The following is a 72,089-nucleotide window of genomic DNA, read 5'->3' as shown; positions in this document are numbered from 1 at the left end:
CTTTTTTTTTATACCAGGGATTGAACCCAGGGGTGCTTAACCCAGGGGTGCTTTTCCACTCAGTCACCTCCCAACCCTTTTAAATTTTATTTATTTATTTATTTTTGAGACAAGTTCTCACTAAGTTGCTTAGGGCCTCACTCAGTTGCTGAGACTGATTTTGAACTTGCAATCCTCCTGCCTGAGCCTCCCAAGCCATGAGCCACTGCAACCAGCTTATTTTTTACTTTTAACAAAGCAAATACAGTGACCTAACTTTTTAAAAACTCAAATAGTGGCAGACAGAGGGCTTATAATTTAGCAAGAGTCCTTTGTCATCATATGTATGCCTAAAGCACCAGCGACTTCAGAGACTAGGCAGGAGGATCACAAGGTCTCATTCAGCCTTGGCAATTTAGCAAGACCCTGTCTCAAAATAAAAAATGAAAAGGGCTAGAGATGTGGCTCAGTGGCAAAGCACCCCTGGATTCAATCCCCAGCACCGAAAGAAAAAAAAAAATAGTCCTTTGTCCCACTTCTCCCCCATCTCTTCATTGAGAAAGGTAAGCACTTATTAAGTTGTTATTTATCTATTTCTGCTGGTAATTACTTAACTAAAAATTGCTCTTTTTTGACTGATCAGTTTGAATGTATCTAAAACATATTATGACAGATGAGGATGGATTTTGCAAATGCCTTCCTCCCAAGGTGGAGGTAATCGCACAGTTTTTAATTAACTCAATAGTCAGTGTTTAATCAGGGTTATGTATTAAGTATTCTTCACCACAAGCACAGGAGTTGGTCCATGGTTCTCTTTCCATCTTCTCCTTCTTTGTGTTCCTTCCCAAGCATTTGAAAGTTTCAGGAGTGGAACTCTGTGTGCCAAAGCCATCTCAGTTCAAGGTCTCCAATAATGGTCTTCTCCGAACTCAGTACACTGCCAATTATCAGAGCAATTACATATCTATAAGGCACATTATGCACAGATGTTTCTTCTAAAAGATGTTGCTTTTCCATATCACAGAAACCCAGGTCTAAACATCCCTTCCAAGTCGTTAATCTTCAGAGTAGCTTTTACAGAGGGCAAAGCTTGAGCCTTGCTTCCAATCCTGAGGCAAACAGCAGGAAACAAAGGGTAAAGCAGACACCTGTGCATCCCTCGATGTGTCTGCTTGCAGAATTGGTCAAATAACAAATTCTCTGCTCCAGTCTCTAAAAGTAAAAGAGAAGCAAGAATGCCTAGGCTCTTGGCCATCTGTATCTGCAGACGAGATGCCATGGACCAACCAATGCTCCCACCCAACCTCAAAACTTTGCTCAGTGCACACCAAAAAGATAAAAGGGGACAGTGGATTCGAATCTGACCTATCTCCAGGTGGAAAGATGCAAAAAATTACAAGCAAGCCCCGGGTGACCATCGTACATGCTTTAGGTTTAGAGTTGTCATATAAACAAGAGCCTTCTTGTGACAGACAATGCACAATAAATAACTGTGTATACAAATGTCACTTTTGCATATATATAATGGAATGGGGGGGGTAAATTTCCCAAAGTAGAATTGTTGAGGCAAAGGATATATAGATTTGTTGTTTTAAATGGTACATACACATGCATACACATGTGCACGCGCACACACACACGTAAACACTTTTAGAATGGATCTTTGTTTATACTCCATCTATGATTTCTAGATCCAAAATGCTCATGACTTCATAACCAAAATTAAATTGTATCTTCTATGCATCTTGTGCACTAATTCTTCTAGGTTAAATGGGGATTGATTTTGCCTAAATTATATGTCTTACTGAAGCACTTTCCCATGCTACATTTGCCTGGAGACCGCCCCTTCTAATTGCACCTGCCATCCACCACCGTTGTGCCAGCCCTCACTTTATTGTTTACATCCCCTCTGCTCCAGGGGCATCCTCCGTACTGGTGTTTCCAACCTCCTCAACTCCAACCCCTGCAGCTCTACCTCCAGCAGAAATGATGGCTTATAACAAACACAGATCCACCCTGGCCTCAGTGTAGAACAATAAGACTTGTGGCCCCACAGAAGGAGCCAGGCCACACACCAGCATTCCTCAGATGACCCTGGCCAGTGATAAGCAGAAGGAATCTGCTCATTTCTCAGAGGGAGAGGTGGAGAGTGTCCCTCCTTGCAGAGATTACTTCCACTTGAAGAAAATGAAATTATTTTTCATTCAACTGTACTGAGAAAAGGTAAATTTCCTGATTTAGATAACAATCCCTTTAAGAAATGACTTTAACAAAAGTCTTCCAGTCTGCCTGTAGCCAGGAAATCCTCTTAGAAAAATACTATCAGAACCAGGCATGGTGGCACATGATTCTGGTCCCACTAGTTGGGAGGCTGAGACAGGAGACACAATTTCAAGACCAGCCTCTTCAACTTAGCAAGACCCTGTCTCAAAAATAAAAAGGGCTGGGGATGTAGCTCACTGGTAGAACACCCTGAGTTCAATCCCCAGGTCTCTAATATACAAAACAAAACAAAACAAACAAAAAAACTTTTGTGCTAGGGATTCATTCTATAGTAGAATTCGTGCTTAGTCTGTGAAAGACCCTGGGTTAGATGCCCAACATCAAAAAAGTGAAAAAGAAATGTGTATATATTGCCTCAACTCCACAAGTGGTGTTTCTAGAAGTTCTGCCAGCTTTGTCAAAAATAGAAGTCTGGTGGGCTGGGTTTGTGACTCAGTGGTAGAGCACTTGGCTAGCCCATGTGAGGCACTAGGTTCAATCCACATATAAATAAAAAAATAAAGGTATTGTGTCCATCTATAAGTAAAAAAAAATTAAGAAAAGAATCTGTAAAGTGTGATGAAGTTGAGGATGAGTGGTATGGGTGCTGTGTTCAGTAGAAGAGTAATCAAGACCAAGGTGGACAGTGAATCTACATAGTGATATGATCATATAGAACTTGATGTATACACAAGTGAGCACAAGTACAGCTGGGCAAATTTTGCTATATTGTTTCTATGTCAATATCCTGGTTGTAATACTGCATCCTCATTTTGCTAACAGTAGCATTTGGGAAAACCTGCAAAAGTACACAAGTGATCTCTATGTAGTCTTTCTTACCACTTACGTGAAACTACAGTTCTCAAAATTGTCCCTGTGAAAATGTGAACTTTCTGAGATAAATGAGGTGCAAAAGTACCCACCCTCAGCTAAAAGAAGAAATTAATTTATATGCAGTAAAAATTTTAGCTATAAGACAGTTAAGATATCAGAGGACAGGACTAGGGATGAGGCTCGAGCGGTAGCGCGCTCACCTGGCATGCGTGCAGCCCGGGTTCAATCCTCAGCACCACATACAAAGAAAGATGTTGTGTCTGCCGAGAACTGAAAAATAAATATTAAAATTCTCTCTCTCTCTCTTTAAAAAAAAAGATATCAGAGGACAGCTATTCCTTGAGGGGGTTAAGGAGAGGTAAATAGCTTATCTGTTGTTCATTAGGAGAGGAGAAGAAGAGGGGCTTTTTTGTTCCAAGAACTTCCTACATAGAATCCTATCCTTTGTAAATAGAGATGTCGACTGCAGCATTATTTATAATAGCAAACTGGAAACCATTTAAAAGTCCATAATTATGAAAATATTCGATCTATGCCATGAAAACCGTTTAAATAAAGCTGTAAGATATAAGATGCCAAGATAGGAGCTGGGCACAGTGGCACATACTGATGATCTCAGCTACTCAGGAGGATTGCAAGTTCAAGTCCAATCTGGGCAACTTAGTGAGACTTTGTTCAAAAAATAAAATAAAAAGGGCTGAGGTGTAACTCAGGGGTAGAGTGTCCACCTCGCACGTGTGAGGCCCTGGGTTCAATTCCCAGTACTGACAAAAAAAAAAAAACAAAAAAAAAACAAAATAGATACCAAGATGGGGGAAGGGAAGTTTTGTGGGCTTTAGGATCTCTAAAATATTATAGCTACACCAAAGAAGGAGGGGCCAAAGACAGGAAGAGCAGACATCATGGTATTACTAGTGAACTCCAGGGCTGGGAATATAGCTCAGTGGTAAAGAACTTGCCTAGCATGTGTGAGGTCCTGAGTCCAATACCCAGCACTATAAAAACAAACATATCAACTAATGAACTCTAAAAAGAAATCTGAGACAACCTGGGAAAAGGTCAATGTAGAATGAGGGTATGATATTAAGTAATCATTGTGAATTTTAGGGGTTGTGATAATGTGTAGGGGTTTTTAATTTTAAATCTTTGCTCTTTATCTGTAGGTGATACGTACTGGAGTAAATACAGATGAAATAATGTCTGAATGGATTTGCTTTATTTAAATACTCCAAAAGTGTGTATACATTATTTGCATAATTTTAAAAGTTAAATAAAACAAGTATTGATAGTCATTATTTATGGACTATACAATTGTGTAACTAGACTCTTTCTTTATACTTTACTATATATTTTAACTTTTCTATGATGAACTATAAAATAGAAGTAGGGCGGAGTGGAATATGTTTAGAAAAATCAGATCAGAGAAATAAATTATTTATACACAGGTAATTGCAGCACTGATTATATTAATTTGGAGACAGTCCCTTTTAAGGGGCAATTTACCTTTAGACTTATCAACTGAGTGGTTGCAGATGCCCTGAACATGGATGCAGGAACTGATTGCTTACACGGTCCACATAGCTGTTCTCCTGCCCAATTGCTTAGGAATAAGGCTAGTCTTGGTTTCCTGATGGGCAGGTTTTACTGATCTGAATAGTTGTATCTTACACTAGTAGTTTCCAACTGAAAGAGCTCACAGAATGTTGCAACAGAATATCCAGGATGATTTTTTTTCAAAATACAATTACAAATACTGAATAGGTCTCCACAGGGTAAGCACATGTGTATTTTTGAAAGTTCCCTAGGTGATTCAGAAAGGCATATGTGGACAAAAGTCTTTCACTTAAATAAACATGTGTGAGTACAACTGTATATGCCTTAAATATTTTTGGAAGAATATGGGAGGTGGTAAAGTGGTGGCTTTGGGAAGGGGAACTGACTGGCAGAAACAGAGAGAGAGAGAGAGAGAGAGAGAGAGAGAGAGAGAGAGAGAGAGAGAGAGACCATTCACTGACATCCTTTTTATTTTTAAAAATTTTATGCAGGCCGGGTTTGGTGGTGCATGTTTGTAATCCCAGCAGCTTGGGAGGCTGAGGCAGGAGGATCTAGAGATCAAATCCAGCTTCAGCAAAAGCAATGCACTAAGCAACTCAGTGAGATGCTGTCTGTAAATAAAATACAAAATAGAGCTGGGATGTGGCTCAGTGGTCAAGTGCCCCTAAGTTCAATCCCCAGTACAAACAACAACAAAAAAAATTATGCAGGTGCATATATTCCATAATTACATGAAGTGAAAGAAAACCAAATTTTAAAACAGGCTTTGCTTTAGGCACTGAGCTCACCAGATCCACTTTTCTTTTGCCAAAAGGGTCAAAGTTCTGCAAAGTGGACACTATTTTTTTTTCCAGATATTCTTTGCTAAAAAAAAAAAAAATGTTCACAGAAAGCATCTAATGACTATGAAAGAACTCTAGAAATAGACATAATGTATCTTACATTCCCATAATTATAGAAACTTTTCCCCATTGTAGAGTCATATATTCTACCATTACTAAGTACATAAAAGCAACCTACGCAGAGACACAAGGGTTTTCATTTTGCAATAAAGGTAAAGCATTTCACAAATACAAACTACATTGAGATTTCATTTCACCCCAGTCAGAATGGCAACTATTACGAACACAAGCAACAGTAATTGTTGTCGAGGACGGGTGGGGAAAGATACAGTCATATGTTTGCTGGCAAGACTGCAGATTGGTGCAACCACTCTGGAGAGCAGTATGGAGATTCCTCAGAAAACTTGGAATGGAACCACCATTTGACCAGGTTATCCCTCTCCTCGACATATACCCAAAGGATTTAAAATCAGCATAATACAGTGACACAGCCACATCAATGTTTATAGCAGCTCAGTTCACAATAGCTAAATTACAGAACCAACCTAATGCCCTTCAACAGATGAATGGATAAAGAAAATGTGGTATGTATACAGAATGAAATATCACTCAGCAATAAAGAAGAATGAAATTATGGCATTTGCCAGCAAATGGATGGAACTGGAGACTATCATGCTACAATTGAAATAAACCAATCCCCCCCAAACCAAAGGCTGAATGTTTTCTCTGATATGTGGATGCTTAGTCACAATAAGGGTGGTGTTTGGGGAAGAATAGAAGTACTTTGGATGAGACAAAGGGGAATGAAGGGAAGGGAGGGGAAATGGAAATGAATCAATTGGACATTACTATCCTATGTGCATATATCCTATATGCACAATCATTGTAATTCTACATCATGTACAACCAGGAGAATGAGAATGTATAATATGTCAAAATACACTCTACTATCATGTATAACTAATAAGAACAAATAAAAAATAAAAATAAAAAAAACAGGGGCTGGGGTTGTGGCTCAGTGGTAAAGCACTTGCCTAGCACATGTGAGGCACTAGATTCAATCAGCACCACATAAAAATAAATAAATAAATAAAATAAAGGTGTTGTGTTCATCTACAACTAAAAACATTTTTAAAAATAAAAACAACAAGAAAAGTAAAGCATTTCATTAAGAATCTCTGATGATAGCGGTTGTCTGGCTTGCTTGGGAGCAGAGGTGGCAATAAAGTTTTCCTTAATATCTTTTTGTCCTGTTTGAATTTTGTGCTAAGCACATGTCCTACCAGTTTTAAAAAAAAAATTAAAAATACAAACATTAATTCAGTGTGAGCAAATGGAACTACCAAGCGACGAACATAATTCAATTGTAAAATTACTCCCAGCAGTGTCTCTGAGTTCAAAGGTCAAAGCTGACTGTGTACATCTTCAAAAGTGTGAGGCACAGACTAACAGGTCAACTGGAAAAGATTAACCAGCTCCACGGTGACCTAGAGGTGATCCAATGGGCTGGGCCCATTGGTCAATCAAAAGACCAACAGAGTCAAGGAAACTTGGCCCTTTAACCCAGCAAATCATTTAATCCTCCAACTTGCTTATAAAATGGAAATATTTCTCCTCAAAACAACAGGTTGAGTGTTGGGTGTATATCACCACTACGGTGTTGTAGGATCTCTTTAGGTGGTAAAGGACTCAGTAACACATGCATGCAAGGGAGTGCCTGGGACACAGTGGTTGACAAGCCGTGATGAAGGTGGTGGTGCTGCAGCTGATGACGGTACATCATTAAACGGAAGATTCAGACCCCGTCCTCCACAAAAACTAAAATTATCAGTTCTCAAGGCTGAGGCGGTGGCTCAGGGGTAGAGCACCTGCCTAGAATGTGCAAGGCACTGGGTTCGATTCTCAGAACCACATATAAATAAATAAAATAAAGGTTCATCAACAACTGAAAAACATATTTTTAAAAATTATCCTTCTCAGGATTCAGGGTTTATTTTTTATTTTAATTTTTTTTCTAATAGTATTCTAGTTAAAAGGCAATGGAAACTCATTGTTGACCTATCTAGATTTCATGAGCACAAGACATGTTTCATTTATCATTATTTTTAAATATTAAATTTTAATGGATATTCTGTTAAAATATTCAAGCTCTGGGAGATGGAAGACAGCACAGTGGAGGAGAGCTGCATTCGAAGCTTCCCCACGGAGTGGAAACCAAGCAGTCCATGTATAACTTCTCAGTGAGGTGACTGAAAGAGGGGAGATTTCACTAAAATTTAATAATGGACACTCAAAGCAGCCTGAGGACTCAAAAACTTGGGCACAATAAACAAAGAAGAAAGAAAACATCAGAGCCAACCCAGGGGATGTAGCCAGTATGAATTCACCTCAGGGGGGCAGGGGGACACAGCTTTGGTACAGCAAAACCTGAGATCAAAAATACTGCATGGTATAGAGATACCTCAGAAAACTGGGAATGAATGCACCATTTGAACCAACTATCCTACTCCTTGGTTTATACCCAAAGGACTTAAAATCAGCATACTACAGTGACGCAGCCACATCAATGTTTATAGCAGCACAATTCACAATAGCTAAACTATGGAACCAACCTAGATGCCCTTCAATAGATGAATGGATAAAGAAAATGGTACATATGCACAATGGAATATTCCTCAGCCTTAAAGATGAATAAATGTATGGCATTTGCAGGTAAATTGATGGAACTAGAGACTATCATGCTAAGTGAAATAAGCCAATCCCCAAAAAAACAAAAGTCGAATGTTTTCTCTGATAGTGGATGCTGATCCCTAGTGGGGTGGGGGCTGGAGGGGAGGTAGGGAAGAATGAAGGAACTTTGGTTTGTGTAGCAGGGACTCAGGGAAGGGGTGAGGTTGTGGGGATGGGAAGGACAGTAGAAAGAGACAAACATTATTTCACTGGATACATGTATGATTATACTAGTGGAGTGAGCCTGAACCATGTACAACCAGAAGAATGAGAAGTTGTGCTCCATTTGTACACTATGTCAAAATGCATTCTACTGTAAAATTAATTAATTAAAAAAAAAAAACCTGGGTAATCTTAGCTGATCCAGAGGCTGCACTGTACACTAGGGCTTGAAAAGCGTACTCTGTTTCTCTACTGGCCACAGAGAGCAGAGGCAGGAGCCATCCTGAGATGGGACCATCTCACTGCAACTCCAGCTGCAGGAGACAGGAACTAAGTAAACATTGCCACACTATCCCAGTAGGTGCCTGTCCTGTAACCTAGGCTGGGCCTGGTGAATGAAATGACAGTGAGTCAGGTGCAGTGTACACTGTACCCAGAGGGATCCGAATCAGAAGGGCAAAAGGGAGCCCCACTTGATTCTCTTTTGTGTCTGGCAGCTAACATGTTAGCTGGCCCGGGAATCTGAGCAGGGGAAGAGGAACACACTCAGGGACTAAGCCCAGGAGGGTGGTGCTCCTGGGCAGCAGCGAGTGGAGGATCGCCATGGGATTTCTTGGGAGGCTCCTGAGAACCTCACCCACATCAGAGCCCCACCTGCTGGAACGCCCCTCACAGAAGGCTGCAGGAGTAGTGCCCTGGGAGTGCACCAAACTGGTCCAAATGGACAAAATGTTAACTGACAGAACTTCCTAACCCATCCCACCTCTTACTGATGAGAAGGGAAGCTGAATCTTATATACAACCAGCTTGAATCTTAGGCCGCTCCAATTGGTAGCACAGAAAGTAACAGAAAAACAAGAAGGGCTTAAACCCCACCCCTTGCTTATCAGTACACAATTTAAGAAGAATTGGAACTAAAGACTGCTGGACCTAGATGGTGACAACCCAATCTGGTCAACTATTTTGACCACGTCAGTGGAGATGGTTCCTTCATTCTTCATTAACATTTTTAAATTTTAACATTTTATTCTTTCACTTATTTATTTTTGGTACTGGAGATTGAACCCAGGGGCGCTTAACCACTGAGCCACATCCCCAGCCCTTTTTCATATTTTATTTAAAGTCAGGGTCTTGCTGAATTGCTTAAGGCCTCACTATGTTGCTGAGGCTGCCTTTGAATTCATAATCCTCCTGCCTCAGCCTGCCAAGCTGCTGGGATTACAGGCCTGGGCCACGGTGCCCAGCTTTTTATTCTTTCTGTCTGTGGGAGTGTGTGTGTGTGTGTGTGTGTGTGTGTGTGTGTGTGAATTCTAGCTGTGCTGGTTGGTTCAGGGACATGTAGACACACACTTATTTTTTTTCCTCTTATATTTGAAAAAATGCTAAAAATAAGTATTTTTTTCCTAGCATTTTCTTTGAGAATTTAGGGCTTGGGGGTTGTATATTTTGATCTGGTTTTGTATTATTTTCATGTTTATTTCTCTTATCTTCTCCTGCTAGTGGCCAAATTCTATTGTTCTCTCTCCCTCTCTCAAATATTTTGCTTCTTCTGTTTTCCTCCTTTCCATATAAACATCACCGGCTATATTTCTTCTGCATTCTCTGTTCACTTTTTGAAACCATAAACTCTTTTAATTTCCTAACACATTAACTGTATTTTTACCATCTTTCAGAACTGATTGATTTATATAACTCCTGCCCCCATCATTAATGCTAATACAGTCATTACTACTGTGGATGATATAATTGACACCTGCTGTTTGCTTTAAAGCCATAACTAGTTCGTGACTATTGTTTTCACTGTTGACAATTGCTGGACTCATAATTCCTGTTTATTGGTGGTAATTAATGTTGAAGATATCATAGGAGGAAATGGGTATTTACTTCAACATGGTGTATTGTTTGCACCGGTTATCACTATTGTTTATTTTGCCCCGTTCTATGTGGTGCTGGGAACCTACAGGGACATCCCAGATTAGAGACTCTGCTGATGAATTAAATATTCCCTGACATTATTTCAACTTAAAGAAGTAAGGAGGTCAAAGCCCCAAACCAACAAAAGGGACCCAAGAATAACTTTCAGAGCATGAACTCAGGTCCCACCCCTTGACGTCTACTTATACAGAGAAGTCCCAGAACAAATAAGACAATTATACAGAAAAAGACATCTGCAACAAAAGAAAAAACAGGCAAAAAAAATTTCCCCCCAAATCTACAATCCCCAAGAAAGGATCCTACCAACAGTGAGGTTGACAAAAGTCCAGAGAAAGGTTATAAAAAACTGATTATCAAAATGTTCAGTGAACTAAAAGATCTGAGGAAGTTAAGAGAGTAATTACAGAAGATGTAAGACCATTTTAATAAAGAAATAGAAATAGTGAAAAGAAACCAAGCAGAACTCCTAGAAATGAGAGACACAATCAATCAAAAACTTACTTGAAGGCACTACTAACTGGTTAGAATATGTAGAAAATAGATCCTCACCCCTGAAGACAGAACCTCATGCCCTGAAGACGATCTATGATCTTGAATACTCAGAATGCAATAAAGGGGAAAATATTATAGAACGTGACCAGAACATACAAGAACTCTGGAACAAAATTAAAAGAATTGCTGGCATAGAAGAGAACATGGAGATACAAACCAAAGGCATGAAGAACATTTTCAATGAGATAGTTACAGAAAGGTTTTCCTGTATCAGAAACAAGATAAACATCCACATACAAGAGGCATACAGAACCCCAAAAAGACTTAGTCAAATAAGAAGCTTGCCAAAACATATCATGATCTAAATGCCTAACATAGAAATTAAGGAAAGAATATTAAAAGCCACAAGAAAGAAACATCAGGTCACATTTCAAGGCAATTTGAAAAAGGCTCACTTCTGATTTCTTAGTCTAGACCCTAAAATCAAGAAGCATCTGGAATGAGATATTCTAAGCCTAAAGGAAAAAAACTGCCAGCCAAGATTACTATACCCAGCAAAGCTCAGTTTCAAATTTGAGGGGGAAAGAAATACTTTCCACAATAAGAATAAATTAAAAGAATCATGAGTACCAAGCCAGTACTACAAAGAAAATTCAAAGACAAACTACACACAGAGGAACTAAAAAACAGTTCCCAAAGCTCCCAAACAGAGTAATTTCAATAGAAGAATAATCCACAAAGTGAGAATCAAGACAAGATAAAATATAGCAAAAAACAAAAAATTTAAAAAGACAGGAAATCACAAACACATATCTATACTAATGCTGAATGTTACTGGTCTTAACTCCTCAATTAAAAGACAGATTAGCAGAATGGATCAACAAACAAGACCCAAATATGTGCTGTTTACAAGAGACTCATAGGCAAAAACATCCACAGGCTGAAGGTAAAAGGAAGGCAAAAAATATTTCATACATATGGACCAAGAAAACAAGCAGAATTTGCTAGTCTCATATCTGACAAAGTAGATTTTAAGCAAAAATCAACCAGAAGAGACAAAGAAAGCTACTACATCTTAGTAACGAAAACAATCCAAGAATATACAATGATAGTATGCCCCAAATGCAAATGTACCCAATTACATGGAAAAAAATACTCCATGATATTAAATCCCACATAGACCCCCAATGCAATAATAATTGATGATTTCAATACACCTTTATCACCAATAGACAGGTCATCAAAACACAAAAATCAATAATGTCATCTTCAACCTAAACAACAAATCAAATGGACCTAACAGATATCTATAGAATATTCCACCCCCCAAAAAAGCTTAATTTACCTTCTTCTCAGCTGCACATGGAACTTTTTACATAATAGATCACATTCTAGGCTACAAAGCAAATCTTAGCAAATGCAAAAAATAAACTGATAATTCCATGTAACCTATCAGATCATAATAAAATGAAGCTAGAAATCAACAGCAAGAAAAATAATAGAAGCCACATAAACACATGAAGATTGAACAGCACTCTCTTAAATGAAGAATGGATCAAAGAGTAAATGAGAATAGAAATCAAGAAATTCTTAGAACTGAACAAGAACAGAGATACAACATATCAAAATCTGAGACAGTATGAAATCAGTTCTAGGAGGAAAATTTATAACACTAAGTGCCTACATTAAAAAATTAAGAGATATAACAAATAAATAAGCTTACGTTCTACCTTAAGTCCTTAGAAAAAGAACAAACTAGCCCCAAAGCCAGTAGAAGCCAAAATAATTAAGATTGAAGCCAAAATCAATGAAATTGAGAATAAGAAAATAATACACAGGATCATTGCAAAAAAAGTTGGTTCTTTGAAAAGATAAATAAGATTGACAACCCCTTAGCCAAACTAACTAAAAGAATGAGAAGACACAAATCAACAAAATGAGAGATGAAAGAGGAGATATCACCACAGACTCTTCTGAAATTCAGATTATCAAAACCTATTTTGAAAATTTATACCCCAATATACTGGAAAATCTGGAAAACGCTGAAAAATTTCTAGACACATATGACCTACTCAAATTGAATCAGGAAAATATAGAAAACCTATACAGACCAATATCAAGTAATAAAATTGAAACAGCAATTACAAACCTTCCAAAAAGAGAAAATCCTAGGACCTATGTATTCTCAGCACAGTTCTACCAGACCTTTACAGATAAACTAAAACCAGTCTTTCTCAAATTATTCCATGAAATTGAAAGGGAGGGAACACTCCCTAAAACATTTTATGAAGCCAGTATAATCCTGATACCCAAACCAGACAAAGACACATCAAGGAAAGAAAACTACAGACCAATATCCTTGATAGACATGGATGCAAAAAATCCTTAACAACATATTAGCAAACTGCATTCCAAAACACATGAGAAAGGTAATACACCATGGTCAAGTGAGTTTCATTCCAGGGATGCAAGTTTTGTTGAATATATACAAATCAATAAATGTTACTCACCACTTAAACAGAATTTATGACGAGCATCATATCATCATCTCAACAGATGCAGAAAACAGCTTTCCCACTCATGTCAAAAACACTGAAAAGTTAGAGATGGAAGAACTTACCTCAACATCATAAATTCAATTTCTAACAAACTCAAATTCAACATTATACTAAATGGGAAAAAACTAAAAGTATTTCCTCTAAAATCAGGAACAAGACAAAGTGGTCCGCTCTCACCACTCTTATTCAATATAGTCCTCAGAACACTAGCCAGAGCAATCAGGCAAGAAAAGAAAATCAAATGGATACAAAGAAAAAGTCAAAGTGTCTCCTTTTGCTGATGTTATGATCCTGTATCTATAATTCAAAAACTCTATCAGAAGATTTCTAGAGCTTATACATGAGTTTATCAGATAGCAGGATACAAGATCAACCATAAACCAATAGCATTCCTATAGTCCAACAGTGATACAGCCAAGAGAGAAATCAAGAAAACCATCCCATTCACAATAACCTCAAAATAAATAAATAAAATACTTGGGAATTAATCTAACCAAGGACATAAAATTATAGAACACTGAAGAAAGGAATTGAAGAAGACCTTAGAAGAATAGAAAGACAAGCCATGTTCTTGGACAGGTAGAATTAATATTGTCAAAATGGCCATGCTACCAAAAGCAATATACAGATTCAATGCAATCCCATCAAAATACCAATGAAATTCTTCACAGAATTAGAAAAAAAAAACTATTCTTAACTTCATTTGGAAGAATAAAAGGCCCAGAATAGCCTAAGCAAATATTAAGCAAGAAGAGTAAAGCAGGAGGCATCACAATACCTCATCTGAAATTATACTACAGAGCTATAAAAACAAAAACAGCATAGTATTGGCATCAAAGTAGCTATGAAGACCATTGGAACAGACGACACATAGACAAATCCACATACCTATAGCTGTCTGATATTTGATAAAGGTGCCAAAAAATATATCTTGCAGAAAAGATGGTGCTGAGAAAACTGGATAGCTACATGTAGGAAAAAGGAAAATGGACCCCTATCTCTCACCCTGCACAAAACTCAAATCAAAATGGATCAAAGACTTAGGAATTAGACCAGAAACTTTACAAGTGCTAAAAGGAAACACAGGATCAACTCTTTATCATACAGGTGCTGGCACTGACTTCCTTAACAAGACCCTCAAAGCACAAGAAATAAAACCAAGAATCAATAAGTGGATGCCATCAAACTAAAAAGCTTCTGCACAGCAAAGGAAATAATTAAGAGGGTGAAGAGAGAGCTACAGAATGGGAGGAAATCTAGGCCAGTTACTCCTCTGATAGGGGAGTAATATCCAGAAAATAATAGTAATAATAATAATAATAATAATAATAACAACAACAACAACTCATTCAATAAATGGGTAAAAGAATGAAAGAAACTTCTCAAAAGAAAAAACACAAATGGCCAACCAAATATATGAAAAAAAAAAATGTTCAACATCACTAGCAATCAGGGCAATGCAAATCAAAACTACACTAAGATTTCATCTCGTTCCAATTAGAATGGCAATGATCAAAAATACAAACAATAATGAATGCTGGTGAGGTTGTGGGGGAAAATGTACAGTTGTACATTGTTGTTCGGACTGCAGACTAGTACAACCACTCTGGAAAGCAGTATGGAGGTTCCTCAAATAACTAAGGATGGAACTGCCATATGACCCAGCTAACCTACTCCTTGATAGTTTCCCAGAAGATCTAAACTTGGCATACTACAGTGATATAGCTACCCCAATGTTTTTAGCAACACAATTCACAATAGCTAAATTGCAGAATCAATCCAGATGCCCATCAATAGATGAAGAGATTAAGAAATACACATGCACAATGGAGTTCTACTATGCAGTCATAAAAAAAAAAAGAATAAAATTATGGCATTTGTCATATTGAATGACAAATGGATGGAAGTGGAGAATATATGCTAAGTGAAATAAGCCAAACTCAGAAACTCAAATCTGAAATGTTTTCTTTCATACGTGAAAGCTAGAGTAAAATAAAGGAAAGGGGGAGGGGAAGGATGGGATAACATAAAGAACCAATGATATAAATTAATAGATGTACAAAAGGAAGTCTGGTAGAGTATCGGAAGGAGAATGGGAGAGGAGAGGGAAGATGGGAAGGAAAAAGGGGTGAGCATGAACTGAAATTTATTTCCATGCATGTATGAATTTGTTGGGATGAATTCAACTACTATGTATAAACTACAAGCTCTAATAAATGAATTTTAAAATATTCAAGCCTTGACATAGAAGTTATCCCCACATACATACCCCTCCAGAAAGAGGTGATTCTGATAAATGTTAAGCAAAAAGTAACCAGATAAGATTTCAATAAGGGCTTCAAGTTCACATGCTCCTTGCTCCTGGGCAAACTGGCTTTCAGAAATACCTAGAAACGAAACTCAAGAGAAATTTTGGTCTGAGATTAGTTGCTCTTGGTTAGAGGCACTTCCTAAATGACCAGTATAAAAAAATTCTGTCCCTGCTATTCAAAATGATTTTAAGTTGATTTTTATTTATTAGCTTTTCTTTTCTCTATTCAGTTTACCCTCTGTGTTAGAAGTCAAATGGCCCTGCAAGAAGAGAAATCTCCATAAAAAAATTTACCAGTCAAGATAGAACATGACTATAAAAATCAGTATAGCCAGGCGCGGTGGTGCACACTTGTAATCCCAGCAGCTCAGGAGGCTGAGTCAGGAGGATCACGAGTTCAAAGTCAGTCTCAGCAACTTATCGAGGCCACTAGGCAACTCAGTGAGACCCTGTCTCTAAATAAAATAAAAAGTGTGGCTCAGTGGTTGAGTGCCCCGAGTTCAACTCCTGGTACCAAAAAAAAAAAAAAAAAAAAAAAATCAGTATCATCACACATATACTAGGAAAACCCACAATAAACAAAATATCTATTTGTTCAGCACATTTTCAAATGTGAGAGGATTCAGGAAGAGAGAAAAGAAACTCCCATCTTAAAGTCAGGGGAAAAATCAACAGCCTGAGGAAGTTTCCTACGTGGCCTAGGATTTCATCACAGGACTCCCTCAACCCAGCCTCAACAGTCGTCATGCCTTGTTCCTCTGGGAAGCACAGTCAGTTCCAGAAGCTAAAGGACTTCTCAAAAGGTCAGAGTTGTGGACACATTGCTCAAAGCAAACAGTAGAATGTAGAAATGAGAGAAAAAGTAGATAGATGTATCAGGACTATCCTACCAGGATTAGCCGAGTCACAGCTGCCCAGCAGGGAAGGGGAAAAAAATAACTGCTTGAGAACAAGACCTGGGATGTCACTTCCTCCCTACACCACATCAACCAGAATCCCATTTTCTTACTCAGAGGGTCATGGAAATGTAACAGAACAAGTCAGAGGTGTGAAAAACCAAGCATTCCTACCGTCCAACCTGCATCTTGGAATTCCCCAGGGACAGGCACTCAGAGTGATGTCAAGTCTTGCAGGGCTCATCACTTCCAGTTCTATAATGACCCTTCCACAGGGTTAACCAAAATCTCAGGAGCCCAGGTACACGCTGAAGCCAAACAAGCCATGTGGTAGATGTTTTAAAACTGAAGCCTGCCTAACAAGGACAGACCCAGAGAAAAACAGAATGAACTCTATTTCATACCTGGGGATGCATCTGAGTTCCAAAGGAAAGCTAAGTCCAAGCTGAAAACAGACCCAGACCCCACCTAAGCTGGCTCAGAGGCTAGAGTGTCACTTTATTTGGACAGCCACAGACATTCTGGCAGTGGACATGTTTTGCACTCTCTTAAAAAAAAAAAAAAAAAAAAAAAAGCTAATGACCAGAAAAACTAAGGAGAAAAATGGGAGGGAGGGGTCAGGAAGAGAGTGTCTAAGATTGTTAAGAGACTTAAGAAACAGGCCAACCAATGACAATGTATGAATCTCATTGTGCCTTGATTCAAATAAATTACTAAAAAATACTAGGGCCATAGTGGAGGAAAATTAAACACTGGATATTTGATATTAAAGAACTAATTTTTTATGTGTAGTAATGGATGGCATTTGGTTATAGAATTCTTTCCCTGATTGTACTTCATTTAATAGTATGAAATATTGATGAATCAAATGATGCCTAGGAATTGCTTTGCAATAATCCAGTGGGGATGAAGCTATTGAGGGAAAAAAGATGGCCATGAATAGAGACTTCTTGAAGCTGGGTGATAAGCGCATGGAGTTCATACGTTGATATCTCTACTGTTATACATACTTATTTTACATGATAACAATTAAAATAAAGCAAGTGTCTTGGGAGGGGTGGGATAGTCAGGTACAAGTACCTTACCTTGAACTTGTCTACTGAGACTCCCTCTCCTCCTCATCCTCAAAGGAACTTTGTCCATCATGGTGAGTCCATGTGTTCTGTGTTGATGGAAAGCCTTTAAAACATTTGGTGTCAAGCAAGGAACTTGACCAATCAATATATGAGAAAACAGAAACAGCAACTCGGGCTCTGATGAGCAGCTCACCTTTCTGACTACTGGCTTTTCTTTTTTCTATTCAGTTTACCCTCTGTGTTAGAAGTCAGTTATGAGCTGCATTACCCAACAGTCTACAAGGTCCCATAAGGAGCAGCAGGCCACTCTAATGTCCAGCACCCAGACACACTGATAACCAGTGAGGGGAGGGGCCGCTGCCCAGGGGGAGAGGGGATGTAGAGAACACCACTAGCAAGAAAGGAATGAGGTCACTGCAGAAAGAAGGCAGCAAAGCCCTTTCTACCTAACAGCAGGTTTTGCCCTAGGCAAACTCTCCTCCACTCCCTGTCTGCCTCTTGACTGGGCTTGATTCTTCCCACACAGGAAGCAATGCCAGTTCCCACAAGGCTACAGTCCTAAACATAGGACTAGGACAACAGAGGGACAGGAGGGCCATTCAGATTCCTGACTTAGCCCAGACCTCCCTTTCCCCTCGCCAAAAGATTGAAGTTAGTAACACCCCATGCAAACACCAAAGAGACACTGTCAGAGCCTAGGGTCATTTGGTGCTATCCTTGAGATGTACGTTCTAATAGCTTAATGGAAAAGAGAAGCCCTGATGATGGGCACTACAGCTAAGACAATTAAAATAATCAAATTAGTATATGTGACGTTTATACTGGTGGTTGAAAAAGAAACTTTCACAAGACAAAGTTATAACACTTTAATAATTTAAATAGAACCAACTTCAGGGATGCACATACATTAAAATTCAAACAACGTAATTGAACAGTATATTTAAATGCATCAAATTCTTAAAAATCCCCCCCAATAGAGTCAGTATCACGAATATGAAAAAGTAATTTTGAAGTACTACAGACCATAGTAAAACAGACAAGATCATTATTTTGCATTTACCAATGAGACAAAAACCTGTGGATACATCACACTTTCTAAGAACACTTCTAGGGAATGTCAGGACAAAGTCATTCCAAAGGAATACAAATGATCTCCAAAAAATGATTGTTTATTTATTTATTTGCAGGGCTGGGGATTGAACCCAGGGCCTTGCACATGGTAGGCAAGTGCTCTACCGCTGAGCTATGTCCCTAGCCCTGCAAAGAGGAATTTATAGCTAACAAATTCTTTGGTCCTCCAAGTCACACTTGTTTTTACTTTAAAATACCAAACATGAGTTGGAATTCTACCTAGAAATGTCTAATTATTAAGCAGGTTAATGTTTATTCCAAATTAAATTTAACATGGAACTCAAAAATCAACCACCATTGGACTTTAGAAACTCCAAATACAGGGGAAAGTAGTAGAGATTTTTTTAAAAAGGAGAGAAACCTCGACCATCTTGCTCCATTGTAAGCTAAATGGCAAGTAAGTGGCAGAGATAGAATGACCACAGTTTAAGCAAGCAACGTAATTCCTTTTTTTAAAAAAGAATGAATAAATGTGAAGAGCACTATGCTGATGGAATAAAACACTCCTTTGTAGAATTAACTGTGTCTGTTTTTGTGGGAGAGTTAAGTGTTTTTGTTTTAATTTGGCCCACACTGCCCCAGTGGAACAAAATTTAAGATAAATGGTAATAAGGCAACAGCTTCTGGACTGAAAGGCCTACACCACCTGAACAGAGTCACACTGAGGACAAGACCCAAGACCCACATTGACCACAAGGAAAACAAGACCAGAGTTCTCAGTGCATTTTCACAAACAAGACAGCACAGCTCTGTGAGGACAGGGGCACAGCTCCCAAGGCAGGCCACAGACAATTCATCTGCACTCTTTTGGGCTCTTGGAAGCTAGAGTTCTTCAGACCTGACAATGATGAGCACTCCCAAAAGTTTCTAGAAATCCTTAGAAAAATATTTCATAAGATCAAAATAAAAATGTCCAAGAAACTTCTAAAGAGACAGCTGTGGGACTAGTTATCTGCCGTGTGAGTACTAAGACTTATAAAATAATGGCTTTTTAAAAAAAGGCAAAAGTATCTACAGGCTAACTGGTGTGATATTCTCATCAAGGCACAGAGAGTTAAATGTCTAAATCCCTGTATGTTGACGTGAGAATAACTCGTAAACAACTCCAGGAACTAATTCCCTGTACTTGAATTAAGAAAGAAGGTAGAAATGTGCCTTTTTAACTCACAGTAAAATTGAAAAAAATAGATATTCCACCACCTTCCCTTGGTGACTAATGTTAAAAATGGATAGCTGATAAATAAATAAAAACGAAATGTCATTTGTGAATTCATAAACATGATTGAAGCAGAGCTGCTGGACTTCGAATTCACAGAGCAAGGCTGCACACTGTTCGTGAATTATTAGAGCACTTTCAGCATTATACCATTTCTGTGGCAGAGGAAAAGGAACTGCTTTTCCCATGTCCGATTCTCCTATGCTGATAAGACAGATCACTGTCGGATTTCATTCACATACACAGATTCTTCTCCTCCCCAGCACCCTTGGGTTATCTGAATGGCAGTGGTTTGTGCATGTAACTTAGGCTGCTGGCAGTTCACCTTAGACACTGCCCCTACAAGGTGGCAAGAAGAAAGCGCAGGGCTTACCCCTATGTGAATCATTTTTAATTTGACTTTATAAATAATTTTAAATACAATTATTGACAAGGCATAAAGTTAACATCTGTAACAAATGAAAAGGGGAGGCATGATGAAAGACAACACCATTAGCAGTCGGACCTGCGCGACGCCATGCTCCAGTTCAGCTCCGAATGAGAGTGAGAAACTCCTCCCGCGTCTTGGGATCTTCCCGGAACACACCCAGCATTGTACTGGTCACAGTTTTGCTGTTCATTTTCTGCACCCCTCGCATTACCATACACATGTGTCTACAAAACAAGACAATGAAGGTGGTTTTCAGGAGCTGACAGTGCTGATTTGACTCTTTAAAATAAAAAGCAAGGAAGAAGATGCATCTCAGCTCAGTTACCAAGTATGTTAAAATATCCATTCTGAGACAAATGGTATCCAAACTTTTTTTTTAAAGTTTTTAAAGTTTTTAGCTTTTATTCTTATCCATGGTTAAATCCTTGATGCATTCAACAAGAGTAGAGAAAATGGAATTTTCATTATGAGTGAAAATAATATATTTGGTCTTCAGAGACCAAAGCAGTGCTGAGCTAGGTGTTTAGAGAAATACCCAATTATGTGCATCTCACCAGGCAGAACTCAGATAACAGAGACCAGTGGGTCTGAAGCCACGTGACATACACTGAGCAGAGGTCAGAGCAGGCCATCAAGTAAATGAAACTGCCCATACTGAATGTGAAATTCTCATAATTCACTGTAACTTAAAGAAGTGTCTACATCTGGAGATCATTATGTGATGTGAAATAAGCCAGGCACAGAAAGACAAGTGCTGCATGCTTTCACTCATGTGAAAAGCAAAAAAACCCCTGATCTCACAGAAGTTGGACGTAGAATGGCAGGTACTCCAGGCTGGGGAGGAAAGCAGGAGGGAGGGTGGAGAGGGGTTCCTCAGTGGACAGGAAGCTACAGTTAAACAGTAGCAAGAAGTCCACAGTCCTGTCTGGGCACCACGGTACGGTTGGGTGACTATAGATGAAAATAATGAATTACAGATCGTAAAAAACTAGAGAAAAAGAAAAGCTTGATGGTTTTTACCATACATAAGTGATAAATATTAGGATACATAGATATGTTTAACCTGATTTAAATATTACACCATGTATACATGTATCAAAATATCATATGGGGGCTGGGGCTCAGTGGTAGCACAATTGCCTGGCATGTGTAAGGCATTGGGTTTGATTCTCACTACCGTATATAAATAAATAAAGGTTATCAACAACTAAAAAAAAAAAAAAAGTCATATGATACCACACAGATATGTACTTTTTTTTTTTTTTTTTTTTTTTGGTATTGGGGATTGAACTCAGGGGCACTTAACCACTGAGCCTCAGCCCCAGCCCGATGTATACTATTTTTATGTTTTTAATGAATCACTTAAAAAAAAAAAAAACTTAAACTAAAAAAAATTAGACATTTTTTTTTTCTCTTTAAAAAGAGTTATCTTCAGTTGTCCTTTGCACTGATTCTTAGTTTTTTGTGTCTTTCAAATGTGTGACAAAATGTTAGAAAAACTGCTTGGACCAACAAAAAAGCTAAGAAAAAAGAGAAGCATAGAATAAATCTGCAACTATGCTTATAACTCCCTGCACTTCCACAACCCTCAATCCCACTCTACCCCATCCCACCCCACCCCACCCCTCCAAAAAAAAAAAAAAAACTCTCCCATACCCTGGTTTCTATATCAGCAACACAGTGAACAAAAGAGGGTGAAGGGTTAGGCCCAGAGATAAAAAATCAGCAATGGCAACTGTGTGACATCACTTGGTGCTAGGAAAACCAAGCAACACTAAATGTCAAGATCAATTTTTACATAGACTGTGACGTTATCAAAGGCAGCTTCAGACTTACGTTGCTTCAACCACTACCCCAACTCCTGCAGGCTGCAAGGCTTCCGTGATTGCCACTGCAATTTGTTTTGTAAGACGTTCTTGGACTGTGAAGGTGACAAAGAGCTCAGTTTAAGAGTCAAACACAGGTTGCAGAATCACATATGTCAAGATCATTGTATTGTCATGAGCAACTAATAATAATAAAAAAAAGGAAATGACCATCAAAAAAAAAAGAGTCAAACACAAACAGCTAGATTTTTTTTCTCTAAAATTATTTGACATATTAAAAAGCAGACTTCTGTGACATTTAAGAGCCATGACAAAAGCTTTTGCCTGTTTGCTTTGTCTACTGAGTGAGCCACAAGGAGGCCCTCCCCTCACCTGCACTGCAGGTGCTGAAGAGAACCCCGGAAGCTCTCCAGCATCTCTGCAGGGGAGCGATTAGAATGGCAAACTAGCTCCTAACATGTGCAGTAAGACCAACAGAATATTGGTTAATGAGCAACTCCACAGAGGTAGAGTGGAGCAAATAAACAGCTTGCAACACTAATAACAAAGGAGCTAATTACTGAATTGTTGAAAACCAAGCGATTTAACCTAAATACTGTGCTGTCTAAAACAACTTGTCTTTGAATACATACAAAAGTGTGCACTGAAGCATTGCATTTATTGGAAAACTGACAAAAATCCCCCAAATATGTATCAGAGCGGGGATTGGCTAAATCAAGCCATGAACACCACAGAATTCTAAGCAGCCACCAAAATGAATGAGGAATGTATGTGGAAATGAATATTTATGTGGAAAAACTGTTTAAGGTTCCTTAAGTGGGGGGGGGGGAAGAAAACAAGGCCAATTATCCACTTTAGCTTAAATGTGATACAAATAAACTGCTTTGAAAACAACGGCATATGCATGGAAATGTGAAGAGTTGTGCAAACACAACGGTGATTTCTGTCTTGACTTTTATCTTCCTAGGAGGTTTTAATTTTTGTTATATTCATTACACTTTGAATACAATAAAGATACTTTTTTGCAAGAAAAAAATGCTTTCTGTAAAAAAAAAAAAAAGATTTATATAGAAGTTTACCTTGCAGTCTTCTACTATAGATTTCTACAATCCTAGAAAAGAAGAAAGTGTTTTAGTTAATCATACCTTGCTTGAAGTGAAATGCTAAGTCCACCTCACAAGACTAAAAAGACATTGTTGAAGCAATAGTTGGATGTGGGCAGGGGATAAAGCTTATTCCCATAAAACAAGTTCTACAAGGAGATGCAGTCTCACGGAGACCATAATCACACTACACAAAGTGGGGCTTCCGTATGTCTCTAAAGGGGGGTGGGTGGGGACTAATGTATCTCCAAATACAATGTTTACTTAGAAAAAAAAACCCACACAATTAAAGATGAGCTATAAAATTTTAAAACTCCCAAGTCACCAATTTTAGGCTGTCTCAAATGTTCCAATTAATCATATTGTTTTATCAGAGCTTAAAGATCAAGTTAAAAATAAAAGACTATTTGTTAATTGATATCAGGCCAATTAGCTGGTCACTGGGGTGCATGCCTATAATCCCAGTGACTCAGGAGGCAAGAGGATTGCAAGTTCAGGACCAACCTTAGCAACCCATCAAGGCCCTAAGCAACTTAGTGAGTTCCTGTCTCAAACTGGTGGGGAAACAACAACAACAACAACAACAAAAAAAAAAAAAAAAAAAAAAGGGGGGGTGGCAGGCTGGGATGTGGCTCAGTGTGGCTCAATGGTTAAGTGCTTCAAGTCCCAGTATTAAAAAAAAAGTCAGGTTAACTATGACACTATGACTAAATCTGTTAATGTAATCAGATTAGAATGGATTTGATTTCTTTCCTATATAAGATAGGTTTATGTAAGTACTTTGTATGATTAACCTCCCCAAATAAAAAGACTCCTGATCTTACATCACAATCTGCCAGGTGATAAATTCTTCCCTGTCTAGTCAAGAAATGCAAATATGGCAATGTGAATAACCCGTTTGAGGGGGGCACAATTCACAATGAGAATGTTTTCTTTAAACTTTGACTTTTTAGTCATAGATTTGGACACTAAATGTCAAGATCAATTTTTACATAGACATGAATTTGGGGACCCTCCTTCTTCATGTCCCCAGTAGGTATATAATATTGGAGGAATATACCTATATTGTTTGGAACATAAATCTGAGAAAGGATGGTTTTCAAGCTCCTATCTAGGAGCAATGGCATATTTCTTACTGGGTCAAGTTTCTACATTTATAACTTCTGATGGGTTTTCAGGTGACTAATTTATTACATAAGTAGAAGTCACTAATTTCAAAAGTTAACAATGTCTTTCTCATTTTTCTTTCCTAAGTAGAATTTTGGGTGCAATATTAGAAAAGTGTTAACATTGGGCATCTGTGTTTTGTGTGGACTCTTTAGTAGGGATGTCTCTAATACTTCATTATCGTGCGTGGTGCCTCCCCATTTCTGATAGAGAGTTGTAGATATGAAAAGAATCATTCATGCATTGTGGGTTTTTTTTTTTGAATGCCTATGTGATTAGATAGTGAACTTATGCTCAGAGTGCTTATAATCTCTTATTTCTACTTTAAGTAAGGAGTAGGTGTCGATTTATAATGTCTTTTCAGCATTTCACATACCTTTTCTGAATTAAAAAAATCTTTATTTTGTTCTCATTCTATGAAGATAATTTTATATATATTATTTAAGTTGTTGATAGACCTTTATTTATTTATTATTTATATGTGGTGCTAAGAATTGAACCCAGTGCCGAGCCACAGTCCCAGTCCCTATGAAGATAATTTGTTAAGAGCTATTTGTTGGGAATAAAATTTTTGTTTGACACTGACAGTTATCTGTCTTTTAATATTGTGGTTGGCAAACCAAGTGTCAGTCTCACCACTGTTACTACATAGCTAATCAATATTTTTCTTCATGGCTACTCTGACATTTGAGTACTCTAAAGTTTACCATGTTTTGCCTCAGCACATATTTAAATTTTTCTCATTTGAAATTTACTAGCCTTCTTGAATCTAAAGACTAATATTTCGCAAGTGATCTGGAAACTTTTCCAGGAATTATCTTTTCTAATATTTCATCTATTCTGTTACATCTCAGAACTCCAACTGTCTTCTACATTTGTTAAATTCAATCTCATATTTTCTGCTCATCTCTCTGAATTGTATTCTGTGCAATTTTTTCATACCTTTCTTTCAGTTTACTATATTTTCACCTATGCCTACTCTGCTATTCAATAAGCATATTGAGCTTCGGTGTCATTTATCATATTTTTTCTTTATTTCTAGCAGTTATATTTGGTTGTTTTTCTGATCTGACTGGCTAACTCTGAAAATTTCTTATTGCTTTGTCAAAATTTCAATACTGTTACTTTTTAAAATACTTGCTTCATATTCTCTGATAATTCCAACATCTGCCCTCTTTGCACATCTGTGGCTTTTCTTTTACTTTTGAACTCATGTTCCTAAGAATTTCACTTGTGGGAATTCTTACCATCCTGGATAAAAAATGCATCAGAGAATGTGCACTTTTTCATGCCAGTGACTACAAAGCTAACTCCCTGGGGCCATTTTAAATAAATTACTGTCTTGGGCTTTTTTTTTTTTTTTTTTTTTTTTTAAGTACTAAGGGAACCCAAGCCTGGTTGCATGTTGGTCAAGTAGTATACCATGGAGCCACCCAAGCCCCTGAGACAGGTCTCACTGAGTTACCCATGTTGAACTCCAATTTACAATCTTCCTACTCAGACTACAGACTAGCTGGAATTACAGGTATGAAACATCACATCCAGCTATGTACCAGGGACTGAACCCAGGGGCATTGAACCACTGGACCACATCACCAGCCATTTTTGTAATTTGTATTGAGACAAGTCCCATCAAGTTGCTTAGGGCCTTACTAAGTTGCCGAGGCTGGGTTTGAATTTGTGATCCTCCTGCCTGAGCCTCTTGAGCCACTGGGATTACAGGTGTGCACCGTGAGGACTGGCTAATTTGACTTTTTCTAATGGTTAGTTGTAAGTTGAGGTTTTCTAACTCTCAGTGCATTCCTTTTTCTCCCATCTTAAAAAAAAAAAAAAAAAAAAAAAAAAAAAAAACACTATTCATATTTTTTTAAATGTTAAGGCATATTTTTAGTTACATATCCTCTCATCCCTAGATATTAATATATATTCTCTCAGTCAGACTTCCCAGCAATTTCTGATTTGGCCTTGTGATTTACATTCTTTTGGGGTTTTCTAATTTATTCTGCAGAGTTTGAATTTTATCTTAAAAGCTATAAGGAGTCACAAAAGCAACAGCATGATTAAATCCTCAGTCTAGAAAAATCATTTCAGCAGCACTTGAGAACAAATGCAAGGACCCTCAGAGGTTAGAGGCAGAAGAGCCAGGAGCTTGATATACAATCCAGGAGGAAGAAAAGCCCAATAGAGAGTGGTGGCACTAAGGACACAGGCTGGCAGAAGTGAGGTGCTGCCAGAGGCAATGAGCACCCAACAACAGTGGACGGCCCCTCCCCGTTCCTTGATCAAAATACTTCTAAGATCAAACAATGATTTAAAAACAAAAATGAGGCCATACAAATACAAAGAAGAAGAAGAATTATTTATGACTATAGAAAAGTTTTAAATTTATTTATGAAAAAATACTACTATAAAGCAAAATCAAAACACAAAAGAAAAGGTTGAGAAAAATTACTTGGAGCACCTGACCTAAATGTGTAAACATTCAAAGAGCTTATGCAAATCAGGAATAAAAAAAAGGCAACCAAATGAAAAATGAGGAACTTTCTGAATTTCACTCTATGAGACATTCAAAATGAGCAGGGGATGCAGCTCAGTGGTAGAGCGCTTGCTTAGCACGCACAAAGTTGTGGGAGGGAAGGGGGGAAAGACAGAGAAAAAGGGAGGAATGGAGGAAGGGAAAGGGAAGACGATGTTCAAATAAAAATGCTGTCATTTTTTACTTATCAATGTGCAAAGATTTAAAAGTGAGATGAAACTCAGCATTAAGAGTGTGGAGAAACACACCCTTTACCTATTATCAGGGTATAAGTTGGCATGATCTTTATGGAGAGAAATTTGGCAATAGCAAAAATTCAACTACCCTGAACCCAGAAAATCCATCATAGTAATTTCTCTTATATGCAGATTCAAAGTATGCAAAGAAAATATATTAAAACATGTTTAAAGCATTTTTTTTCCCTTTTTGACAGTTTCAAACAGCATACTATACTTGTCCATATCAAAGACTAGTTTAGGGCTGGGGATGTGGCTCAAGCGGTAGCACGCTCGCCTGGCATGCGTGCAGCCCGGGTTCGATCCTCAGCACCACATGCAAACAATGATGTTGTGTCCACCAAAAAACTAAAAAAATAGATATTAAAATTCTCTCTCAAAAAAAAAAAGACTATCTTAATGAATTAGTCAACCAAAGAAATATTATATAGACCTTAAAAATAATCTGGACATTTTAGGCTAAAAGATACAAGAAATTCAAAGTATTTTAAATTTTTAAAAAGGCAGTAATAGTACAGCATATAAGGTATAATTTCCTTTATTGTTGTTTTGCTAGTTTTAAACAGCTATGTTTGTGTTTTGCATAGAAATTTTCTTAAAGGATAGTGAAAGAAATCTCTGTAACTTTAATTCTAAAGAATGACAACAGGAAACAAAAGCTTTCCCTTTATTCACCTATTTGTATTTAAGTGAAAAGTGTGTGTGTGTGTGTGTGTGTGTGTGTGTGTGTGTTTTATTTTTGTTTGTTTGTTTGAAATAGAGTCTTGCTGTGTTGCCCAAGCTGGTCTTGAACTCTTGGGATCAAGTGATTCTTCCAAGTAGCTAGGATTATAGGCATGTGCCACCATGCCTAGTAGTCATATGCTATTTTCATAATAGAGAGGAAATAAAAAGAAATGTTCCCTCTGTAATCTAATGCCCATCCTATCTTTTTATCAATTCCCCATCACACTTGGCTAAATCTCTTGTTTCCATCAGTGATCCCAGTCCCTACCCACTGGAATATGCCTTGTAACTACCCTCTGGCTTACCTTCGCTCTGACATGAAGCTACCTAGAAGAACTTTAATCCCATTAGAATTCTGCTCATCTCTCCATCTCTGGGTCTTTTCCACCCTACAGGCCACTATCATCATGGATGCTATGAACCTGGAGCTCCAAAGCAAAGCAAATACTTGGGTGTGTGGGGGTAGGAGGTGTGGGTGGGTGGGTGTGCACATGCACACACACTGGGGACTAAATCCCAGGCCTGTGAGTAAAAGCAGGCATCGCTGTGGCACCCATTGCGACCTCACTGTGCACCCTCCTTACAGGTACTGCTGTGTCCTCTTTCTCTCTAGATGCCACAATGGCTGGTACAGGGCCCAGGCACAGCAGGTGTAATAAGCAGGTTAGCCTTGGCTACCTCAGGGTACTAAAATTCTAAATTCAAGATTTAATTATATTCATTATATTCACTCAATTATTCTAAGGCAAACAAACAAACAAACACATGTTCAATGGCTTTTTGGCAACAAAAGGAATTTCTATTCAAACCAAATGTACTCTAGAGTTCTACTAGAGTTGAACCAAATCAACTCACTTCTGGCATTTTCTTGTTACTTAAGGTTTTACTCTCTGATATTTGACTTTACTGGCACTGAAAGGTCATTCATTTAAAAGCAAGCATATAACACACTTCACATACGAGATTAAAATGAGCAGTGAAGTTCTGCTGAGACATGAGGCTTTATAACTCTTCAGTCACTAAATATTTTTACTTCTAACAAGAAATAAGCAATTGGATAAAATTTTAGTCTTGTTTTCTGTTTAACAAACCCTTTATTCAAAGTTTTTACAAAATATCTAAAAGTAATATACACTTGGGTCTTTGGTGTTTCATTTTATTCTTAGGCTTAATCCTCTTACTGTAAGGACAAATCCCCATGCTAATAATCAAGTCCTTTGTATTGTTTCATGAAAGCTTAGTTGAGATTGTTTCCTTTCACTAGAAAAGGAAATAACCAAGACTGCTGTTGCCTCCTACCCCTAAGTCACCATTCATTCCGTGATATTACTGATCACTCTAGAATTCATTTCCCATAAAGTATGGATCATGGCCAATCTGGGATGGTCTTCTAGAGAAAGCTGTTCACATTAAGACCAAGGCCTCCAGGGCTGAAGGTGTGGCTCATTGTTACAGCATTTGCCTAGAAGGCATGAAGCTCTAGGTTTAATCCCTCTCACTATAACAAACAAAAAAACCCCACAAGGTCTAAGCTTAATATAGTCTGACAAACTTTTTTATATGAAAGTCATCCACTATACCATTCACATATGGACAGTCTTTTATGGTCTCAGCAGTGCCAGAAATTTTATGGGAAAGGTATGGCTTGGGAGTCTTGCTGGAAGGAAGGACACCAGACCACTGGGCCTGTAGCCACATTTGCACAGTAAGCATGCTGACCTTACTTAGACCATACATTATGAAACGGTAAAAATAGACAATTTTAGTATAGAAACTGTTATTCACAGTTGACATGAAATTGATTTTATTTATTATCATTTGGGAGTAGATTACTAGGGAGTCACTAATAAAAATTACAGTTAGATTAAACACCCTCTATCAGTACCTCCTCAGCCACCTCTTGGCTCTACAACCAGGGACAGATCACTGCAAGATGCCAGGATGTTTCTGGATTTGTGATAGGCGCCTTCCTGTAGTGAAGCTCAGCCAGGATGTACCATCATTTTTCCAAGATACCAAGCAGCCCTGGCTAGTGTAAAGGCTGCCAAGCGGGCACAAGGTCATAAACTAGGAAAGTTAAATTTCTCTTCAAACAACTTTCTCCTAAATTCCTAATGGAAATTAATGAGAAAATGGAGGTGAAAACAAGGAACAGCTGTGAAGGGCGGCCATCAGCCTGCTGGGGTGGGTTACACAGATTCTAACACACCCTCCCTACAGGAGAGGGGCACATCCCAGTGTCTTCACAGAGAAGCAGCAGGAACCCACCAAAGCCACAGAAAGGTCAGTTAATCATAGAGATTCACTTGTCCCAGTTGTAACAGGGTCACTATAATATCAATCAGAATTTTTGGACTGAACTTTAAAGGTAATGACTGTCTGTTCATTACCTGTCCCTCCATTTTGTTCTTAACTCTCTCAGCAAACACACACACACACGCACACACCCCTTCCCCAGTATTTCCCGGATCACCCAGGATTCACTGGCTCCAATCAACCAAATGAAATACCAATAAAGAATATTCAGGGGCATAAACAATCTCGGTGGCTGGGGCAGGCCATGGGGTAGAGGATGACATACATGGGCATTGGTTCTGAACAGGGCCTGCTGCTCTGTTGCCTTTCCAAGTATAAACTTAAAGTAGCAATGTGACTTGCAAGTGAGATCCAGTCTAATGGGGAGAGAATGCTTGGTGAGACTGATTCTCAGCAGACAGAGGCAGGTTTTATCTACCTGTTTTCTTGTTTTCCACACACTCACCGGGCAAGTTTGCTGAGGCCAAGGACTTGCTTGTTAGGAAGATAACCGATATGGACCTTCAGGGGAGAGACAAATCGTGAGCTAAGTGAACATATAGCACTGCTTTCTGACAAAATACAGACATACAAAATATAGTATAATGGCATGCAAAGTCATCACAATGACAGTATAACTTTAAAACATTAGAAGATTTAAGACTTTTTAAAAAGTATAGCTGTGATATTCCCTGATAATTTTTTATTCAAATCTGAAATTTTTTTCTCAGGAAAAGGTAAATGACCCTGTAGCAACAACACAATGTAACCAGGAAAGACTCCTTTATATAAAAATGTTGCCATTCCCCAGGGCCACTGTAGCCTTAAGATTTCCACCACAGAGCCAGGTAATCTCAGCAATTTGAGAGGCTGAGGCAGGAAGAACAAGTTTGAGGCCAGCCTAAGAAACTTAGTGAGACCTTGTCTCAAAATTAAAAAATAAAAAGGGCTAGGAATATGGCTGGGGTTGTGGCTCATACTAGCCAAATATAAATCAATTAGACAAATATAAACATTACGGACACATCTGCATCATGATGCCAACATAAAACAGTTTTCATTCGTTCACCTAATATTTATTATACACTTCTACAATTGATCTAGTAATAGTACTTAGTGGTGTTTTTTTTTTTTTTGGTTTTTTGTTTTTTTGTGTGTTTATTTTTTTTAATCTATTAGTACTATGCTTGAAGATTTTGAGATTCCACTTCACTGCCTTCCTGGTATGCAGGAAGAGAAAGTCAAAGAGCACCTGAACGCTGGGTACTACAAAGAAAAAGAACTGTCCCATAGGGGCTGGGTGTGGTGGTGTATACCTATATTCCCCGCAGCTCAGGAGGCTGAGGCAGGAGAGTTGCAAGTTCAAAGTCAGCCTCAGGGGCTAGGGCTGGGGCTGAGTGGTAGAGCACTTGCCGAATTTGTGTGAGGCACTGGGTCCAATCCTCAGCACCATATAAAAATAAATAAAATAAAGGTCCATCAGCAACTTAAAAAATAAATAAATAAAATCAGACTCAACAACTTAGTCTCTAAGCAACTTAGCAAGGCTCTGTCTCAAAATAAAAATATAAAACCAGCTGGGGATGTGGCTCAGTAGTTAAGCATCTCTGGGTTCAGTCCCTAGTACCCACCCCTCAAAAACTAAGAATTGTCCCATCCAACCAATGTCTCGGTACTGCTTGAATTTGTATGCTTATCTGCAGTGCTAGAGTACACTTCTAGTTTATGTGATTTTTGGTCTCCCTTCAGATTCTAAATCATTTAAATGTCCATTTCAGAAAATCATCACTAAATCATATAGCTAAAAAAGTTAGCAAGCACACAAATAGAAGGGAACAGCCACAGTGGTGAGAAGCTAAGTACAGGATTGAGCTCCCTGACCTTGGCCCCACAAGGCTACTAACTCTCTAGATCCTCCTGAACAAGAGTTTAATTATCTCACCTACAATAAAAGACAGAAATAAACTCAAAGGTTCCCTCATTGTTAACTGTAGATCATAAGACACTTCGTGCCTCCTGACATGATAGAATATGAAGTTCTCAGCATTCCTGGGAACTACTTCTGTTTGAAATGTTCAGTCTTAATATTATTAAACTTTAGATCTGGTTTATAGGAAATCCAGAGGTTGAGCGGAACACAGAAGGTGAATCACTACAGAAGACCCAATCTGGTCTCTTCAATGGGAGAATGGGGGAGGGTGTATTTTGGAATAAAAGACTTAATAAGATATAACCAAATGCAATGTAAATACAAATGTGACTCTTAACTGTATTCTTATTTAAATAAGCCAACAGCAAAGCCTGTGAGTCAACTGGAGAAATTTATTTGGGTTAGCTATTAGATGCTACTTAGGAGTTACTGTTGATTTTGTTTGTGGTCATGCTACTATAGATAAGGGATACATATTAACTGCTAGTGTGGGTTAACTTCTAGTGTGGGTAAGTATTTTAGAAATGCCAGTTAATAATTAGTGATGAAAAGTCATGCTGTCTATAACAGACTTTGTATTCTTCAATATGTTTATGAACTTATTGCTGTCTTGTTACATGTGGTAATCAAATTGGGTTTTCTTTAAAAAAAAATCCTTGTTTTTTATAGAGACACACTGGAAGAAATCATGGGAGGTATAATGAATATCTGGGATTTGTTCCAATATAGTGAAGTGGGGACCTTTCTTTAATATGATTGTCCTGTGTTGATATCTGTTGAAACTGGTTGATGAGAACTGGAACTTATTCTACTAGTCTTTCTCATTATGTATGTTTGAAATTTTCCATGATAAAATTTTTTTTTAGAAGAGCAAGAGACTGATACCATTACATACAATCCTGAAAGTACCAAGTATTGGCAAGAATATGAAACAATGAGAACTCCCATAGACTTCTGAGAGTGTAAATTGGCACAACCACTTTGGAGAGCTATAGGTCAGCACTGGGTAAGCTGAACATGGGTATACCTGAGAACTCCCATAGACTTCTGAGAGTGTAAATTGGCACAACCACTTTGGAGAGCTATAGGTCAGCACTGGGTAAGCTGAACATGGGTATACCCATGTGAAACCGATTCCACCTCTAGATACATTCCTAGCAGAAATGCATGAATATATGAAACAAGAAAAATCTGATAGCAGTGTTGTTTGAGCAAGAAAAGAAAAAAAGAGGAGACATGCAAATAACTACCCAGAGAAGAACAGAATAGATAAATTTCGGTGTCTTCATACAATGCAATAATATATAACAATGGAAATAAACTACAATCACAGGCAAAAACATCAATGAATCTTTCAATGTAGAACAAAGGAAACCATACTCAAAAGAGGACATATTACAGATTCTTTTCACTTATATATTACTGAAAAATAAGCAAAATTAATCTATAGTGTTGGAAATTGATATGCTGGTTACCTGTGGAGATCAGGGATGGGGTAAGGCTTAAGAAGGAACAGGAGGTAAGCTTTCAGGATGCTAATCCTGAAATCGTGTTCTAGCTCTTAATCTGTGAGATGGTAAAAAAAAAAAAAAAATACCCTTGTGATTTATGCATTTTTCTAAGTTTTACTTCTATTTATAAAAGTGAAAAAAATTAAATACTTTAATAAGAAAAAAGAAGCAAATGTTAAATCTTATTAAATTTCAGTAATGGCTATTTAGGTATTCATAACACTATTTCCTATGAGCCTTCTGTTTGAAAAGCATTATTGAAAAGCCAAAATTAAATAATTATTGGGGGGCTGGGGATGTGGCTCAAGCGGTAGCGCGCTTGCCTGGCATGCGTGCGGCCCGGGTTCGATCCTCAGCACCACATACCAACAAAGATGTTGTGTCTGCCGAGAACTAAAAGATAAATATTAAAAATTCTCTCTCTCTCTCTCTCCTCTCTCACTCTCTCTTAAAAAAAAAAAAAAATAATTATTGGGTAGGATGAACAGGACAACTCTTTGTTCTAAAGCCACATGTTCTCCAAGTATTTATTGTATGTACAAATGTATTTTTTTGTGGTACTGGGGATTAAATCCAGAAATGCCCTAACACTGAGCTACATCTCCAGTTCTTATTTCTTTCTTTTTTAAAATATTTTTTAAATTATTGATAGACCTTTATTTTATTTATTTCTATGTGGTGCTGAGAATTGAACCCAGTGCCTCACACAGGCCAGGTAAGTGTGCTACCGCTGAGCCCCAGCCACAGCCACTCCAGTTCTTATTTCTTAAGACAAGGTTTCACTAAGTCATCCAGAATTGTCTCAAAGTTATAGTTCTCTTTTTTTGTTCGTTTGTTCTTTTTAGAAATACCTGACAGTGGAGTGTATATTTTGACATATTATATATACATGGAATAGAACTTATTCTAATTAGGATCCTATTCTTATGGTTATACATAATGTACAATTGCAGTGGTCACATATTCATGTATGAGAATAGTAAAGTTATATCTGATCATTCTACTGTCTTTCCTATTCCCATCCCTATTTCTTTACTATGATTTAGATGTGGTGTCCCTCAAAAGCTCACATGTGAGATAATGTAAGGTTTGGAGGGGAAATGATTGGGTTATAGCCTTAATCTAATCAGTGGATTTCTTCCTGGTGGGATTAACAAAGTAACAACTGGAGGCAGTGGTTCATTGGGGATAAGGACATGGGGTATATATTTTGTATCTGGAGAGTGGAATCAGTCTCTCTCTCTCTCTCTTCTCTCTCTCTCCCCCTCCCTCTCTTTTTATCATCATGTGAGCTGCTTCTGCCACACTCTTCATGATGTTCTGCCACACCTCTAGACCCAAGGAATGCAGCCTGCTGTCTGCAGACTGAGACCCGTGAAACCGAAAGCCCTTAAATAAAAGTTTTCCTCCTCTACAATTGTTCTGGTTGGATCCTTTTAGGCACAGCAGTATAAAAGCTGACTAAAACATCCCTTCTTCATTCCTTTTTGTCTAATTCAATGACCTGCTATTCCCCCCTCCGGCTCCTCACTGTGTGTTAGCATCCATATATCAGAAAGAAAGTTTGGCCTTTGGTTTTTTGGGATTGGCTTATTCCACTTAGCATGATAGTCTCCAGTTCCATCTGGCAAATGCAGTAATTCCATTCTTTTTTATGGCTAATATTCCATTGTGTATATGTACCACATTGTCTTTAACCATTCATCTGTTGAAGGGCACCTAGGTTGGTTCCATAGTTTAGCTATTGTGAATTGAGCTGCTATAAACATTGATGTGGCTGTGTCCCTGTAGTATGCTGATTTTAAGTTCTTTGGGTATATACTGAGGAGTGGGATAACTGGGTCAAATGGCAGTTCCATTCCAAGTTTTCTAAGGAATCTCCATACTGCTTTCCAGAGTGGTTGTACCAATTTGTAGTCCCACCAGCAATGTATGAGTGGGCCTTTTTCTTCACATCCTCTCAAATGTTTATTGTTACTTGTATTCTTGATAATGGCCATTGTGACTGAAGTGAGATGGAATCTCAGTGTAGTTTTAATTTGAATTTCTGTAATTGCTAGAAATGTTAAACATTTTTTCATATATTTGTTGACCATTCATATTTCTTCTTCTTTGAAATGCAGGTTCAGTTCCTTGCCCACTTATTAACTGGGTTATTTGTTTTGTTTTTGTTTGATGTTAAGTTTTTTGAGTCGAACTTGCAATTCTTCTGCCTTAGCCTCACATCAAATTTATTTTTAACTACAACAAACTAGGTGATATATCATCTAGCTGACATTTAGATTCTTTTTTTTTATAGAAAGGGTTGGAAATAAATTAAAGCCACTAATACCACAACTTCTGTCCCTGGAAATTCTGTAATCACTACTGCTCATATCATGCCACATATCAGGCATATCTTGGATCAAAGAATATTCAGTCAACATAAAGGGCAAAGGTTTTCAGAGCCTGCAGCATCTACCAAGAAAAAAAGATGCTGCTGCTTTAACCTCATTCTCTTCACCTATTAACATGGTATTTAATATAAAATTTGGCCTGAGGGCCAGCTGCTACATTGTTTTTTTAATTTCAGGTTATTACATCAATCAGGTTGATAAAGAGTAAACATTTATGTGTAACTATAAATATCTAGGATATGAAGAACTAGCAACTGACAATTTTAAATACAATATCATAATTTTAAAACTTTCATTAGGCTTTTTAAAATGTCAGGAAATAAAGAAAACCTTACCTTTCCCACAAATGGAACTAGATGATGTTCACACATGGAAAACATATCTATGTCCTTCACAATCACCATCTCATCATGATCTTCATCAAATATAGCATCGTTCAGGACATCTGAAATCAGAAGCTTGCCTTAGTAATGCTTACCATTCCACAGAAAAGCACAAAATAGAAAAGCCACCATGATCAATACAAAAAGATAGTAAATATAAATTAAGCCCCCCAAATATTCAATTCTGTGAATATTTCAATGAAACTGACATGGGTACATTAAAAATATGTTAGAAATGTAACCTAGAGCATGTTGTGTTAATTAATATTATTATAATTATATTATCATTATATATTATATAAACATAGTATATATGTTGTAATCTATATTTAAGTTTTTATAGGTGTTCCTCACCTGCAATGTGGATCAAAATGGGCTAAAAAGTATGTTATCCTCACTAAAACATTAATGACATACAAATTAAAACCAGTTAATTTTATCTATCAAATTAACAAAGTCTTTCTCTTTAAATGATATTTAAAAATCATTAATACAATGTTATATAAGAAATGCAGAACTGCAAATTTATCTGTAGTATGAGAAAAAAAGGAGGGAGGGAGAAATGAGGAAAGGAGGGAGAGAGAAATTATGCCAAATAAAATCAAAGTGGCTATTTTCTTGTGTAGAAATGGGTCACTTTCACTCTATTTTTTTTTTTACCTTTTTTATACTTAATATTTCCTCTATAATGGATAGGTAGATAATCATGAGTTAAAGACAAATCTTTAGCATTCTGACTTCTAAGGCCAGAACCATACGCTTGTAAACCTGACTGCTATTACCAATTCCTGAAATAATTTTCTGTATTTCTAAAGTCTCCCAGTTACTGTAGATGAGTAGAAGACTAATTCTAATCGTCACCTTTCTTAGATCTTACGGTGTGTGTGCCTGTGCCTCTCTGGGGAGGCTTTAGGGATGAGTGATAAACTGTGAACCTGGCATAGGTGGCCAAGCATACTGCAGACATCTAAAAACCGTTCTTATTTTTTAAATACTGCACCAAGTGAGCCTCACTATCTCATCTGCAAAACAGAAGGTTACCTAGGGGATGCACAAGGGACCTTTGAGCTCTCCACCATTCTGTGACTGTAAGAACATCCTGTCCTGGATGCTGAAGAGGGACAAAGGGATACAAGCCACCATCCTCACCACTGCAGTACCACCCTGGTTTTGATAATGGTTTAGGTACCTGATGGATGGTGTAGGTGAATGCCTGTAATATGGAAAATTCCTCGGCTCTATCATCAACTGAGAAAAGAAGCTAAAAGATGGACCGTTATCAGCTCACTTTTATAAAGTAAACATATACTTTATAAAACACTGATGCCTAGTTGTACGGTTTCAAGGCTTTGGGGGATACCCACACTACATAGTACAATTAGACACAAGGGAGGAGGTGAATACAGCCTACAGCCACCTACAGCCACCACTTTCCCTCAGGCAGGCTGCCAAGTGAGTCACAGGGAAGATGTGCAAACGTCCACCCACACTCCTGACCTTCAATGGCTCAGCTGCTCCTAGAATAGGGGCTCAGAGATACTGAGTCATCATGCAAACCAGTTATCATGCCCTGAGTCAGGCTATTCAGAATCGCACTAGAGTGTGTGGTAGGGAAAGTCATTAGCGTGGTCCATGAAAGTGAATGTGTGGGCTTTAAACACCCACAGACACTCCTGTTCGAAGTGGCTAATAAACTCCAGGGAGGAAAAAGCTCACAGTCCTTTGTTAAGTAAATATTCCTTCTCCAAAAGCAGTTTTTCTATACTGAATATTCTGTCCTAATCTTTAGTCATATTTCTGAAAGGAGTCCAAAAATAGCCCCTTAGTGTTCCGAGAAGCATCCTGGATTTCTCCAAGAGTTTAACATAATGTTATTGCCATGTATAAAACTCCCTAAAATCTTTAGTCACAAAAGAAATATTCCTGAAAGTAAAAACAAATAAAAAATTATTTCTTGAAGAGAATCATCATCTAATGTCAGACACATTCATTTTCTCTGGCAAAGAAATTCCCCATTGTAAGCTCTGATGACAACCATATGGTGTATATGAAAGCCAGCCTTTCAGCTAGGCTAAGTGAGGATCTTCACTTGCTAGCTGTTGGACCTTGGGCAAGGCATTTGATGCCTTACTCTTCTTGGCAGTAAAACAGCCATGAATAAGAGCAGATCTTTCAGAGGTATCGTCAGGATTAAATGTGTTCACAGCTAAGTAAGAGATGTGGTAGTTACTACTCTTTTAATGAAGACTGGCAGCTAGACATGGTGGTGCACACCATGTAATCCCAGAGCAGAGGTAGGAGAATCAAAAGTTCAAAGCAGCTTCATCAATAGTGAGGAGGCCCTAAGCAATTTAGCAAGACCCTGTCTCTAAATAAAATACAAAATGGGCTGGGGATGTGGCTCAGTAATTAAGTGGCCCTGAGTTCAATCCCCGGTAATAAAAGACAGACAGAACTGCTAAGCTATATGTGGGACACATGGGTGTACACTGATAAATATCAGAAGTTAAAAAGCAATAAGTTGCTTATAACAGAACACAGGAAATGAACAGTAGTAACTTTACAGTGGAAAAGTCTGGCCAATGCTACCTGAACTAAGTGATCAAAGTTAACTTTGCCAGCAGTAAGACATAATAAATTGGATGCAGTGGCACACACCTGTAATCCCAGCAGCTAGGGAGGCCGAGACAGGGGGATCTCCAGTTCAAAGCCAGCCTCAGCAATAGTGAGGCGCTAAGCAACTCAGTGAGACCCTGTCTCTAAATAAAATACAAAACAGGGCTGGGGGTGTGGCTCAGTGGTCAAGTGCCCCCCAAGTTCAATCTCTGGTACCCTCCCCCCACCAAAAAAAAGACATAATAGTATTGTATAGCTCCAGATTTGATATAATGAGAAGGGCACATGGCCTCTGTGGTAGTCTTCCTCAAAATTTACAACTGTAGTACAATCATCAGAGCTACCCAGGAGGCTGAAGCAAGAGGATCATAGGTCCCAGGCCAATCTGGGCAACTTAGTAAGACTCTGTCTCAAAAAATAAAAAGGGCTGGGGATATAGCTCAGTGTTAGAGCATCCCCTGGATTCAATCCCCAGTATAGGGGAAACAAAAACAAACAAAAAAAAAAGCACAGAGGTCACAAAAGAAAAGGAAAAACTGAGAAACTATCAATTGAAGAAGAGTAGAGAAATAACTATATGCAATGGAAATAAATTCAAGTAAAATCTGTAGTTTAGTGAATAGTATTGTACTCATATTAATTTCTCAAGTGTCAATAATTGTACCCATGCCAGATGTTTCTTGGGGAAACTGGAGGAAGAGCATATGAAAACTCTATACTATCTTCATAATTACTAAGTAATAAAAAAAGGAAAAGGACAATATCCATCAACTGAAATGTATAAAAATGGAGTACTACTCAGAGCAGTACAGAATGAACCAATGAACATATAATAACATGTTTGAACCTCCAAAGTATCAACTAAGTGAAATAAGCCATATATGTTTTTAGATACACGTGTTCACACATGCACACAGAAAAGATGACTGTCATGCATGTAGTATAATCAACAAGGATAGATCACATATACAATGGAGGTCTCATGAAATTCTACCTCCTAGTAATGTAGTCATCTTAGTTTGTGTAAGTACAATCTGTGATGTTTGCACAACGTCAAAATCACCTAGCACAACACATGAAACTCAGAAAGGCAACAGTGCAGTGATAAAAAGCAAACAGGTGGCTCACCATGGGCCAGAGAAATGGGAGAGAGGATTTGGCTGCAATAAGGTAGGAAGAAAGTTGTTTTTTGGGTGACAGAACTGTCAAAATTCACTTTGTACATGCAGAGCTGGTGAATATTTCTGAATGTTAATTATACCTGAATAACGCCAATTTTAGAATATTTTTTCAATTATAATACAGTACCTAACCTTTTGTGTGAAGTAAAGTGGAAAAGAGAGAATAAACATATACACAAGTGTTTATCTACAAAAAGAAACAATGGGCCAGGCACAGTGGTGCACACCTGTAATCCCAGACCCTTGGGAGGCTGAAGCAGGAGGATCCCAAGTTTGAGGCCAGCCTCAACAACTTATAGAGATCCTGTCTCAAAAAATAAAAAGGTTTGGGGATGTAGCTCAGTGATAGAACACCCCTGGGTTCAAACCCCAGCACCCCTCCACACACATACACCACATGCACACTCACACACACACACACACACACACACACAAATACTGCAAGGATAAATGAAAAAGCTACTAAAAATTATTACCTATAAAGAACTACGAGAAAGGAGAGAAGAGATGTGGGTGGAAATGAGACATCTCTGAATATAATTTGCTGTTTGTCTTTGAACTCCTTTAAATGTTTACATACTCAAGTACATTACACCAATAACATAGCCTCATATGGTTTAATTCTTTGTGTGGTAATACTAATATGTTGCCTATATCCCATTTCATTAAAATGAATGTAGACTATAAACTTGACCTAGCCAAATCATTTTTCTTCAATAATGAAGTTTCCCAGCTATATTTACTTGTGTTTTGCTCCAACATATCTGAAAGCTACCATCTGTGGATAATAAGAACAAAACACTATCACAGATTGTTTTAATTTCCTGCCTGTTATCAGCAGCAAGAAGGTAACCCTGGAAACGAGGATTTACAGCATTCTATTTCCTACTGTTGGTCATAACCACAAAGGAGACCAAAGCAGCCTCCAAAATTTACAGGTTTGTCTATAAGGCCACCACACAACCTCGGTCTTAAGGTACACCTTTCTCATGCCAGTAACAATTAAGCAATGGCAGCAAATAGCACTGCTGAGCAACTATCCCTCCCTCGAGGAGTCAATCTGCTGGGGGGGCCCCTTCCTGAAAGTGCAGTAAGACAGGTCTAAACACCTCTGAAGCATGGTTTCTTAGACTCTTCCAGTGAGTGTGTTAAAACAAATTGCTGGCCTCACACCCAGAGTCTCTGTTTCAGCAGGGCTGGTGAGCCTGGGAATCTGCATTTCTTTTTTTTTCTTTAGAGAGAGAGAGAGAGAGAGAGAGAGAAAGAGAGAGAATTTTAATATTTATTTTTTAGTTTTCGGTGGACACAACATCTTTGTCTGTATGTGGTGCTGAGGATCGAACCCGGGCCGCACGCATGCCAGGAGAGCGCGCTACCACTTGAGCCACATCCCCAGCCCGGAATCTGCATTTCTAACAAGTCCCCAAAAGATCCTAGTATTGCTGATCTGGGAACCACACTCTGAGAGCCCCCATTTAAAGCATTTTAAGTTTTATGAAACTATACTGAATCTTCACATCTCCAAAATGCTCCTACTCAAATATACAGACATGTATATCTAAGGATAAACACAGACCTGATTCTGCCAAGAAGAAAGGAAAGTGAGGAAGGGAAGAGGGAATTTCTGGAAAAGATTCCCCTAAAAGGAAATTTCTATCCAATAGAGTTTGGGTGTTTTTTTTTTTTTAAGTTTTTCTTTTTACTGAATGATATAAGAATTAACATTGTCTAGGATATTTGGTGATCAGCACCAAAAATCAGAAATCTCTGAAGAAGCCAGAATTTGACTCTTGATTCATCTTGCTGGGAGAGCAGCATTCAAAGACAACGGGAAATGGCTTGTTATACTGAATGCATCCATCCTAAAGGGCAGGAAAGAGAACAGTGACTGCTTACTGGTTTTAGAATTAAAAGAGAATGAGTCAGAAAGGGGAAAAAGGGGGTAGTACCTAGGCCATAAGGCCTCTTTGTTCTTGGCTAGAATTAAATCAGCTGAAGGAGCTATCAAAGATATCTATCCTGATTCAGTGCAGCAAGGTGTGAATCACGGTCCCAGATGCTCCTAGTACAAGCTAATATCAGAGCTGCCCCTACCAGGATACAGCACTCATTTCACTGTGCCTCTCAGTACCATGGTCGTTGTGCTCAGGTCTCTCAACCCCATTGGGTTATAACCTGTCAGAGGTACTTATTGTATCTTAAGGCTTTGGAGTAGTTCCCACAAAGTAACATCATGCACAAAACCGGAATTAAACATAGATCTCCTATGTCTATGCAATTAACATATGCATTTTTATTCAGTGATTCAACTCCTTAAAATAGATTGTAAAATAAAGGAACTCCAAAGACACTCATGTGACCAAGTGAACCTAAGAATTTTCACTGCAGCCTTATTGGTAATAGCAAAAATTGAGAAAATTGTCACTCAGAAGAATGATTACACAGCTTGGGTAGAGCTGCAATAAAATACAACCCAGGAGTGGAAATGAGTGAATTTGAACGGCATTTATAAATTCCTCAAATATTGTTTAATGGAAAAGGCATGACGCAGAAGGATATATACAGCATAATTCATATTTGAATGGATATATTGCATATAAAATGAAAGCATAATATAAGAGACCAAATTTAAGACAGTGTTACCTCTGTGGCCAGAAGTTAAAGGATCCAGAAATAAAAAGTAATATCTTTCTTTTTTAGAAATATTAAGATTTGTTTAGACTTTGGATGCACTGTTTGGGGGTTTAGCTCAGTGGTAGAGTGCTTGCCTAGGATGAACAAGGCCCTGGGTTCAATCCCCAGCACTGGAAGGAAGGAAAGAGAGAGAAAGAAATTGAAGGTATTTTGGCTAAACTAGTTTTTCATAGTTTGTCTTACCTATTTGGGACATTTTATAAATATAGTTTTCTTTAAATTATGGTGTTTACATATATACTGATCCTTCTCCCCCCCCCCTTTAAAAAGAAAAAATAAGGGTTGGGGTTGTAGCTCAGTAGTAGAGCTCTTGCCTAGCATGTGTGAGGCACTGGGTTCAATTTTCAGCAACACATTAAAAAAGATAAATAAAGATACTATTTCTATCCACAGCTAAAAATATTTTTAAAAAAAGAAAAATAAATAAGCTGAGGATACCTTGGAGCTGAGGGTGACAGACGGGGGGACAGAGGGTAAATACCTTCCTGCTTCTTACAGTGTTGCAAACTCCTTCAAACCCTCCTCCAAATCCTTTGCACTCTTCTTTTTCCAACGTGGACCCTGAAGAATGGCTTCCACAAAAGAAGAGTAGTAAGAAGGACCATACCAGCAACATTCATAAATATGTCCATGGAGAGAGCATCAAAAAGCATGTCCCTTGGGGCTGAGAATATAGGTCTGTGAGAGAACACTTGGCTACCACGTGAAATTCCTAGCACCGTCCAAAATTAAAGTTAAAAAATATGTTCCTTAAACCAAGGACAGTGGTACACACCTATAATCCCAGAAACTCAGGACATTGAATTGATGATATAAGAACATAAAAGCACAATCTCTCCATCCACACTCAATTATTTAAGTGGTCTTAAAGGAACCTGACATGTACATTGAGGCAGGAGGATACCAAGTTTGAGGCCAGGTTCTGCAACCTAGCAAGACCCTGACTCAAAAACTAAAGAGCTGGGGATGTAGCTCAGTGGTACACGCCCCTGGATTCAATCCCTAGGAACACATGCACACACATTATGCCCTTCAGACACTCAAGACATTCAGAAATTTGCCATGAAGGCAAAGGGGACCTCAGATATGCACAATGACACCAGGTTCAGGAGTAGTCTGGGCCTAAGGAATAAGGAAAGTCCTGTACCATATCTGTATAGTTGTCTAGAAAATGCAACAAGAATGAAGATCCTCCATACAAGCTCTATACTTCAGTCACCTACGTACCTTTTACCACTTTCAAAAAAATCTACAATCAATTTGGATGAGAACCTCTGATTTTCAAATAAATTTGTAAAATGGCAAAAAATAAAAAAAATTGAAGAACAACTCCCTAAACCATGCTCTGCAATTTAAAGACCTCGACTCTTTGGCATCAAAACATTTTGCTTTCTGCCTCCTGTTTGAAAAATTTGTTCTGTAAGAAAAGCAATGTCAAAACAAATTTGAAGAGGGAAAAAAAAAATCACCATCTCTGTTTTCATTTCCATCATGACAGTGCACTTCTTGTTAGAACTTCCAATACTCACAGCTTCTTGCACTTAAAAGACAGAGCTAACATTTGTAAAACTGGGCCAAAATAACCATGAACCCAAACATTCCACACACGGACGTAATGGAGGAAACTAAGAGGACTGTAGACAACTGGTCACACCATCTGCCAGAGAAGGCAGGGGCTGCCGCACAGCTTTGATTCGATCTTTGAAGCTATTTCATAAACTGCAAATTTGTTAGCAGAAAAGATCCAGTACATTGCAGAGAAGGCAAAAGTTTGGTTATTTTGGAAATTTTCATTCCTACTGTCCTTAACGGAAATAAACTCATGTTTCTTTTAAGCTATTAAAAGAAAGCCAAGGCAATTGATACAGATGCTATTTGGTGCCCTAAAAAGAGTACAACATACAAGCTTTCACTCAACAAATACAGTACTGGTGAACTATTCCCATTCTCTCTGCCACCCATCATGAACATATCACTGGAGAGAGATCTAGTTTCTACATATGAAGTTACATATCTTGCTCAGTAACACTGTTCCTGATTACACAATAATGTTCATTGTAGTTTTATTTCAAGTTAAAGAAATACTAAAATAAGAACATGAAAGCACAATCTCTCCACCCACATTCAATTATTTAAGTGGTCTTAAAGGAACCTGACTTGTACAGTGGTTCCAGTTACAGAATGGTGAAGTAGAAGGAACAAAAAGAATCCACAGACCCATGTTCTAGTGCAAGATTTGTGCAGATTGTGTTAGCTGGGTTTTCAATAGCTTCACAGGTAAAAGAATGGCTCCAGAGTTCCTGGTTTAATAGCTCTGGGTGTGTGGAAATAAATGTCAAACTATTAATGTTACCCTCCTGCTCTACTGGTCAGCCTGGAGATGGACATCACAGTAGCCAGAGGCTTTCTGTACTAAGGTAGAAAAAAAAGCACTTATTTTAAACTATTTTGATTTATTCTTGAATAAAATTGAAGGTTGCCAATCCCGTATATTATGAACTCTTAAAATTATCTAAGATAAGAACTCTCACTCTACTCTTAGTTAACTACTCTAAATATTTCTGGTAGATCAAGACTAGAGCATCACATGCTAAGAAAACAAAGTGTATTCAAGGAGCCTTTTTTTTTTTTAACAAAAGCACATACTTGCCAAATTTAGTTTTTTAATTGGATAATTTTGTAGACTTTCACAATCCAGCTGTTAAGCTGGAAACAGAATTTACAAAACAGATGGTGATAACAAGGTCTGGTTCACAGCAGTTCTAAAGAAAGAACACACCAATCCGATAAACTATCCATTTGCTTTAAAAAGCCTCTAGCAGGCTCATCTCTTACCACACTGCGTTCACTGCTGCCAGGGGATTTCTTAAAGTGGGCATTACGGAACCAAGGAGAATTCTATCCAAGAAGGGACCAGCAGAGTGTGCAAGCCACCATCATTAGTGACAAATGATTACGGAATACGGACCATCCTTCGGAACAGCAGTTCCCAACATGGCCAATCACACAGACCTTTGGAAAATACAGCTTCCCAAGACACAGTAAGAAAATCTGATTCACTGAGTGTGGATAAGAACCCAGGATTATGTCTTTTAAAAACACCAAGAAATTCTGATGATCAGTTTGGGGTAGAAGCACAGGACTTTGAGGACTGAAAAACCACCCCACTGCCAGGCCTCATTTGCTGTTTCAGCAAGGCTGAACAGGGAGCAATTTCTCACCATGAACCCTCACTGCAGCCACCAAGTCAAAGAGCGATGATTCCTGTGGACACTGTGAGGTCTGCACACAGCTAGGGAAAAGCTGAACAAGCTCTAGGGAAGCTGAAAAGGGTTGGGGAAAGCAGGGACAAAAGGGGGAGATATAGAAAGCTGGAGCCAACTTTACCTGAAGCAGAAAGGACCACACACTCCCAGGAAAGGGGAAGGAAGGAGAACCTCACATCAAAACACTGTGGCCCCATTCTAGAAAAATCAGCCACTTGAGACATCAGTCAGATTTTACAGCCCACTCAATTGAAATCATAACATGATCAAGTCTGTATAGTTCCTGAGCTAGATACAAATATATCAAACCGGGCTGGGGATGTGGCTCAAGCGGTAGCACGCTCATCTGGCATGCATGCGGCCCGGGCTCGATCCTCAGCACCACATACCAACAAAGATGGTGTTGTTGTGTCCGCCGATTACTAAAAAATAAATATTAAAAAATTCAAAAAACAAACAAACAAAAAAAAAAATATATCAAACCATGATCTCAAGAGACTTGAAATCTGAGGAAATAAGAGGCCTGGGTATAATAGTATTTGGAGGATGGCTAAAAGTTAACCTACAAAAGTAATACTTTCTGCAGAAAGAAAAACTTGTGGGATGAGGGCAAAATTGAGTTGTATGAAAGATTTAAGATTTCAGGAGGCTGCAGGGTATGGGGGTGCACTCCTGTAATCTCAGCTACTCGGGAGGCTAAGGCAAAAGGATCACTTGAGACCAGGAGTTTGAAGCCAACCTGAGCAACATAGCAAGATCCTGTGAATGAATAAATGAGGAGAGGAAAGAAGAAAATTAAACATTAAATACTTACTAAAGAAGAACCAACTTGTTGGCCAACTAGTCAGCCAACAAGAGTTGACTTTTGCCCTCTTTTTCTGACTCTGCACCAGAGCCCTGATCTCAAGCCACCTAATTCTACTCTGACCTACTAAAGAATGAACTGAATAGGGAGAACCCAAAGGCAGGACCCCTGAGTGGGGTTTTTCTGCAGTTGAAACTAGTTTTTCTGCAGTTTCAGCCATGAGGCTACAAAGCCTATGGCCAATGCTAGCAAAGAAAATGAAGAGAGCAAATCTAACTTTTAAAAAGAAAGGTAACCAGGCATGGTGGTGCACACCTGTGATCCCAGTGACTCAGGAGGCTGAGGCAAGAGGATCCCGTTTGGGGCCAGCTTCCGCAACTTAGCAAGACCCTGTCTCAAAATAAAAAAAATAAAAAGGGCTGGGGATATGGCTCAGAGGTACCCTTGGGGTCAATCTACAGTACCATAAAATAAGTTACTAGGTTAAAGTCGAAGAACGGGTCAAAGCTACCTGTCAGCTCAGGAGAGGAGATCAGAAAGGGCAACCTAATACCCAGAGACTGCTGGAGCCCAGAGTTAGTGTGCATTAGTCACAAAATTCTATTTTATCAACTACTTATTTGGTTTCTATAAAGAAAAAAAATCAGTAATTTAATGCTACTCTGACCTTTACTTTTTAAAATCAAACTGGAACAGTTTCAGGGAAAAGGAGAATCCCATTAAATCTTCAAACTAATAAAAAGCCTTGTTTTTTTTTTTTTAAAGGAAGTTCTCTAGAGAAATTTATCCTGGAAAAACAATCATATGAAGTATACAACATTCCTACTATAAACATTTTACCTGAATTTAATCAAGTCTTGAGACCTAAATTACATTTTCCAAGAATATGGGCAATAGAGAAACAAATTAAATTAAAAAAAAAAAAACAATGATCAAATCACAAAGGTGGAGTATCTTTCAGGACAACAAGCATCTCTGTAAGGCAGTGTTATGGGGTAGGGGCTACAGGGACAGTTCTCATCTAAAACATAATCAGATGCAAATGTATGGACCTCTAGTGGCTCCCAGTTTAAAAAAAAAAAATCATTAAAAGATGTTTGGGACCACTGAAGAAATGTGAATATAGAGTAGGAATTCGATGATGAGGGAATTAACAATTAATTTTAATAAGGATGGAGTAAGTGGTTAAGAAGAAAAACTGTTTTCAAGGTGATATATTCTTTTCTTTTGGGGGGGGGGGGGGTGGGGAAGTGATTCCCAGAGATTGAACCCAAGTATCTCTATCAATGAGATACTTCCTCAGTCCTATTTTGAGACAAGTTCTTGCTAAATTTTCCAGGGTGGCCTCAAACTTGGAATACTCTTGCTTCAGCCTCCCAAATTGCTGGTATTACAGATATGTGCCACCATCCCTGACCTGCCATTTTACCTCTTAATACAGGTCTTTGATTTATTATCAGTAAAAGAATAGAGTATGCCAATATGACAGGAAGTTAATTTTGAATCTAGGTGGTAGGTATATAGATGTCCACTATATAATTTTGTCTACTTTTGTGTTTGGAAATCTTATAATAAGGGAATAAATTTTTAGAAAGCATGATCCTAAAATATTAGTTTTCTTGTTCTCCCAACTAACTGAGAAACTGCTTTTCTAGTTGATATGAAGTCCTTGTTAAAAATAATAATAATAAAAAAATCTTTTTTAAAAATATTTTTTTAGTTGGAGATGGACATAAAACCTTTAGTGGTGCTGAGGACTGAACCCAGTGCCTACATGTGCTAGGCAAGCACTCTACCACTGAGCTACAACCCCAGCCTAACAAACTAAAATCTTACATGCTAGTAAAACTAGCAACTGGTTTTTCCCTGGTAGAGGCAACTAACACTTCTGTCAAGGGTGGAGAGTCCTTAAAGACTTCATCTAATCAAAGGGACTATGGGTTACAAGTCCACAGACCATGAAGAACACACAGATGAGGGACCTTTTCAAAACCTCTGGGAGCTGGGATTGTGGCTCAGGGGTACAGTGCTTGCCTAGCATGTATGAGACACTGGGTTCAATCCTCAGAACGACACAATAAATAAAATAAAGGTATCATGTCTATCTACAACAACAACAAAAAAAAAAACAACACTGCATCACAAGAAAAAAGAGATCTGTTATCAGAAACCATTAAGTATGCATGTTTCAAGGGAAAACCATACTGTTTTAGTTAGATTTTGTGCTGTTATGACCCAAACACTGAATATCCACTTATAGGAGGAAAAGTTTATTTGGGGCTTACAGTTTCAAAGGTCTCAGTCCATAGATGGCCAACTCCACTGCTCTGGGTCCAAGGTGAGGCAGCATATCATGGGGGAGGGGCATAGCAGAGGAAAGCCGCTTAGCTCATGAGACAGAAAGGGAAAAGGGGCCACAGAAAAGATGCACCCTTCCAGGACATGATCCCAATGACCCACCACTTCTTAGCAATGCCCTATTTACCTACGGTTACCACCCAGTCAGTCTATTCACATTAGGATGGACTGATTAAATTACAGCTCTTACAATCCAATCATTTCACCTCTAAATATCCTTACAGTAGCACGAGTTTGGGGGGACACCTAATATTCAAACTATAACACACCCCTCGCATTGAAAGTATTCTGGGGTGCTTACTGGGTCCCCCATCAGCTATGAGGAGTCAACAGAGTGAGCAATGAGATGATATTGAGAGGCCCACAGTGCTGCACGTCGCCTCAGCATGACAATCCAACTAACTACCAGTCTAACGGCCTCTCCCTGCACAGCAGACCAGAATAACTTGTCTAGGGTCATAAACCAGTTTGCAGAGGGCTGGGCATGATGGCACACATTGAAGGATCCCAAAGTTAAGCCCAGCCTGAGCAACTTAGTGAAAGCGTTTCTCAAAATACAAAATAAAAAGGGTTAGGGGATGTAGCTCAGTGGTTTAGCACCCCTGGGTTCAATCCTAGTACTTAAATAAATAAACAAACCAACAAACAATAAACAAAATTAGCAGGGATGCTATGACTAGCCCAGGCTAGTTCTTCCCATGATAGCAGGATGTATTTTTGTTGACATACTAAAACACCAGTTTCAGAAACACCACACATCTTAAGATTGTATCAACAGAATTTCCAACACATTGTGAAGCTGGATGATTTGCACCTCACTTGTAAAGGGCCCCATCCTTCAAAAGGCCAGCTAATCATGGTGGAAAGGAATAGAAAGGAAGAAAAAGACACTAACATGAACGAAAAATAGCATGGAGTAAGCAAGCCCTCCATAGAAGGTACTAACAGCTGGAGGCTATCAGCTAGCAGCTGAAAGGCTCATTAGTTCTGATGGGTGATCAGAGTGGCATACCTCCACTGATGCCCAGGCATTAACGGGAGCTCTTACATTTTGAAGGGTGGTGGACATTTAGAGAGGTATAATCTACAGCAGCTCTGCCGTAAACTACGAGACAGAGTCCTCACTGAGTAACAGCCTCTCCATTGAACTGCAGCATGGATAGCCCTAAATCATTGCTAATGAACATCTTAACACAAGTCCATGAATTACATAGGTATAAATGCATTTTAATCTATCTTGGTGACAGCTTCCTTGTTTGAGATGATTTTAATGGCTTTGATTCCTACTTAGAACAAATAAAAATAAATACTTATGACATGAAATACATCATGTAGGAGGATGGATATAATAAAATTATGTTGTATGCAATTATGAATATGCCACATTGAATCCCATTTTGTATCATTAAAATGTACTAATTTAAAAAAAAATCATGCTTCACAGCAAGAATCATGTGCTCTTGGGAAAGCTGAAACAGCTGGACTAAACAAACCTCAAAATAATTCAGCCCAGAACTCAACAACAGCCAATTCCTCACCTAACCCTGGGTGCTTCTCCATAGAACTTTAGATTAAGAAACAGTTGTCAGTAAATGAAGGTGGGCAGGGGGCTCCCCATGGTTAGCAACCCACACCAGAAAGGTATTTTAAAAAGGAGGTGAACAGACAAGACGGGCTAAAGACTGAACAAGAACAGCCCCAGGAAGGACTTTGCCTGGGTCTCAACACCAGTGTATGAATAAAACTAAACTAAAAATACTATACTTTCTTATGTGGGAAAATGGTTTTAGAAGATAAGAAAACACATAGGTAACAGGCTACAACACAACAAATCTCTTAGCCCTGGTGAGGAAAGACAGCAGAAGGAAGAAACCTATTAGAATTCAGAAAAAGCACTTTGGTGCGGACAGACTGGAGCAGGGCAAGCTAGGAGGCAAGGTAACTAGTGAAGTGGTCACTGTAATCAGGTGAGAGACATGGCAGTCAGATTCTGGAGATATTCAGGTGGTATGATTCAGGATTTTTGAGCAGATTAACCAAGGGATTAATGGGAAGGCATAAATGCAGAGAAAACGAATGACCAGAGTTTAGAGACTAGACCAAATAGCAACAAGTATTCAGGTAAAGTTTATTAAAAGGACTGACTATGTACGACTAGAAGGTACTTTCAAAACATCAGAAAAAGGAGGTAGTCCTAATTGCCGCAGTCTGGCTGGGCACAAACCACGAGCCACTCCAGGGGAATCCCCACAAGAACTCCAAAGTAGTGGGGGATAGTAATGCCTCGCCTGTCGAGCCACTCCAGGGGAATCCCCACAAGAACTCCAAAGTAGTGGGGGATAGTAATGCCTCGCCTGTCAACCAATACTATTGGCAAAATGCCAGGGGCCATTCTGACTCGGCTGTGGCTCTCAGCACCTAATGTCTTCAATGTTAACCTTGAATAAGTTTAAGATAAGGGCCCAGTGGGTATGGCTCAGTGGTAGAGCCCCGCCTAACGTGCACAAGGCCCTGGGTTCCATCCCAGCAAATAAATAAACTAAATATATGTAATTGCTTTGAAAACATCATTTAATTTTAACTGGCATACTGTTTTACAGCAAACTTTTTTTTTTTTTTTTAATTTTTTTTTTTAAAGAGAGAGTGAGAGAGGAGAGAGAGAATTTTTAATATTTATTTTCTAGTTCTCGGCAGACACAACATCTTTGTTGGTATGTGGTGCTGAGGATCGAACCCGGGCCGCACGCATGCCAGGCAAGCGCGCTACCGCTTGAGCCACATCCCCAGCCCCCAGCAAACTTTTTTAGTAAGTAGAAGGAGTACACTAAAATAATGATAAAAAGTTTGGCATAGAAACATGTAAGCCGGTAACATGGTAGGTATTTGTGCACTGTACCTAATTATATGTGCTACACTTGTATACAACTGGCAGTACAGCAGGCTTGTTTACACCACCATCACCACAAACTCACAGGCACTGTACTATAATGTTAGAATGCCACAAGGTCACTAGACAACAGGAATTTTCCAGCTTCCTTATAATTTTGAGAGATCACCGTCACACCAGGGTTGACTGAATGGTTGTCATGAGGCACATAACTGTATATGTTCTATTTTTCTCTGATTTCAGGGTAATTGTTTTCAGCAATACATACTGTACAACTGTGAAAGTTTAGCTAATTATTAGAACAAGTTGTGTTTCTTTTACTCCTAGATTTGAAATAACTTTGTCACAATATTTTTTTAATTTTTTTTTTTTTTAGTTGTAGGTGGACACAATCTTTTATTTATTTTTATGCAGTGCGGAGGATCGAACCCAGTACCTCATACATGCAAGTCAAGCGCTCTGCCACTGAGCCACAACCCCACAATATTTTTAGTCTATTTGAAAATACATGTACATACTTCAGAAATCAAAATTTTTAAAGCATCACTGACCCTCAAACAACATGCATTTGAGTTGTATGGGTCCACTAATACATGGATTTATTTGTTTTTGGAGATTTGGGACAATGTGAAAAACTCAGAAAACCAGATAGCCTAGAAATATTTTTAAAAATTAAGAAAAAAAATTAAGTATGCCAAGTATGTACAAAATATGTGCAGACAATTCTATTTTATCATAAAATAGACACAAACCCACTACAAAAAGCGAAAAATTGGGCTAGGCGTGGTAGCACACACCTATGATCCCAGCAGCTCAGGAAGCTGAGGCAGGAAGATTATGTGAATTCAAAGCCAGCCTCAGCAAAAGCAAGGCACTAAGCAACTCAGTGAGACCCTGTCTCTAAATAAAATACAAAATAGGGCTGGGGATGTGGCTCAGTGGTTGAGAGCCCCCGAATTCAATCCCTGGAACCTAAAAAAAAATAGGAAAAAACGTGAAAAATGTCAGGCACAGTGGCACATGCCTGTAATCCCAGCAACTCAGGAGGCCAAGGCAGGAGGATCTCAAGTTCACAGCCAGCCTGAGCAATTTAATGAGGCCCTAAGCAACTTAAGGAGACCCTGTCTCTAAAATATAAAAAAAAAAAAGGGCTGGGAATATAGTTAAGCACCCCTGGGTTACCAGGGTTACCAAAAAAAAAAAAAAAAGTGAAAACTGACTAATCAAAAAAAGGTAGACAACTAGACATTTAGCTATCTCCAGACAGAAGCACATGCCACCCCCTATGAAGTATTCTTGATTAAATGTAAGGGTTGGGGGTATGCAAGTCTCTAAATCTAATTACTAATGTATAAGCAAAAAGGGGCAAAAGGAACATGCTAACCTAAATCATGAGAATAAAATAAGCAAAACCTAGAAAAAAATGATAAGTAACACTGGTCCTCTTATGGTTTTATTTTGATATACAGTTTTAAAACTAATTATTGCAAGATATTGAGTTCATCATACAGCCAGTGTTCATTTTTATCCTCAAATTTTTAGTAAAAACTTCTGATTTGTTTTATTTTTACCATATGGGCCATATAGCTCCAACATCTGCCATTTATGAAAACTAATTTTATTTTGCACTGCAAAGCCTAGAATGTGGGATATTCTACAGGACAAATGGCCCTGTTTGTTCAACAACAAAGTATTAGAGACTAAAACGGAAGTACAAAATGTAACAAACTCTGTAATGTAAGAACCTTAAGGAGACTTATCCAATGTAATTAGTAAAGTTTGTTTGGATCCTGAGTCAAACAAATAAGCTTATAAAAAAGATGCCTGTGAGAAAATCAGAGCTAAACAAACATTGGCTACATATGTGATGTTGGGGAACAACTGTTCAAGTATGATCATATATTATAGTTTTTTTAAATTCTTATATTTTAGAAATGTCTTAAAGTATTTATTAGTGAAATGACATATCTGGGATTTGCTTGAAGATAATCCAGTGGAGGAGGGCCTTGAGGCAAGAGGGACCGAGCAAGACAGACTGACATGTATGTTGACAGCTACTGAGGTTGAGCAATGGTGCACAGAAGCTCATTCTTAACTGTGGGTACATGTGAACATTTCTACAATAAAGTGCTTAAAACCTGTCATCCTAACAAGATGAAAAGCTAAGAAGTGCTATATGTCCTTAAGAAATTAATTCAAGGGGCTGGGGCTGGGGCTGGGGCTCAGTGGTAGAGCGCTCGCCTAGCATGCCTGAGGCGTTGGGTTCGATCCTCAGCACCACATAAAAATAAACAAAATAAAGGTATTGTGTCCAACTACAACTAAAAAAAAAAAAATTTAAAGAAATTAATTCAAATATTCATGAATCCTTCCACCTGAGCTGGGCAATTGGCTAGGAATTCAAAGATGAAAACAGACAGTCTCCTGTTCTCTAAAAATGTCTAAAAAACTGCTACCAATGCTGTAAGAAGACAAAATTCTAGTACATGAATGTACTCTCAGCCTTGACTATAACAAATTTATAACAGGTACTCTACTAATTCAATCCACATTATTCCCCAATCCAATTGCCATAGACACAATAGAGAATTTACTGTTGTAGGGAACATCTTTGTTTACATAAACAGGAATTAAGAACTGTTCGTACAATCCAAGATTCATAACCAGGGATCCGATGATCAGACAGTGGCCCTCTCCTGGTAAATCTCAATACTGCAGTCCCATTCAACCAAATACTGGACTGACAGAAGTGTGCAGCAAATGAATTGGGGGTGGAGGGTGCAGCAATGCATGGAGGAGTTTCTAGAGCTAGACACAGCAAACAGCAGACGAAAGGAGAGGAAGAGATTCAAATAAATCGTAAAACATTATGAATAAATTAAAGACAGCATCAGAGATTATGACAATTCTTTCTCCATCACCCTCTCAGCCCGGCTACTCTCAAGATTGCAGCCTGGGCAGGTTTTTCCTGGGCTTCAATTTCCTCATCTATAAAATGGAAATTATATTACCTACCTTATAGGACTACCACGAATATCAAGCCAGGCCACATATGTCAAGGACTCAGACAGGGTCCAGGAGGTGGCAAGCCATCTGCAGTGTATGTCATTCAGATATGGGTCAGCTCAGCATCATTCCCCTACCCAGGCTCCTACCTCCCAGCAGAGATCAAGTTCCTTTGCTAAATGCTTTCCTTGAGCTGTGCATTCACTGTCGCATTTCTCTTCCCTGTGATTCTATAATGTGTTTTCTTTTCAAGAGGCTATGAGTTCCACGAGAGCAGGAGCCGCAGTCAGCTTTGCTCATTCTGTATTCCTAGCATTCAGCACAGTGCCTGGCATGCGATGAATTTTTTAAAAAACAAAATTGTAGTAAAAATCCATACTAATCCTAGTTAGTCTTACGAATAATAGTATTTAGTACTCACATGGATTGAATAGTTTCCCCTTAAAAAATACATGTTGAAGTCCTAAACTCCAAGCATCTTAGAATATAACCTAATGATGTTGTTGCTGATGTTATCCAACTTATAATGAGACATACTGGAATACAGTGGATCCTTAAATCAACACAACTAGTGAACGCAGAAGATAGAACTTGGATGTTGACAGAGGCAGAGAATGGACTGTTGAAGCCACAAACCAAGGAACATGTGGGACTGTTGGTCCTACTACCAGAGGCTGGGAAGAGCAAGGAAGGACACCCCTACAGGTTTCAGAGGAAGTGGGTATTGTGGACACCTTGGTTTCAGACATTTAGCCTCTGGGACTGTGAGATTTGATTTCTGTTATTTCACCACCCAGTTATGATATTTCATAATGGCAGCCCTAGGAAACCAATACAAGTACCAACCCAACAGCTTTGTTTGGTATATCAAGTTATACATAGTGCCTTTCCCTCCCTTGTCAGAAAAATTGTTTACAGATATAAATGTGTATTTATATTTTTATTTGATACTAGGGATCAATCCCAGGGGTGCTCTACTACTGAGCTACATCCCCAGTCCTTTTTATTTTTTTGAGACAGGGGTCTCCCTAAGTTGCCCAGACTGGACTCAAACTCTGGATCCTCCTGCCTCAGCTTCCAAGAGTAGCTGGGATCATAGGTATGTGCCAATCCTAGGTATTGATTATATTTTTTAAATTTGTAGTTTTAACATATTTTTAAAGGAACTATTAGGACTGGCTTTTCTTCCCAATTTTCAATAACCTCTTCTTAATAGTTTTAATCCATTTCGATTTCCTGCAAATTCCAGTCATTAAGATATCCACAGCTGGGCTGGGGATGTGGCTCAAGTGGTAGCGCGCTCGCCTGGCATGCGTGCGGCCCGGGTTCGATCCTCAGCACCACATACAAACAAAGATGTTGTGTCCGCCGAGAACTAAAAAATAAATATTAAAAAAAAATTCTCTCTCTCTCTCTCTCTCCTCTCTCACTCTCTCTTTAAAAAAAAAAAAAAGATATCCACAGCTTTGTCATTTTTCTCCTCTTTATTCACAGTGCTCTTTCTAGCAGCAAATAGACCTACCTAAACTGTATATGAGCATCAACTAACAAAATTAAAAACAAATTATTAGTCAAGATTTAAATAAGCTGAACATTCAAAACAGCATCTCTTAATAAATGAACTTTTCTCTTTTAATACTTATTTTTGTTTTTAGTTATAGTTGGACACAAAACCTTTATTTTAATTTATTTTTGTGTGGTGCTGAGGATTGAACCCAGGGCCTCACACATGCTAGGCAAGCACTCTACCACTGAGTCACAACCCAGCCCCCAATAAAATGAACTTTTCTACAATATACTTTAAAACTTGGGACAAACTCACCTTTCACCAAAGATGTAAGAAGAAATAGTAAATTATTTGACTTTTTGTCCCTTTTACATGCTAAAAACTGTTACAATTTTTAGTTCAGAGAGGTTTGTGATTCAAAAAGAAAAATCTTTTGTGACTACCACATTACAGTATGAAGTAGCTAAGAATTCATTCTTGTATAAATGAAGTATCTAACTGCCTTGGGTAATCCTCAGAGAATGGAGACAATCTGGCAGGGAACATGGTTGAGGAGGGGACCTGACTTACTGTGCATGCCTGAGCCTCCCCAGCCCCATCGGGGAAAACAGTCACCTCTGGTGCCATCTCCTTAAGCTAGATGATATCCACGCTTCCCAGATTTGGAGACACTGTCAACCTGATTATGAAAACTGTCTTGGCAGTCTGGATAAGACAAGCTAAAACCTACTTTAACTAGAAAATGTGACAGAGTCAAGATTCTTGTGTACTCCCATAAACTCATTTTAAAAAGGACAACTGAGCTGGGTGCAGTGGCACACGCCTTTAATCCCAGCAGCTCTGGAGGTTGAGGCAGGAGGATTATGAGTTCAAGGCCAGCCTCAGCAACTTATCATCGAGGCCCTAAGTAACTCAGGGAGACCCTGTCTGGGGATGTGGCTCAGTGGTTAAGTGCCTCTAGATTCGCTCTCCAGTATCAAAAAAAAAAAAGGACAACTGATAGGACAAGTTGTCCCCATTCAACATTTGGCAGATAATGCTCTCTAAAAAGGTTGCTCCTTTTTATATCTGGGAGAGGACACGGAATAGGAAGGGTCAGTCACAGGGGAATAAAAGCCAAAGACCTCAGGGTGTAGTGGACACTCAAATTTTAATTCAGTACTGGTTCTGAATAAAAGGAGAGTGAACATACAGGAAAGGGCCCTTGTATAGAAAGAACTCACCACAATAAAAATTGAATATGTAAGAGAAATAGGCTATGGCTATACTGAAATGGGGCAGAAACAGAAATAAGATGAGTTGGTGTAAGTTGGTCCAAAGATCAGCCTATGATGCTAGATTCTCCCGTTCCTTGGAGAGGTGCTGCTGTCCACTCCACCTACAAGCTACAGCCCAGAAGTGAATAGGAAGCGGGGAGAATTATACAGCTGTGACATAGCCCTGTCTTGGACAACCACAGATGCTTCCATGAGAACACACTAGAAAGCTGGGGCAAGGGTCATGGAAGGAAGCTGCAGTGTGGGGACGATGATAAATTCCCTAGGGCATCAGAAACTAGCCTCAAATCACACAAGAGGAGGAACTACAAAAAGAAGGAAGGAAAAAAAACTTGGGGAATATGAAATACTAACCTACATTTTCTTTTTTTGGTACTAAGTATTGAACACTTAACCAATAAGCCTAATCGCCAGTCCTTTTTTTTATATTTTAAGTTAAGACAGGTCTCACTAAGTTGCTGTGCTGGCCTCAAACTTGCCATTGTCTTCCTCAGTCACTGGGATTACAGGAGTGCACAACTGTGCACCCTGGCCCAACTTACATTTTCTCGCACATCAACAATATTAACCAAAAATTAATATGCAGAATATAAAGTAAATAAGGTCCTAATCTGTTCACAAGCTTAGAAATTAGTTTCAAAAATTATTCCTATTCAAAATAATCTATAGTGCTGGGGATGTGGCTCAAGCGGTAGCGCGCTCGCCTGGCATGCAGGCGGCCCGGGTTCGATCCTCAGCACCACATACCAACAAAGATGTTGTGTCCGCCAAGAACTAAAAAATAATAAATATTTAAAAATTCTCTCTCTCTCTCCCCTCTCTCACTCTCTTTAAAAAAAAAATCTATAGTAGTCATTGATTTATGCTCCAAAAGAAATAAAAATTGAGGATTGTGCAGGATTGTCCTATTACTCTCTTCTATATTTTCTACAAATGTATGACTCCTCCAGCCACTTGCCACTCACTTTTCCCATCTGTATCCTTCCCTCTCTCTCCCATCCTGGGTGGTCCATTACATGGAAAACCACCATTTCAGGTTCATTTCTTTAAACTCAGTATCAATCTTGCTGTCTCTCCACTCAATCTGCTTTAATTATATATCTCTTAAAAATAAATATTAAATCCTTAAGTGCGATATTCTAATATTTTTCAAAACTTTTGACTGCAACCCCAGTGAGAAATGCATTCCACATGTGGAGAACTCACAGGTATGATTTATGTGTGTGCAGCACACACACACACACAAATCATACCTGTGAGTTCCCTAAAACTTTATCCTTACTAGTCTTATTGCATATGATAAACTGATCTTATCCATTCTACTCCACCATTTGCTTGCTTGTTTGTTTTTAATGCTGGTAACCCAGCTCAAGGTTGAAGTATTTGGTAGATAAAGGTGCACTGATTCATCTCCCTGTGTTGCACCATGAGGAAATAAGTACTGAAGAGTTCAGCCATGGGGCTGCCTGGCTCTCCCACTTGTAAACTGTCAACCTTTCTGCCTCGATTTCCGAGTCATGGGGTAAGAGAACAGAATTCACCTCAAAGTTGAGGATTAACCATCCACAAAAAGCACTGAACCCATTAAGACATTCAATTAATAACCATTAATTATTTTAAATAAGGTTCATGAGCTCTTTTTATCATAGTAAAATAGACATAAAATTCTTCATTTTAGCCATTTTAGAGTGTATGGTTCAGTAGCATTTGCAATATGGTACTTTCATCCTAGAACATTTTTATCATCCTAAAACAAAGCCCCATACCCATTAACCATTAAGCAGTCACTTCCCATTCTCCCCTCTTCCTCAGATGGCAATCACTATTCTGTCTCATTTGTAAGTCCTCAGACTTTTTAAATAATATGTTAACACTTGATTAGAACAGTTTTCTAGGATAGAATAAAGTGCTCTTTGGAGACTTTAGTCCTCTGTAGCTGAATCTTGACTTATGAGACAAGCTGCTGCTGCTGCTATTTCTCAAGTAAACCTGTGGCTCACTTTAGATAGTCTGTGGCCTGTCCCTCCCATGCTAGGGTACAGGCCACAGTCCTGCCAAGGCTGTGGAGACACCTCCTCCTCCTCCTGTATCTTCAAGAGACAGAATGAACAAGATCCCTAAAGGGTCTTCTCCATTATATCCCAGAATATTTACTCTGGGATAATTGAACTCACAGAAAACAGAACCATTATTCTTTATCCTTTGCATTTTGAAACTCTCCAAACTTTTGCCATCAAGAGGTGAGAAAATCATGGGACTAGAGGTCCATTTCTTGGCTTTAGGATACAGTATCATTTCCTCTTGGCACCCCACCCCTCTCATGCTTTGATTTCCCACCCTTCCTTTAGGGTGTGGAAGACTGGGCAAAAAATAACTTTGTTCTTCCCAGGATGTAGTCTCTGAGTGGCTCCATACTCTTTCAGGAAAATAACAGGGACAGCACTGTTTTTTCTAGGAGAAACGGTAAAGGCAGAGGCTTCTTCACAGAAATGTCACCAGTATGTTCAGAAGACGTGGAATGAAGAACAATGACTTTGATCCCAGCCAAAGATACCAGAAGATTTAAAAAATAAATAAATACCAACACTGCTCGCCTGATAAACAGGCATTCCTGGATTATTCTCCACTCCCCTTCACATGGCCTCCTCACAGACCCACACTGCCTGCTAACCCACCGCTGAAAGCTGGATAGGCATCCAGACTACACTGGGCCAACCCAGCTGACTTGGAGGGAGGGGACTCTGGAGCATCAGCTGAGAATTGCTTTCTTTCTTTAGAGGGAGGAAAAGGAGAAGGCTTTCAGCAGCAAATTAGCCCAAGAAACCTCACACCTCAAACTCCAGGGAAGACTGCACTCAGAACTGTTCCAATTTTTGGAAAAGTCCTGAGCTAAAGTAAACTTGAGATGGATGAAAGAATTAACAACTCTCTGAAGACCCCAGCCCCCTGATAAATAAATCAGAATGTTGGTCCCTGGATTTTGCGGCGGAAGAACTCTGGGTGACCAAAGCACATGAAGCGAGGGCTTCACTCCAAGATCTACCAAAAAGTGTGGGGGGGGGGCAGGAAAGAGGGTCTCAAGAAAAGAAACGACCCAGGAACCTGTTATTTCCAACAATTGCGTAAGCGATCCTTATCAAGTTGTGTTCTGCTAGTGCCTCAAGCACCCGATTCTGGGTGCTCAGGTGAGAAGGGCAGCAACAGACTCCTGCCCGCCGAGGAGCTCAGTGACAGCGGTTCCGCCCAAGGAACCCCCAGCCCCAGGCTCTAGAGGGGAGGTTGAGTGCTGGGAGAGAGGAGGACCCCGCGAGGACAGCTGCAGGGATCTCCGGGAGGCGAGGCCGCTACTCTCCTGGGCGCCTAGATCCTCGCCTCGGGGCAGCTGGCCAGCACGGAGGGCGGGGTTCGAAGGTGACAGCACTGGGCTCCCTCCGCCCAGAGTGTGGCAACTCCGGAAACTTCCTGGAGCCGCCGCCGGCTTCCCGCAGCCACCTCTCCCGCTCCCCGCACGTCCCAGTAGCCAGCACCGACGCGGCCGGCGGGGGCACTGACCTGAGATGGTCTCTTGGTAGCCCTTGGTGAAGAACTGCATGGCCGTGGCCGCCCGCAAGGGCGTCTTGAGCAACCCCTGCCGCTGGGGGTCCTCGCCCAGCGAGCGCAGGATGGACGAATAGGCGGCCGCCAGGTTGGGGAGGTTCAGCTCGTTATCCTCCACACCGCGGGGTCCTTCGCCCTTCCAGCCGTCCGCGGGCTGGGCGCTTTTGGCCTCGGGCGGCGGGGACTTCTCCGCCGGCAGGCTTGGCCCGGGCCGCGACGGCTCCCGCTCGGGAAATCCATTGGTGCACCTGGCTCCCCGCGGCTTCTCCGCCGGCGCCCGAACCGGGCCCTTCTCCATGGTCCCGCTGCTACCGCTCGGGGAGACCCCGGGGCCCTCAGGGGGCTGCCGCTAAACTTCGCAGGCGGCGGCCCGCAATGACCTGTGGCCCGAATCACCTGAGGACGGTCAGCGATCTGGCAGAGACACGCTCGAGTCAAGGCCGCCGCCGGCTGGACAGACCGGCAGCGCCTCCTTTTTATGGCCCGGCGGCTTGGCCGGCGCCACGGGGTGCTCCCATTGGCCCGGGCCGTTCGCGTCACGGCGCTCGCTCCGGCCCCTCGCCCTGCCCTTGGGGTGGGCCCTGCAGAGAGGCCACGGCCCCAGACCGCCCCAAGGCAACCGGCGGAGCAAGTGGATCCCTCGGGTCTCACGGTGGGACTAGCCGAGTCCGAAAAGAATCCGGCATCTTGGAACCATAGACGTGGTCTGGGCGCCCGGTCCGCCCTCACTTCGCTTAGGGAAAAGAGGGCGCTGCATTATAATTGCTGTGGTCTCCTCGCCCTGCAAAGGATGAGCAAACAGGTGGTCTTGCCTGAGGGAGAAGAGAAGGAGATATGCTGGTGATAAGATAACCAACTCTTGGGTTTTAAAGACAATAGTACAATGTCACACTTGTTTGTTAGTTTTAAATGTGTCCTACGCAGGTACCACCCTAGGAGAAACCTCTGGCCATTGTCAGGGCATGTGTGACACTAAGTGGCCCTTGTGTGAGTCACTATACCTAGGAGAATAAAATTCTTTTTAAGAGAGTTAACATTTATTCTTCAGTTTTTGGTGGACACAACATCTTTATTTTATTTGTATGTGGTGCTGAGGATCGAACCCAGCGCCAAGAGCATGCCAGGCGAGCGCGTTACTGCTTGAGCCACATCCCCAGTCCAGAATAATATTCTTGAAGGCAAGCACAGATACCAGACCTCAAGACCAATTCTCTATTTTATCTCAATGTGACCTTTGTCTTCCACAGGGATCTGGCAAACTATACTCTTCAGTAGCAAGTGTTTGGTGGATAAACCGAGGGGCCTGGGGCCAACCCCTTTCCTCTAGCCTGTTCCCTATATAATGTCAGAAACTGCAGGTGGCCAAACTAATCAGTTGCAAGAATAGCCCAAGGAAATAATCATCTTTTTTGCTGAAATTTGCAAAACTGAGAAACATCTTGTAACTAGGAGATTAGGATCAGAGGTGCCTCATTTAACCACAAACCTCCACCTGTGAGAAGGTGCCCACTAATCTTCCATCCCCCTTCTCCTTTTTAAACCTCCCCTAAATCAGCCTATGGCAAGAGGGCTCCTTAGGAGAAAAATCCCTGACATCTGCTCATCAGATAGCTTATGTAATAAATTCTCTATCACTGTCTTACCTTTTGTGGGTAACTTTTCTGGGAGCCAGAACTTTGACCCTGGAGAAATTAATTCACAAATGAAGAACAGTTAAGGCTTTCATTTAAAACCCATTTGTGACTGGTTGCAGTGGCCCACACCATATCAGCCACCAGGAAGGCTAAGAAAGAAGGATCACAAGTTCAAAGTCAGCCTCAGCAGCTTAGTGAGACCCTGTCCCAAAATAAAAAGGGCTGGGGATATAGTTCAGTGGTAAAGCTCCCCTGGTTCAAGCGTTCAATTCCCCAACATCCAACACCCACCAAAAAAAAAAAAAAAGTTTGCATTTTGTGGAAATGCATTCGAGAAATTTGGCACTCCATCCATTTAAAGTGACGTGCAAAGCTTCGTTACCCAGATGTTGGTACAAATTGTGAAATGCTATTGATCAAATGGACTCTTAACCAGTGACATCTGCTTTGATTGTTTTGAGATTAAAAAAATGAACCTTTTGGCTGAAGGTGTTACCGATGTTGACCGGTGACGAGTCCTTGCTTCCCCAACGTTGAAGTATAACACCAGAGAAGCACACTGAGGCAAGGTCAGAGTGGAAAGTAGAGGCTTTTGGGCTGGGGATGTGGCTCAAGCAGTAGCTCGCTTGAGTTCAATCCTCAGCACCACATACAAACAAAGATGTTGTGTCTGCCGAGAACTAAAAAAGAAATAAATATTTAAAAACTTCTCTCTCTCTCTCTCCCTCCCCCCCCTCTCAAAAAGAAAATAAAGAAAGAAAGTAGAGGCTTTATTAAAGGACAGCAGAAAAGACTTCTCCCAGAGGAAGAAGGGGACCCAAGAGGTGGAATCTGTGGAAGTGCGGTTGTTTCCCCTTTTTATAGTTCTTTCAGTGATGGAATGTAGGTGGGAAGGCCCGAGCGGTGGGACACTGGTGGGCCAAAGGAGTGATGTTCATTAACATTTCTTTGGGATGGGCTCTGGGCCTTGGGGACATTAACATTCCAAGAGTTGTTCTGCTTTTCCCGGAATTCATTCTCAACATGGCCTCCTTTTTGGATCTTACTAGATATTAGACCTGATTTACCTAACTACACTGACTACCTAACTTTAAATCTGGCTTCAAAGGATTATATCACAATGCCAAATGTGAGTTTTAAAACATGTGTCAAATTAATAACTTATTTGCTTCAAAGAGTTTCAAATGCTAATTTTCTGACTCGTTTATACAGAAGTATTAATAGGTGTAGGCTCAGACAAACCAGGAGAGTAGCCCCTGGAATTATTCTATACCAATAAAGTAGCTCTGTCATTGTAATTGGTAATATGTATTTATTGGATGCCTGTTCTAAGAATAGACCTGTTCCAAATATCCAGGAAAGAAATATGAACAATTTCTGGCCTCAGAAGCACTTTTAATCTAAAACAGAGGAAATACAGAGCACTTGTCTTGCACACACTAGACCCTGGGTTTGATCCCTAGCTCTGTAAAATATAAGCATAAATATGAATATAAAAGTACATATAAGGCTGGGGCTGTAGCTCAGTGGCAGAGTGCTTGCCTACCATGTGTGAGGCACTGGGTTTGATCCATAGCACCACATAAAAATAAAGAAATGAAATAAAGGCATTCTGTCCATACACAACTACCAAAAAAAATTTAAAAGCACATATAAATACAAATGTATATATATATAAAATAGATGAAGTATTCATGTCATTTAGGGTTTTTTTGGTTTTTTTATTTTGTCTTGGTTGGGGTGGTACTTGGGATTGAACCCAGTGAATATTTTTAAAGATAGGTATTGAATTCGTAGTTGAGTTATTGATGCCAAGTTACATAAATCGAGAAATATGAATATTCCTTGAAAACTCTCTTGTCACTTTCCTAATTCTTGTTGTGTTTTTTCCCCATCAGCATTTTTCTCTCTGGTTGTTCTGTCCATTCTTCACTGGTATCTCCCCATCAGAATTAACTCCAGGGTCTCAAACAGAAGCACAGCTGGAGACAATATTCAAAGGATGGACTTGCATTTCACAAGTGGAAAAAAAAAAAGACACTAAGCAGGATAATTTTAAAATGAGAAATTAAATGGCTATGTTTTCAATAAAAATTTTTAGTGGCAGTCTTTTGTCCTCCTTTAAAAACATTTGTAAATATTATTTTATTAATTATTTTCCCCAAAGCTGATTTCTAATGAAATTTTACTTAAAAATTTACCTTTTCTTTTAAATACTGCCACTGTGGCATCAACAATTTTGTCATCAATTCCTAGTACAGAGTCTCTGGATCCATACTATATATTTACTTGTAAAATGAAAGCAACGAAAAACCTAAATCAATCCTTTAGCTTCTCTTGCTTTTAGTAACCTGCTTTTATCTCCAATTTTAGGTGTCACATAGCTAAGCATTATGCCACCATTAGCTGTGCTATGGGTAATACCTATATATAAAAATCATGATGATGACGGTTGCCTAAGTTGTTTTTCAGTAAGTTAAATGTAGCTCAAACCACCTGAAACTACCAACCCTTCATGCTCAAGTGTCCGATGAGTGACCTTTTGATGTCAGAGGGCTACAATTCCACCCTCATAACACATTAACACCACTGTTTTCTGAATATGTATCCTATGAAGAGCAGATGAAATTTGATTAGGCACACGCAGACCACTGATCTGATTACTTTACTTTTCCTTACCACCAATCACCTTTCCCCCTGCCTCAGACCACCCTGTTTCTATATCCCATAAATACCTCTATACCTCATCCTCAGAGAGATAGCTTTGAGACTTGAGGCTCCCACAGTCCTGTGTCTGGCACCTCTTGAATAAATTCTTTGCAACACTCATCATTCCAATGATTGGCATTCTGCAGGGCAGGTAAAATGGGCCTCATTTGGTAACAGCAAGATGCCTTTCATTCAAGGCCAAAAGGTAATAGAAGGTTTAAAATCAGCAACAGTTTAATATAGCAAAATGTAGATAGTTGGCATGGTTGGTTATAAGTAGCAGCAAGAGGAAGAGGAGGCTATGTTGAGAGCCACAGTTTAGTCGGAATGACGCCTGGCATTTTGCTAGAGGGAATGGTTGAAAGGTGACCCGGCTCCAGATTAGGGCGGATCCTGGGGGGGGAATAGGGCAGCTCTGGGATTAGAGGGATCCTGCTGCCTCGGGCACCTGCTACTTTGGAGTTCCCTTGAGTTCTCATAGGGTTCCGGGAGAATTGGCTTGCGCAGAGACCGGTGGAGGGAGTGTGTGTAGAGTGCCGGTGAGAGTTGGGTAATAAAGAGTTGCTGTTTGAACCTACAAGGCTTTGTGGCGGCTCAGCTATTTGTGCCCAGCCAGACTGCGACAAGGCTAAACTAAAGGAGCAGGGTATGTTCTGCAGAATTTATTAGCACAAAATAGTTTTATATGCCAGGTGTGATGGCACACACCTGTAATCCCAGCAACTAGAGAGTTCTAGGCAGAAGAATTGCAAGTTTGAGACTAGCATTGGCAACTTAGCCAGACCCTGCCCCAAAATAAAAAATAAAAAGGACTGGGGATGTAGCTCAGTGGTAAAACAACCCTGGGTTCAATTCCCAGTAACTTCCTCTCCCCCAAAAAAGTTCAATAGTAAAACTAAGAGCATTTCTATCTAGGAATTATAACAATATCCATGTTTCTAATCCAATAAGGGACTCCTTTTCAGGTTGCACCCAGTCTGGGAGTTTCTTTCTGCCAAAAAGTCCAGGAATTTTTTTAAAAAATTTGTTTCCATTCCTAGGGCAATCACATACAAAGAAGCAAATCAGAGAGCCACACAGTGTCACAGATTGGCAAGGCTATAGCAATGTCATACAGTCACTTGCCAAGGGTAACAGATTAGCTAACATTAGCTATTTAGTGGTAGCAATTGGAAATAAGCAAATTTCTTTAAGTGAACTTGATGGAAATTCTATGTTTGAAATTCAAGCTTGGGAGGAGACTCTGGATAAAGTAGGAAGGTACACTTATTCTACGTCTAACTCTCAGAAGCAGAACTGTGGAGTCAACAGAATTCTAAAGTGTCTCACTAAGTCTGTCAAATATAGGGAAACAGCTGGTGTGCTGGCACCTGCAGGTGATCCCAGCCACTTGGAAGGCTGAAGCAGGAGGATGGCAAGTTCCAGGCCAGACAGGGAAACTTAATAACACCCTGTCTCAAAATAAAAAATAAAAAGGGCTGGGGCTGGAAATGTAGCTCCGTGGCAAAGTGTCTCTGGGTTCAATCCCCAGTACTGGGGTGGGGGGGGGGGAACCTCACAGGGGCTGGGGATGTTCTGTGGTAGAACACTTATCTGAGTATGGGAGGTCCTGGATTTGATACCCAGCACCAAAAAAAAAAAAAAAAAAAAAAAAAAAACAGACAAAACAACAAACAAATACCTCAAACAAATATCTCTCAAAAAGAAAAACACAGATAACCTGATTTAAAAATGGAAAGATGTGGACAGATATTTCTGCAAAAAAATACACATGGCCAATAAGTACATAAAACGATATTCAACATCATTAGCCATGAGGGAAATGCAAATCAAAATCACAGTGAAAATCACCTTACATCCACTAAGATGGCTACATTCAAATCAACAGATAAAAACCTAGGGTCGGGGCTGGGGAGGTGGCTCAAGCGGTAGCGTGCTCGCCTGGCATGCGTGTGGCCCAGGTTCGATCCTCCAGCACCACATACAAACAAAGATGTTGTGTCCACCAATAACTAAAAAATAAATAAATATTAAAAAAAAAAAAAACCTAGGGTCAATGAGCACGTAAAGAAATTGGAATACACTGCTGGCAAGAACATAAAATAGTTTGGCTGCTTTAGAGAACAGCCTGACAGTTCCTCAAAAGATTAAACATAGAGTTCCTGTATGACCCAGCAGTTGCACAGTTAGGTATAAATCTAAGAGTAATGAAAATTTTACATCCTCATAAAAACCTCTACATGAATGTTCATAGCACTATTATTTCATAATAGCTTAAAAGTTGAAACAACCCAAATGTCCATCAACTAATTTATAAACAAAGTGTGGTGCAGTAATATGGGCATAGTTTGTGTGTCCCCCAGCCCCATGCCCCACGCCCTCCACCAGGGTCCATTATAATTGGAATCTCCATCCCCAGGTTGTGGTATAAAGAGGTGGAACTGCTATGAGATAGGGCCTTGTAGAAGGTCCTTAGGTCATTGGGGGCATACCCTCAAAAGGATAGTGGGACCCCAGGCTAGCTCCTGGTTTGGGATGTTATTGCTTGGGCTTCCACCATTACTATCCATCATTTGCCATGAGATCTTCACCAGAACTGAGGTGATGCAGGTGCCATGCATTTAAACCTGCAAAACTATGAGCTAAATAAACTTCCTTTCCTGCATAAGTGTTCTGTGTCAAGTATTTTGTTACAGTGACAAAAAGCTGATTAACACATTTGGTATATACATACACTGGAATATTACTTGGCCATAAAAAGCAAATGATGTACTAATATATCCTACAACATGAAGGAATCTTGAAAACATTATATCAAGTAAAAAAAAGGTCAGATTCAAAAGCCCACATATTGTGTGACTCTCTTATATGACATATCTAGAATAAGCAAATGCAGAGAGTAGTCTAGATATTTCCAGAGGCTAGGGGGGAATGGGAAATCGGAAATGATTGCTAAAAGGTCAGAGGTCTCTTTTTGAGTGATGACCATTTTCTGGACTTAGATAATGGTAATAGTTAAGTCACTTTGTGAATATACTAAAAATACTGGATTATATACTTTGAAAGGATAAATTTTGTGATGTGTGAATTACATTTCAATAACAATGATATCTCTCAAAAAAAATAAAAAACATAATGTGTTAGTCAGCTTTTTGTTGCGATGACAAAAATGCCTAAAATAACCAATTAAAGAGAAAAGGTTTATTTTGGCTCCTAGTTCTAGAGTTTCAGTCCATGATCAGTTGTCCCTGTTGTTTCTGGACCGGTGGCAGCACAGTATATTATGGCATCCCTGCCAAAGTAGTAGAGGAGGCCTGTTCCTTCCAGGTCTCTAGGAAGCAATGAAAGGGAGAGGAAGGGCCCTGGATATCTATATCCCCTTCAAGGGCACACCCCCAAATGATCCAACTTCCTTTCAACAGGCCCCATATCCTAAAAGTCCTACCACCTCCCATCAATGCCATAGGCCTTTAGCAATGAGTCTTTGGGGGAGAGTTAAGATCCAGACTCTAACATACAATTTGCAAAAGTCTGCAAAAAAAAAAAAAAAAAAGTTTTGTGAAGAATATGTTCTAGAAAAATGTGAAACACAATGTTTAACAAGTTGGATAAGCTTCAAAAATAAGTGGCGCAGGCCTGCAATTTCAGCGGCTTCAGAGGCCAAGGCAGGAGTATTGCAAGTTCAAAGCCAGCCTCAGCAACTTAGCAAAGTCCTGAGCAACTTAGTGAGACCCTGTCTCAAAATAAAAAATAAAAAGGGCTGAAGATGTAGCTGAATGGTTAAGCACCCCTGGGTTCAATCTCTGATACAAAAAAAAAAAGGAATAAATAAAGTGTCAAAAAAAGTTTTTCAAGTATACAGGCAAAAAAAAAAAAAATGGACCTACAAGATAATAGATACAGACGTAGGTTAGCCTCTAATTTTTCCCCAGGAACATTGATTGCCCGTCTGTAAAGATATAATGAAAGTAAGTTATGCACACTCAGGAAACCATTCAAGTATAAAGGCAACAGGTCGATCATCTCAAATATGTATTAACTCAGAAGGTGCATCTCCTATAATGTAATATAAAAAACCAACTGAGATGATGTCCTGCTAATTAAAAGAAAATAAAAAAGAGCTCAAAAGTGAAAGAGTTATTTGAATATTTAAATATAAAATCAATTTAAAATACTTAAATATAGATAATAATACTTAGTAACTTATTACCAAACAGAACATGAACGCTATGAATCTCAGAAGTACTAACATAAATAAATAAATCCAAGAATTAGAGAAAGGAAAATAGACACAGTCTTCACTCTGCGAGAGAGAGAGAGAGAGAGAGAGAGAGAGAGAGAGAGAGAGATAGTTGATGATATTATTTAAATTAAAAGATGACAGTAAAAAAGAACTGACTCACCAGGCATGGTGGTCCACACCTGTAATCCCAGTGACTCAAGAGGCTGGGGCAGGAGGATTGCCAAAATTTAACCCAGCCTTGGAACTTAACTGTCTCAAAATAAAATGGGTTGGGCATGCAGCTCAGTGGTAAAGCACTCCAACTCAATCCCTAGTACCCAAAACAAAACAAAGCAAAACAAACAAAACGAAATAACAACAACAATAACAAATCTCTTCCTGGGTTTTATAATTTTTTTTTTCAGTACTAGGGATTGAACCTGGGGTTCTTTACCACTGAACTACATCCCCATCCCTTTTTATTTTCTATTTTGAGAATGGGTCTCTCTCAATTGCTGAGACTGGTGATCCTCCTGCCTCAAACTCCCAAGTATCTGGAATTATAGGCGTGCACCACCACATCCAGCTTATTTCTCAAACTGTAGCGGGATTGTTTTGTTTTGTTGAGTTTTGAGACAGCATCTCACCATGTTGCTGCTGGTTTTGAACTTGTGGGCTCCAGCATCCTCTCACCTCAGCCTCCCAGAGTAGCTGGGGCTACAGGCATGGTGCCACCATGCCAGGTTTAGAGAGACTGTTAAAGAATTATTATTTGTGGTTTAAAAAATGCTTATTTTAGGGCTGGGGATGTGGCTCAAGCGGTAGCGCGCTCACCTGGCATGTGCGGGGCGCTGGGTTCGATCCTCAGCGCCACATAAAATAAAATAAAGATGTTGTGTCTACCGAAAACTAAAAAATAAATATTTAAAAAATGCTTATTTTATAATCAATTCCTTCAGATTTGCTATTAAAAATAGTATTTATGGGGGCGAGGAATGTAACCCAGTGGTAGAGCACTTGCCTAGCATGCATGAAGCCCTGGATTCAATCCCCAGTACCAAATAAATAAATAAACAAATAAAATAAATAGTATCTATGGTCCAAATGTTTGTGTTTCTTCCCACCAAAAAATTATATTTTGACATCTAATTCCCCATAGTAGTATTAGGAAGTAGAACATCTGGGAGTAATTAGGTCCTAAGGTTGGAGCCCTCATGAGGGGAATTAGTGCCATTATAAAAGAGGCCTGATGAAGCTTTTTGCACATTCCTCCAGGTGAGGACACAGCAAGAAGGCACCACGTAGCAGAGTGCAGTGGCACACACCTATAGTGTCAGCTACTCAGGAGGCTGAGATGGGAGGATCACTTGAGCACAGGAGTCAGAGGCCAACTTGGGCAAAATCCCATCCAAAAAAAAAAAAAAGGACCATCTATGAAACAGATCACAACCTCATCAGACACCATATCTACACATCTACTGGTGCTTGGTCTTGAATCTCTCAGCTTCCAGAACCAAGAGCAATAAGTTTGCTTACAAATTTATTGTTTGATAATTACAAATCACTGAGCTTCATTTAAATGACTCCGTTTGAAGTGTTTTGTGATATCAGTCCAAATAGGCTAAGACAGGTAGGATGCCAGTTAAATGGCAAAGGGTTTCCACCAGCTTTAAGTGAAGAACTGGAAATTCAGATCAGAATAACCCAGAACAGTGTTCATAATTACCAATCCAACAAACCAGTGTGTGGTTCTCATTCTACAGGGTAGGTGGTGTTACACATCCCATTCATTACACTCCTAGTCCAGGGATAA

General features: G+C 39.3%; 1 protein-coding gene across 1 annotated transcript; it reads right to left on the bottom strand.

The window, feature by feature from the left end:
* Positions 1 to 18,521: 18,521 nt before the first annotated feature.
* Gch1 (GTP cyclohydrolase 1) lies at positions 18,522 to 62,147 on the bottom strand. Its single transcript, XM_026384120.2, has 6 exons — positions 61,667 to 62,147; positions 36,470 to 36,579; positions 30,764 to 30,819; positions 23,314 to 23,345; positions 22,245 to 22,329; positions 18,522 to 20,632 (listed from the first exon to the last, which is right to left on the bottom strand). The coding sequence occupies exons 1-6, from the start codon at positions 62,007 to 62,009 to the stop codon at positions 20,506 to 20,508; spliced, it is 753 nt and encodes a 250-aa protein (XP_026239905.2). The 5' UTR covers positions 62,010 to 62,147; the 3' UTR covers positions 18,522 to 20,505.
* Between the last annotated feature and the right edge of the window lie 9,942 nt (positions 62,148 to 72,089).

Source organism: Urocitellus parryii, chromosome 6 (assembly GCF_045843805.1).
Source record: "Urocitellus parryii isolate mUroPar1 chromosome 6, mUroPar1.hap1, whole genome shotgun sequence".
Lineage (NCBI taxonomy): Eukaryota > Metazoa > Chordata > Mammalia > Rodentia > Sciuridae > Urocitellus > Urocitellus parryii.
The sequence above is the reverse complement of the archived record's forward strand: the minus strand, read 5'-3'. Positions and strand labels throughout refer to the sequence as shown.

Coding starts and splice junctions, on each gene's coding strand:
- Gch1 (XM_026384120.2), bottom strand. CDS start 62,009: ATGGAGAAGGGCCCGGTTCGGGCGCCGGCGGAGAAGCCGCGGGGAGCC. Junction 30,820..36,469: donor TAGTTCCATTTGTGGGAAAG/GTAAGGTTTTCT, acceptor TCTCCCCTGAAG/GTCCATATCGGTTATCTTCC. Junction 20,633..22,244: donor GGGGTAGTGGTTGAAGCAAC/GTAAGTCTGAAG, acceptor CTTGTTTTGTAG/ACACATGTGTATGGTAATGC.